The 72,089-nt window shown below is 31.3% G+C and overlaps 1 protein-coding gene and 3 long non-coding RNA genes across 4 annotated transcripts in view; all 4 read right to left on the bottom strand.

Annotated features, from left to right (window-relative positions):
• The window catches only part of LOC134721618 (uncharacterized), a 3,312-nt gene extending 416 nt beyond the window's left edge, over nucleotides 1-2,896 (bottom strand). Inside the window, exons 1-3 of the long non-coding RNA XR_010107890.1 lie at nucleotides 1,817-2,896; nucleotides 763-805; nucleotides 1-408 (exon numbers count right to left, since the gene is read on the bottom strand). The exon at nucleotides 1-408 is cut by the window's left edge and continues 416 nt beyond it. This is a non-coding gene — a long non-coding RNA (uncharacterized LOC134721618). The remainder of the gene's footprint in view (nucleotides 409-762; nucleotides 806-1,816) is intronic.
• Nucleotides 2,897-2,918: 22 nt separating this feature from the next.
• On the bottom strand, nucleotides 2,919-11,732 carry LOC134721617 (uncharacterized). The gene is made up of 6 exons (XR_010107889.1): nucleotides 11,661-11,732; nucleotides 10,257-10,328; nucleotides 8,267-8,338; nucleotides 6,964-7,115; nucleotides 3,599-3,700; nucleotides 2,919-3,035 (listed from the first exon to the last, which is right to left on the bottom strand). It is a non-coding gene; the product is annotated as an uncharacterized LOC134721617 (long non-coding RNA).
• Nucleotides 11,733-40,940: 29,208 nt separating this feature from the next.
• Nucleotides 40,941-46,125, bottom strand: LOC134722856 (leucine-rich repeat transmembrane neuronal protein 4-like). The gene is made up of 5 exons (XM_063586488.1): nucleotides 46,060-46,125; nucleotides 45,143-45,214; nucleotides 43,760-43,831; nucleotides 42,008-42,079; nucleotides 40,941-41,016 (listed from the first exon to the last, which is right to left on the bottom strand). Exons 1-5 carry the CDS (start codon nucleotides 46,077-46,079, stop codon nucleotides 40,941-40,943), a joined length of 312 nt encoding a protein of 103 aa, XP_063442558.1. The 5' UTR covers nucleotides 46,080-46,125.
• Nucleotides 46,126-52,966: 6,841 nt separating this feature from the next.
• LOC134721615 (uncharacterized) lies at nucleotides 52,967-66,396 on the bottom strand. Its single transcript, XR_010107888.1, has 3 exons — nucleotides 66,172-66,396; nucleotides 53,324-53,506; nucleotides 52,967-53,041 (listed from the first exon to the last, which is right to left on the bottom strand). It is a non-coding gene; the product is annotated as an uncharacterized LOC134721615 (long non-coding RNA).
• Nucleotides 66,397-72,089: the final 5,693 nt, after the last annotated feature.

The following is a 72,089-nucleotide window of genomic DNA, read 5'->3' as shown; positions in this document are numbered from 1 at the left end:
GATTTCCCAAAAGAATAAATCTTTGTACATACTTAAACTTACTCATGTAAGAAAAAAAAACATATAACAGCAAGATTCAATAACTATAAAAGCATACCAGGTTCAATGAGGATGGTTTTTTTTTTGACTGCTTGTTGAGCACATTAATTATCACATATATCAGATAAACTTCAGCAGCAAATATATGAATGACTTTCAGAGATCAGTGTATATGTGGTGAATTGCCAAATGCAATACGTGCATCATCGAAATATACTGTTTAAATGAATGAGGAATAACATGACATTTTACTGCGCCAATATCAGTTGAATTGCACTAACAGTTTGGACCAACTAGAACAACGGCATGATAAAATTTTGTTTCGATGTAGGCGATTCTAATTGCTGTTGATTCTACATAAGTTGGAATCTAAAAAATAAAATAAAATATTAATGTTCTGTATATAAATCCATTGACGCTTTCTTTATAAGGCAAGCTTTCGTTCATAAGTTTATTTTCAATTAATAAAATCCTTACTAATTTTTATTTTAAAGTATATTATGGAAGTGAAGTATATATTCTAAGAACTGACGTTGGTAATCATCTTTATTACGGGTTATACATGTTATAGTGTTTTTTTAATTTGCCTTTGAAAATTATCAACTTTTGCTATTTTTGTAATATCCTTTTGGCGTAGTTTGGTAGTTATACAACGCGATTGTGTTATTGTGCTGTCGAAATGAAATAAAAGTAATAGATCTTTAATTCCTTATACAAGCATACTAATTCTGGGAACAATGGAAGTACTCGAACAGGTTCTTCAGATCTGAAAGACAAAAAAAACCTACAAAATACAGCCTCATTTCAAAACTTCATAATTTAAAAAAAAATATTTTTGAGGATTTATTAGTCACAGAGTTTTTACAGTGGGAACACATTACTCAGATTTAATTTGATACAAATATAACCGAAATGTGTTTTCATTTGTTTATAGTTTTGCCTATGCGGAGGAAATAGTTTTTCTTTCTTAATATGTATTATTTTCTGGTATGTTCTTGTTGACCTAGACAGAATTGGTGGAGTGACAACATATTCGAGGCATTATAGATGTGTCCTGGGTTTATTTGTACTGTGTTCCCGTCACGTATATTGTCATTTCAAAGGCCATATACGCCGAATATTTGTCTAGCCAGGTTTAATCACCTTTGTATTCTTAAAATGTTCCGTAGAAAGTCATCAATACGGAAATTGTTATGAAACAGTGCGTTTGTAAGTAAAAATATATATTATTGTGACGTTTGTTTTTTTGTTACTGTTTAGTGTTGCCGTTGTTACGTTGTTTTGTTTATATATGATTTGTTTTCGCTTTGATACATCTTTTAAAGTGATATACTGCAGCTTAATTTATGTGATACAAATATTTGGAATGAAACATAACTGCTGAAATCATTTTAGAATGCATAGTTTATTTACTAGTATATAGCTAGTACATGCAAACGATGGCGTATTGCACAAAAGTACCAGGTTAAGAGAAGATTCTTCTGTTTTTTGATTTTATTTAGACTGGGAGATTTTTTCCTAAACTATTTTTTGAACATTGTTTGGTGGATGCGTTTAAAGGGTGTTTGTGCCGTGTATAAACACTCTAGCTCTTATCTGGTTAGGGAACATGTTCAAGATGCGTACGTCAAATATGCTGACAAAATGGCCAATTTGGGGCAAGTTTTTGACAGGTACCATAACTTTATCCTCGTAATGGGTTATACGAATACCTATTTGTTCTATAGAACGTGCATAAAAATAAGATCATAATATTACCAATTTTTCAAATAATTACCTTTAAATTTGGTTTATAATCATCATGTTCCATGCTGTAATCTGCAGTTGAACACACCATTTTTGGGCCTTTTCTCAAATCATAGATACGTGATTGCAAAGAGAATAAAGAAATGAGATTAATTCAGAAAATTTGCCATTATAAGTGTTACGTTGATTATCCTAAAACAAAATTAATCTAAGTGGCGAATTATTTCAGTAAAGGATACATGTTATGAATATATAATCATTAAAAACAACAAAAATACAAATGTTTTGAAAACCCTTGAATGTTTTTCATTGACGAAACATTTATCTTTGACATTATATATAAAGTTGATTGAAACAAAATAGAAAACAGGAAATGTTTTGAAAACACTTCAATATATTCTGTCATGACCGTTTAACTGTTTAGTTATAAACAACAACGATAATTATTCAACCAGAACAATCTGTCAGATATCATAAATCTAACAAAGAAATCAAATAACAAATAAACGAATCTATAACCAAAATCCAAACGATTACATATTGGCAATAAAACAAATATCAACTCATAACTGCTTCTAATATTCTATATTTTCATATTAAGTAAATAATATTTACACAATCATTGCTCTTTTCGAAAAAATGTATGTTATTATATATGAAAACATTTTCTATTTAAAATTGATAACGACAAGAGTGTTAACGTAATATTCTTACAAACATGCTAATTTTTAATGAAACAAAAAAGCTGTTAATGTTAGTAGGTGACACATATATAAGAATAGTGTGTTATATATTGTATCATAAGATGTTTAGGATTAATTAAATGATTAATTTTAGTATATACATCGTTTCAAATGAAAACTGAGAATAACACCATATTATCTTGTACATATGACAACATTTATTAATCTTTAAATTAGACAATATTGAAACTATAATCAAAAGTGGATTTGCATATTTTATAACACATTAAAATGTAAATATCAATTGGAACTGTAAGAACTTTTTTTGTTTCATTTTAATGGTCTGAATAAATCAAAACAATGCAAGATCTCTCATTAATTAAAATATATTCATAATCATTTTCGCTATATCTTAAGGTTTACTTTTTTTACTAATAAATGTTACGATTATGTGCTTACCAAGACAATAGGTTGGTTGTTTGTTGTCACAAACACATTGAGCTGTTCCATTGATTGGTTCTACAAAGCAGTTTCCAAATCCACAGTCGTATGTCGTACACTGACTTTCTGTTGAAGTACATATTAAAACATAATTCCAATGAGATTAACTAGTTCAAAGTTCAATGACAGTATTATTTGACAACCGTGCTACGGTGATTCGAGATATACGGATGTTATGTTATGTTATCAGATTTCAAATTGAATTTAAACATATGCACCGTAGAATGAAGAATGTAATGCCTATTGCTTATATTCTGCATTGTCGAACTGGTGAACTCACAATAATAGTTATGCAAAAATATTTTACTTAAATTAGAGTGAAATATGACTAACCAATAGAGTCCATAATGATAACTTGAATTCCCGATAAAAAAATATATGGTTTATATGATCATAATTTTCTAAAGTTATATATTATTTTTCTGTTCAATTTTAACTGCCACAAACTTTTTATTTTTTATTTTTGATAAGATGTACAGTGTATTGATGTTTATTATTAAAAAAAAATACTTATTGCTGAATATAGTTTGAAACATTTTTTTCTTAATCAACGTGAGCAGTTATTTTCTCATTAAAATGTTGATAATTTCAAAGTAGCTTTATATGAATATAAAAACTAGTATTTTCACCTAGACAAAATTCACCAGTCCATTGTCCAATACAGTCACAAACAACTTTTCCATCCCCGCTCGTGATACATTTTCCACCATTAAAGCATTGGCAATTATCAGCTTAAATGAAAATATTTTACCTTTTAAAAATGAATTATGATGATAATTTTGTTTTATAGTAATAATTGATAAATATGTTGAATATAGTCAGAATAATTTGCAGGTTGATACGCCTAGAACCTTTGAAAGTTGATACATCGTATAATAATATATCTAGTGGGTCGATAAAGCCTTGACACATATATGAAATAAATAATAGGTTGACAAAGACTGCTTATGACATTATGTCAGTTTCACTAAAAATCACGCAAAAGTAATAAACAAAATTAAAAAAAAAGAAAATACTGATATTTGTCGGGTTTGCTGATTTAACGACGTTAGCTCCAGTATGATCGTTCTTATTTAAATAAAAAGGTGAAATGAAGTGATAAGAAATACTTTGACTGAATGTATAGGATATAAACTGTTCGACTAATATGCTGGAGATAAAAATATAGTAAAAAAAACAAAATGACCTTTACTAAAAAAAAATCCTTCATAGAATTTTGAATATATTTACTATGGGCATTACAAATGATCATATATTTATAGATTTTTAAAGATGCTTCTGTGTGAAATAATACTTTGATATGTGGTGCAATCAATCGTTTTGAGTAAAATGATATGAACTCTGATCAGCAGGTAATTTATATCATTTGAATTGTGAAATATGTACCACCACATATTCATAATGTTATGTTTGCATTGCTAATGATTTATGTTTCCACCATATCATAGTATTTTTTCGTTACCAATTTATTGTTTTTTTCTTTATGTAATTTTGAAATTAATGGGAAGACAAAACAATAAAACCGCCAAGGTACACATTTCTTTGAAATAAATGAGGAATCTACTCAGCAGTTTTCAGTTGTGTTATGATAATTTTTAAATTATTCATTATTCATTTTATCATAATGTATTTGTAGGCCGGTTATCACAGTGTACAAATAGGACGTCCTAAAAGATACATGTACAAGTTTACTAATCATGGTTGCTTTTATCACGTTTAAGAATTATCTTATAGCATTTAGTATTTAAATTTAGTGTGGTAAGTACTTTTTCAAAACATTACGCCGTTCCTGTTATAGAATGAGACATAATTAGTTCAGGTCTACGTGTCTGTGCGTTCTTGTAGTTCGTTTTCTTCGTTCGACAGTTCCATCGCTATCAGGATGAAGTGTTTTGGTTAAAAAAGTTGGCCATAAAGATAGGCCATATCAACCTGCAAGTTTGTAAATCTTTTTGGTATGATGTCAACTATTTTAACGATATGCAACACCATTTACTGATTTAAGAAATATAGTTTGAGTAGAGTATCTTCTCTTATGGAGACATTTTGTCCATATAACAGAATTTTGGGTTTGGTGTACTATATGCTATTATTGATGTAGAGTATCTTTTCATTAATGTGCAGAGTTGAAACAAAGTACAATTGAGAATGGGGAATGTTTCAAAGAGACAACACCCCGACCAAAGAGCAGAAAACAGTCGAAAGCCAACAATAGTTCTTTAACAGGCGCGAAAATCCCAGGCTGGCCCTTTAACAAAATATACGAAAGAAATCAGAGCATTCTGACTTGAGACAGGCGCATTCATTAAGCGGTGTTAAACATGTTTAGTCATATTTCAACCCTACGCTTTACCTCTAACAAATGTAGAAAAAAAACACCGTAATACACAGAGTAAAAAATGGATAATTAACAATAGGAAATTAAAAGTCACCTCATTTATCATAGCTTTTGTTTAAAGTTTCCCGTTATAAATATTGATGTCAAGATACCGATAAGAGCAGTAATCATTGTTGGTATGTGCTTTATTCTAAGTCAGTTAAGCATGGAACAACTTATTTGTATACATACAATATGGAGCGTCAATATATCATCCAAATATCTAAAAGTGTTTTTATCAGATGTTTTTTCGAGGGTCTTTGCTGATTTTAGTCATAAATTGTAACCGATAACAATATAGAAACAGGTCAGCAATCAATGGTGCACAGTAAGTCTCTATTGGAATTCCGATAACGATATACGGAGTCTTAATTGCGAACACAAATTTAATCTAGTAAAATTCAAGTGCAGTTAAGGTATCAAAGCAGTTTCAATTGACAAAGTTCTTTTGTTTGCCAAAAAATGACCTTAAAGAGTTTGAACATACATATTTGCATTCTGACTTTTTAAATGTCCATTTGATTAGGTGTGTGAATTTGTTCTTAACAATAATATGAGGTAAACTTGTATGTAGATAAATCAAAACTTTGAACAGTTTCGAAATCACCAATATAAGCATGCCATTTATTAAGTACTTCCAACAAATTTTTGACACTCTAAAAACTAATAGTACATTTTGTTTTATTATACATTATTTTCATAGTCTCGAGACCTGTTTTAGTTATTTTTATGGTTTTTTAAACATATATTTTTTCTATCTTTGATTGTTCATGTGTGTAAATGGTGTCAAAACTTATGAATCTTTCAATGATGTTTTATTTTAAAAGATATTATTATCTTGATACAGTAGACACATGTGTTTTTACGAATACAAATTTCTTATTGATAGTAATAAACTAGTTTATATCCTTATTTATCATATACTTAGCATTAATATGATAGCTTTTGCATATGTGTAACGAACGGAAGTACACAAGCCATAATTTCCCACCCAGGCTGATAACCTATATCAGCCCGGTCTGATAACCCATATCAGGGGCGTCTCGTGCAAAAACCCATCACAGTGCTTATCGTGCAAGTTACTTCCGGTGTTTCCGGTATCGGTTGTTTATTTTTCCATTATGACGTCAGATATTAATGACGACGTCAAAATTTACGGGAACTTTTGAGGGGATAGTTTAGTACTTGCTAACAAATGCCATTGGCAATTATGAATCATTTTATAGTACAACAAACATGGAGTAATAATGATCATGAAACTCTTCCAAATATTCAATGTTTCAATATGCCTCTATAGGAAATTTTACCATACAATGTACATATATATGGAGGAAGCGATGCTGTTAGTTGACAATTATAGTATATTGGATTTATAACTTAACTTCTTTATAAAGTTTTTGACTGTTTTAGTTGTTGCAATCGTTTGTTTGGTTTTGGCCTTACATAAAACTATTGTCGGAAGTATATGATAAAGCGATTAATGCATGGCCTTTTCCATATCAGCCTGGGTATCATCCCGAGACCCCCATATCAGCCCGAGACGCTGATATGGAAAAGGCCATGTATTAATCTCTATATAATCACTCATCCTATGTGTGATTTGTTAATACAACTTACGATTACATTTGTCCAGCTCAGCCGATCTCAGAGAAATAATAAATTTTCCGTCGCTACATTGAGCACTTGTTCCAACAGATGGTCTTTCAATTATCCAGGACCAAAATGGAATTACACTGCAATCACAGTTAATTGGATTTGAACCAAGGTACCTGCAAACATAAATAATAACTTATTAATTAATAGTTAACGTTTAGGTTCAGGGGTAATAGTGGCAGACAAGAAAAACACTTATGAATAAGTGGTCTTTTTTAACATTAATTATAACATTTATTTCTAGAATTGAATAAATATAGAAATAAAACTCAATTTGATGGATGTCGAAAACACAAGGAAACTAGAAAAACGCTTATATAACGTAATGTGAATCTCATAAAAAGAGGTAAACAATTACCTAGGAATGCCGCAATTTCAGATTGTACAGATGATATTGGATATGCTTCTTATGTCGTTACTACAATCCGGGATTCCCGTTCCTTTTTCACGAATGTGAATTACCGAATAAGGCTATTTGCCGGCTTTGTACTAACATTAGCAATATGACGGTTACCACATGTGGAGCGGGATATGCTTACCATCCCGAAGCACCTGAAAACAACCAAAGTTCGTGTTGTTGTTGGTCCCCTTTTCGTCACATTTTGGTCACGCAGCAATGTCAATATAATGGAATTTGATGCAACTGTAATACAAGTGGGAGGTTTGGCTCTATAAAACCAGGTCCAACCCACCATATTTACATTTGCATGATTTGAGAATGTCTGTACCAAGTCAGAAATATGACAGTTGTTGTCAATTCGTTTGATGTGTTTTATCGTTTGATTTTTCCAATTGATACGGGACTTTCCGTTTAAAATTTTCCACGGAGTTCAGTATTTTTGAGATTTACTTTTATTACCTGTTCTAGGACTTCTCAAAATATTTGTGTTGTAATCAAGAATACTGCATTGTAAAGGAGCAATACGTTTGCATAACTAATTGTGCACGACAATTGTTTACAAAGACGACTGTTATGGTAAATTGTTTAGATTTTTGTAATTTGGACATCTTATAGATTACTTTACGGTATGGTACAGTCTGTGCATATTGTTGAACGCCGTATGATGGCCTGTTACTTTTGAAATTCACATTATTATTTTAAAATAGTCCCTAAATCTTTTGATATCACGCGTACGAATAAACTGCCTTTTTATTTTGAAAAAATATTCTCATTTGCACCAGCTGAAAATTTTTCTAAGTAACATAGTCTCATTTAGTGTTAGTGTGTGTGGGTGTGCTTGTGAATGTTTTGTGTTAACAAACTTACAACGCTAATAGCTGGGACAGGTTTCCTAGAGCATTTTCCTCAATTAGACTAATGTTGTTTCCACTTAAATGTCTGCAAAATATGTTAATAGAGTTTGTTCAACATATCTTTAATATTGGGACTATCCAAGACAGTTTTCAACAGTAGAAGAAAAATGTTGGACGTTATATTTGATAACAATGACATAACGTCTTGGGTGAAAGGACCAGTCGGTCGATTGACATGTGTTATCATGTTAATGATTGAAAGGCACTGTCCTTAAAGTATGATATACATAATATTTATTCCATATACAGGCGCTGATGGAATTGTACGCCATAGTATATCATACTTTACACTGTACGATTGGACAGCATACTCATTGCTGTAGATGTGTGTCTTAGTATAAGACAAATTCTATTTTATGATGGGTTTCATTTTAAATATTGCAAACATACGTCCAGCACAGTCACTAAACTATGAATTTTCAAGTATGCTATCCTTAGCTGAATAGATGAACGTGTAGGTAAAAGATAATACAAGCTTTATTTTGTAATGTATGAGAAACTCATTTGTATTTTTCATTGGATATGTAAATATTGACAGAGAGAGGGGCACACTTACTTTCATATTCAAATGCCAATTGTCTGATATTTTGTTCATCTTCTAACACCTCACTTAAACTTAAGGGTTTAAAGAGCCTATGTTGCTCACCTGCATCTTCAACTATGGACATTGCAGTAAAATCGTCATTAAATAGGAACACCTTTAGCATTGACTAGATTTAACTTACAGTCTCAGTGATCTTGACATATTTGTAGATTTTATCCTGCTTATCGTTTTTTGTTTCTAAAAACATTTCATCTATCGATTATAGTCTTTGAGGTATCAACATCAATACCATTAAAAATACGAAACACTATTTCCTGTAGCTAGTTTTTTTGTAATGTTGCCATGCCGATTATTTGCTTAAAGTTTCATTCATGACAGTTCAAGGTATTAGACAAAACGCAAAAAATATGGTTAACATTTTCACTTAGGGGCAAATACTCGAATAGGCAGTCGTCTGACAGTTTTGTTATTCGTTTATTTCGTTTAGCTGATCATATTTGCTATTTTTAAGTTTCGTCTATATACTTTTTAAGATAAAAGTAACAATTTTAAAATGCAAAAATTCGTTATTCAAGGAGAAGAAGACGTCTGACAGTTTTAACTAACATGGACAATAGTTCATCATTCTTATCATTGTGGCTCCAGGAGTTTCAAAATTATGTAAACTTGCATTTTACCCTTATGTTTTATTTTATTAATGTCGGCCTTCCTGTTAGGCAGACACAATCATCGACCACACATTGTAATCAAGATACAGTGGTCATTCAGTGAGCTTATAAAAAACGAAAACAGCTTAATGACGTCGATGACAGATAATTTTTTTTTATATTTTCCTAAGACAAACTACTATTATCTTTATACGTAGACCATTCCATTTAAACTTTGATTAAAACTTTACATCTGTGTTTAAATTCATAATGTTAAATACCAGGAATTTGGAGTTTTTCCTCAAATTACAAAAATTGACACACACGAAAATAGTTAAATCCACAGTTATACGTCATGATGGTCCATGTTCACACTACACAAAATTCTTTAACAGATAATGTATCATTACCCAAAAACACCATGACATTCTTGTTATTTGGAATGAAACCTTTCCTTTTTTAATATTATTTTTAACAATGTATAATGTGTTATATTCACGACTCTGACTTTTTGACAGATTATAAACTCGCATGCACTGTGCAATTCTCTGCCAAGGCTCCCGGTTCCGCCAATGAAGTTCATCAGATTTTTGTAGATTTTTTTTTATCTTCATGTGTTTCATTCCAATCTATCTACAAGATTTAAACATTTAAAAACTGCTACTGTTCTTGTCAAGTTTCGATAATTTATTCGCCTTTGTATAAAATTTGGTCATCTGTTAAATAAATTATAGTGAATATAAGTAACTTACAGATAATAAAGTGATGAAAGATTAACAAATGTGTTCTCTACGATTGATGTTAGCTTATTGTTGTATAGGTACCTAGGAAACAAACAACAAAATATTTTGTTAGTTGAAATGTATCAGGATTGGTAATAAACAGTTTGCATAATGATTTGAATTGAATATTCCATTTTTTATAGGTAGGTGTTAACAGACAATCCATCAACATAAAAATGAGGTATACAGCTACATACAAAATTCAACGAACAAATATAGGCATAGTGACGTCGGAGGACAATTCAACCTAAACGTCTGTATTTCAGTATTCTTTTACATGTCAGCACCTAATGTGTTTACCATGTCGATGTGCCTTTCCTCTACATAACAGTAGTATATATAGTCGTTTTAGGAATTTTGGTTCTCAATGCTCTTCAACTTCGTACTTTATTAGGCATTTTTTTGGATTCGAGCGTCACTGATGAGTCTTTTGTAGATGAAATGCGCGTCTGGCGTATATTCTAAATTTAGTCCTGGTATATATGATGAGCTTATTTTCATAACTGATGTGCGATTTTTAATTTATTTGGAAACGATCCGAGTGAGGTTTAACTATTATCTGATAAGCAAATAAAACATAAGCGACGTTTTTGCGATCATGATGACAAACGAAAACTAAGAAGAATGTTAATAGCAGAATGTTGTAAATATAGAAAAGTATATACAAAGTAGAATCATATTTTTTAACCGTATGTAATGTGGGTTTAAATCAGCGAACAATCATGATTAATTCATAGAGACAAACATCAAAAGTATCCTTGTTGTTCATGTGTTTACCTATCAATTGAGTGTTATCCATACCAGATTCTGTGTATTATTTTCGAAGTGTTATCTTATAATCTTAAAACCTTCTTTTCAAAGATTTCATGAAGTGGTTTGAAAGACCAACACTATTTTGAGAAGGAAATACAAGTTAAACAACTAGGTTATAATTACGTTCATATACAACTAACAGCAGATATATATACGAACCACGAATCAGTCCGGTAATAGTAATCAAATTAACAAAAAACGCCAATTTTGTCAGAAAACCAACACACATATAATTAAGTCAAGAACTTATATGTCATAAAACAAGTCGAGTAATATCGAGGTGATACTCCAAATTAAAAAGAGAAACGAAGAGGGCCGTGACAATACATTACAAAACGATAAAAAGACAAAAAGACAATAAAACAGAAAAACTACAGACTTAGCAACAAAAACATCATCAAACTATATTTTCCTAAAGGGTGAGCAGATAATCACATTACAATACATTGAAAACCTTTTAAGTTTAGCATTCTACGAGTTGTAGGAATTTTTCTTGTTTTTCATTTATCATTAATATTAGCTTCAGTTTATATTAAGTAGCAAAATTTAAAATATACTTACAGGTATCGAATGATTGGTAGATTAACAAATGCGAATGGTTTTATTGAAGATATATCATTGTTGTAGAGATACCTTAAAAGATGAAATATTCTTGAAATGCATATGTCAGTCAGATAAAATTAAGTAAGCATGTGTAATAGCTGACCGGTATACTGACATTGAAGCAATACGGCAAACTTTTCTCTTTTTTTAATGGGGAGGGGGGATAACAATGTCATAAATTGTTATGAATGAAGCGTTTCCCTGATTTAAAAGAGAGCATCGGTGGACAGGTGATATAAGTAGTTCTACTACTGCTATAACTAGCCAGTCAAACCCTAACAGTGGCTAGACTCCAATTATTGACTTCATAGCTACTTTTGTATGGTACTATTTCTGTACCAAAAAAACGGAAGTACTTAAAATCTGCTTTTAATATCTAGTACGTATTTGCTACTTTGAAATAACAGGTACCTGTGTTTTACAGTACTTGCTTTGTATTTGAAATTCAAGTACTACATTTTTTTCTCACACCGTTACGTTTTTAGCATTTTGAAAATTTGTCTATTTCAAAGCTCCTAAAGTTTTTAGACAATGCATATCCCAGTTTGTAGTATTTCTGTACCAAAATTTTAGGTACAAATAAAGTACTATAAAATAAAGGAACCTACATATTATAATAACTTTTAAGTAAAGACATAGTACTAGATATCAAAGGTAAATTTCCAGTACTACATATTTTTAAGTTCAGAAGTAGTACCTATGCAAACGTAACAGTGTATGATTGACAGTTTTCCTATCTAAGGTTGGTGGTTTTCTCCGGACTCTATGACTTATTCAATCAAAAAGAAGATCTTCAAAGCGGCGTTGAAACATTAAAAATCAATCAATCAATCCTGATTGAACTTTAATTCATATTGATCTTCACGGGATATATACTTTATAGCTGATAAACTAAACGTCAATGTTTTACTTCTAATCCATATTATATGAAAATGGTGATGCCTTATGATATTTTTTTGTGTAAATGAAGTATGTAACAACTTGAACAAGCTGACTTATTTCAGAGATTCGTACTATATTTAGTCTACGTCAATGGACGCAAAACTGGATGTTATCTTATGCATTTGATATTCAAAGGAATCGACATTGCTTCGATACTTACAGTTCAGACAAGTTTGTCATATTGACGAACGTATTACTCTCTATAGCCTGTATCTTGTTGTTATGAAGATAACTGGAATATACAAATATTTGCAATAGTAGACCAAGAAGAAATCTCAAAGGAGAAACAATTGGCGCATTGATATATCTATGTAAAAATCGATAGACTAAATCTGGTTAAATAGCTAGCTACACCTTTCACTTGTGTAACCGTCGCATAGAATTCCAATATATTGATAACAATTTGCTAGAAATACATATAGACATCATAGGTATACAGAAGTCAACATTGTAATAGAATCTTAAAAACTATAAAAAAACAAAACACGAAATAATTGTTTTATCAAAACGACAAAATATGGAATAAAACCAAATACATAACAAACTGAGAGACAAGAGCTCAGAATTGACCATAACACAATTATACAATATCACAATGCTGGGATGTATAAGTGAAAGAGAAACTTATCTAAGACCTGGTTACAGAAATAATAAAAAAGATAAAATAGATAAATCAATTGAAATACAAGAAAAGTATTCAATGCCAAAAATATTTGAAATGTTGATGACATAGACTGTTTCCTGATTTAAACCTTACCTTTTTTATTGTTGTATACTACATCGGTCATATAATAGTCGATCATGTATAAGTTAGATGATATATCATGATTGCCAATGAGACAACTCTACTCAGATGATCATCACGACACAGAAATTGTCAACTATAGGTAACCATACGGCCTTCAAAAATCCTTTACCACATGTGTTGGTTTGAATCGACGAAGGTTAATCAATATTAAATGAAAATGGCGATACTTCATGAACTTGTTTCCTAACTTTGATAAGGGACTTATTTTCTAAGATTCATCTTCAAATTATTCTTCGTTTATTGGACGGTAAACTTGGTTTCACGTAATGCAATTTATTTTACAAAGTTACATAGATATCGAAATAACTTCGTACTTGTATACAATACAAATCTGTCATGTTGACGAAAGTATTACTCTGTTGTTATGAATATAACTAGAATAAATAAATGTATGCAATAGCAGTCATTTTAGTTCATATTTCATTAATCGAAGAAGTAAAAATCAAAAATAAGACAGCATCACCAGAGTAAGTATCTCACACAATACGCCTGATATGTGAATCCGCTGTGTAGACTACAAATCTGGCGACTATTCTGATATCTCACAACTTTTAAGAATCTTTAAAGTCATGTCGCTAGTGTAGCAAACATATATTATATATATTGTTGTAAATGTGTATTTCGAGGACGAAATGTATTCTGGTGGAGGGACAGTGTTGTTAATGTGTGTATTGGCTATTTCCAAGTAAAGGAATATTGTTATTATTGTAATAAGAGAGTTTATATAAGTTGTCAGAAGTTATTTCTAGTGTTTAGTGTATTGAATGAGTAATTAACGTACGTTTTACTTTATGTTATTAGCTGTATCGATAACGTCATATATGGCGCAACTTTTTCATGTATTGTTCAGAACTTTACCGTTGGGTCAATATTTTAAGCGTGAACCCAAAAGTGTACATTTATGAGTTCTTAACTGGATGAATTATCATGGGTAGATATGTTTATTTATAAGAGTGTATGATTATAAGCATTTTGAAACGAGGACTCCTATATTTTTATGTCAGCGTTTTACGTTGTGTTTTTCTTCCTGCTTAGAATATTTACTTCCGGTAATTTGAAATAAATACTAGTGCAACGTCACGTTCGGGAGTCTTTACTGTGTTTACGTTTGGCTTACAGCAAGGCTCATCCCGGGGGTACCTAGCGGTAAGAAGCAGCGCATTAGCTGTATGCCTCGCATTTTATATTCCTAGTAAGGGTCATAGTTTAGAGGTAAGAAGCAGCGCAGATAGCTGTATGCCTTGCATTTTATTCATTTTGTTATTGATATATGTAAGATAATCCCAGTCGACCCATACGAAAATACATGAGAAAGAATATTATTTAAGTAACTTCGCCCCGTATGTTTATTATATATTGTTGTTGGAATATTGTATTAGTATAGAAATATATCGGCTGTTTATCTTTTTTACTATTGATCATAATTTTTCACGCTACCAATGACGAGAGAGAACAGACAACAGATTTGACGTCCGTATTTATTTATTACTCCGTGTTTTTTTACTAGTTTTATGAGATATTCGTATTTGCTGGTTTTATAACTATGTATGTTTTTTATAGCAAAAAGCAGAAATAACGACATATATGAAGGACTCGGAGGTGCGACAGCAACACTGACGTGCGATGGTCACGCTGAAGTGCGATGGTCCACGCCGAAGTACGATGGTCCTTGCACTGAAGTGCGATGGTTTTGTGTATGACGTTGTCAGGTTGTTTTGGATTTATGAGACTGATAGTCCCTTTAGTATCTGTCGTCCCTCTCTTGAATAATGTGACGTTTCAAATACAAAATGGATTCTCAGGCAGGAGAATATGGTTTTGTAGATGAAAGTTGCATGCTAGAAAAGGAAATTAAAGAAAAAAAGAAAGAAAGAAACGAAACGTTTTTAAGTCCCGGTTTGAAGCATTACATGCTGAGGTTACAAAAAATTGTTAAAACATGTTAGGCAGCAAATCGACTGATAGATGAATTTGGTTACCAAATGGGCTAACAAGTTTTCTGGATTATGCCTCAGACATTTTGTACGATAAATACAGTGTACTTATCTAAACATTAATCTTTATTTATTTTTACGTATAAGCGTCACATGATTGTATGTGGGCAACATAAATTACGTTAAAAGGTGGTAACTTACACTGCAGGAAGATAACTCTGTAAAATCAGCTCAACGTTTTAATAACGTTGTGTTAAGGGAATATTAAGCTTCTCAATGATCAAAATTATTTTTTTGTCAAACTGCTATATAATAATTGTAGTTTTTGTGATGAAATTAATTGTTCAATTTTTTTGAAATTTTTATATTTTTGTCAATTGGTCAAAGTAAATACTTTGTCAAAGTTTTATGAAAATTAAACGAGCCAAATAAATTTTTGAGAAAGTGTTGGGTACCACATTAAAGACCTTTAAAAAATGTAGTGAGTTTTAAATACCACTGCTAGAAAGTTTAGCTTGGATTACATAGCAACATATAAAATATACCTACAGTTGACGGAGGTTTGGTAGATTCATAAATGCTGACTGTTTTATTGCAGATATTTCATTGCTGTAGAGATGCCTTAAAGATAAATTATTCTTAAAAGGCGACTTTCTGACAATGAATTAAAGTAAGTACATTTTTAACAGTCATCAAGTTTATATATAAAATATAGGCCTCATAACTTGTCATTGAAACGATACTATTCTACAAGGTTTTTGTAGAGTACAACGATGAAATGAACTGTTTACAGGCCAATACAATAGAGAACAGACATGAAGAGAGTTGTCTCATTGTCACTCACACCACATCTTCCTATATCTATGAAGAATGTAAAATCCCAAAATGTAAAACAATTTGAGGAAGTACGTTTTTGTGTGATTTTTCTGAACTTAATCTATGAAACTGTTCACACTTTATCATCAATAAACTAGGCGCCTATGTGTGGCTCCTAATAAAATATATTTTATTTCTGTAAATTATTTTGGTGTTTTAACACCACTTGTTAGCACTGAATTTAGGCTATTCCGTAGCGTTAATTTTCTATTGGCGGAAGAAGCCGGAGAGACCGGAGAAAACCACCTACATTGATAGGAAAACTGACAATCCTAGTCAATTAAGATTACACCACTCGGCCACTGAGACTTCACTATTTGATTTAAGTGTTCAATCAATATTGCATGATAATATATATCATAAACCTTTTTTCTTTTAATTTAACTTGTATAATTCAATGTTGAAAAACTTGAACATTTTGATATATTTCAAGATCCATCCATCAAGTCTCTTTTAATTGGACGCTTAACTAGCATTTTTTTCCAATAAAAAATAGAAATATTATCATTACTTACAGATAAAACAGATTTGTCATGTTGACGAACGTATTACTCTCTATAGCCTGTATCTTGTTGTTATAAAGAAATCTGGAATATGAACAAATATTCAATAGTAATTATAGATTTCAAATTTCATAAAATCGAACAAGTAGAAACAAAAAAGAAATATATGATGCATCGAAACAGCTAGCGTGTCTTGCAAAACTCGCAGAATCCACTTTACCAATCATAGTCGAAATGTTACATTCTTGTACATGTTGTATACGACACAATCGGTAAAATTGTAGAAATGACGACTTTTCTTCTAACTTAGGAGACTTAACTGTGAAACACAAATCGTATTGGTCCAGTCTTTGGTAATTAACTCCAAGAATTGAACGCTTTCTTATGCTCTTCAACGTCGTACTAAATTTGGCCTTTTAATTATTTTTTATTCAAGTTTTTTGTAGACGAAACGCGCGTTTGGATAAGTGTTAAATTTTAGTCCTAGTATCAATGATAAGTTTATTTATGTCGTGGCGATTTCAGATTATTCTAATTTGGAAATATTCAACAGTCATATTATAGTATCTGCAATAAAATCAAATACACAGGATTTGTTTAGTGATAAGTGTTAAAACGTAACCAAGGATTGGCACGTTCAAATATTGTGTCTAGTTAGTGTACTATGAAAACATATACAATATAACCAATGAGTTTTAGAACATACTTATGAATTTTGGTCGAAGACGTTTTACTGTACATAACACACAGCAGTGTCTGAGCAGAAAGTTGATGAACCAGGGTTATATCAAATGAACGTCTCGTTCTTTTTTTTTTTATTAAATCCGTCGGACTTTGTTGAAAAATATTTCGCATCAACTTCACAAATAATACACGATGGTCTGAATGTATGGATTCTGCGTACTTACGTTGTTTATCATCTAACCAACCTGTTAAATTGTTCTTTCATTTGTCTTTGTCAATTAATAACAATATTTTTACTGCTTGGTTCGTTTCCTGTGATATTCAATTGACGTTGCTCGATACTTATAAATCTCTTCAATGTTTGTATTATCTTTCATTTAAGCTGTTGAGTTTTGTATTAAACGACAAACGACACAATTCTTTTAATCGAGTAGTGGTATTAACCATTGGTGGATTCCCAAAAATTCTAAAGAACTTCTGGACAATTTCAAATATCGGTCTATTTCTGAAATTTTCTCTAACATACACTTTATTATTTATCCTTGTATGCAATGTTCCCCATGTGAAATTGAAAGTTATTTTGAATAAACACTGAACGACAAAATTTCTTCCTATGTAACGCTAAAATGTTCTGACGTCACACACACGAATCAATGAATGTGTTTTTTATTTGATAGACATGATAGATGCATTTCGTGCATTTTTGTAAAATTGTTTTAATTTTTTTTTAATTGTAACACAGCTGATGTACCCATATTTTGACTATTTTATCATTTATGTCTGTTTTGTTCACGTCGTTGTAAATATAACGGAATTTGATGAGTTTATCGTACAAGTGAAAGGTTTAGCGCTATAAAACCACGTTCAATCCACCATTTTCTACATTTAAAAATGTCTATACCAAGTCAAGAATATGACAGATGTTATTCATTGGTTGGATCATGATGTGGGTTGTTTTTCTTTTGATTTTGCCATGTGATTATGGACTTTCCGATTGAAATTTTCCGGGGCTCAGTATTTTTGTGATTTTACGTTTTACTCTACGCATGCTTGATAAAACACCTTTATACAACATAATGTCTTAATTATGCATTTTTATTCTTTTTCAGATGTAATTAAATTGTGAAACTGGACACAGTGACGATATTTGATTTACTTAAATGACTTCATCAATAGAAACACAATTGATTTAAAGTTTTCGATCCAAAAATTACTATACGCATGAATTCATATCGTTACGTTATCGATTGATGTTTTTTGTTCAAAAGATACTGTTGCCAAATGGTTTTATGTGTCCTTTGAAGTTGTAGATGATTGTCAATGTTGAATGTGAATGACGTTTTGTTATTCACTGAATATCAATGGGGACTGTGAATGACGTTTTGTTATTCACTGAATGTCAATGGTGACAGTGAATGACGTTTTGTTATTCATTGAATGTCAATGGTGACAGTGAATGACGTTTTGTTATTCACTGAATATCAATGTTGACTGTAAAAGACGTTTTGTTATTCACTGAATGTCAATGGTGACTGTGAATGACGTTTTGTTTATCACTGAATGTCAATAATGACTGTGAATGACGTTTTCTTAATCACTTAATGTCAACGTTGACTCTGAATGACGTTTTGTAAATCACTGAATGTCAATGTTGACTATGAAGGACGTATTTTAACCACTGTATGTCGTCAATGTTTACTGTGAATGACGTTTTGTTAAACACGAATTGTCAATCATGATTGTGAATGACGTTATGTAAATCACTGAATGTCAATAATGACTGTGAATGACGTTTTATTACCCACTGTATGTCAATGGTGACTGTCAATTACATTTTGTTAATCAATGTATGTCAATGTTGACTGTGAATGACGTTTTGTTTATCAGTGAATGGTAATGGTGACTGTGAATGACGTTTTATTAATCACTGAATGTCAATGTTGACTGTGAATGACGTTTTGTTAATCACAGTATGTCAATTTTGACTAGGAATGACGTTTTGTTAATCACTGAATGTCAATAATGACTGTGAATGACGTTTCGTTAATCAATGAATGGCAATGGTGACAGTGAATGACGTTTTAGTTATCAATGAATGTAAATAATGACTGTGAATGACGTTTTGTTAATCACTTAATGTCAATGTTGACTGTGAATGACGAATATAGTTCCCAATTATTATATAGGGTATTTTTTCCCAAGTAATCTGTGTACTGTTGTCTTTGAAATGTTTACTATTTTAGTGGTCCTGTCAGTTGCATATATATTGAAATAAGTAAAACATTTGAAAAAAAAATATTGTTGAATGTGAAAGTAGCGATTTGGCCAAAATGAAAGTAGGGTAGAAATTAGACTCCGTCATTGATTCAAGATTCAAATCCTACCATTGGCATGTTTATAGGGCCCTCAAAAGAAAAAGCACTGATGGATTGTCCAGGGACAAGCATATTTTATTAGAATAATAATGGTCTATAAGCAGTTAAATTTATTTCAAGTTTGTGGGGGTGTAAATTCTGTAATTCAATTTGACTTTAACAAAAAAATACATTGTAGGCAAGGGGGAGAATAATTGTGTTCTGAGGCCATCAGTTTCAAAATATAGTTATCTCCAATCTTAAATTTAGCCTTTTAGTCAAAGGGAGACAACTTTATTTTCCACAAAAATTACGGAATTTTATAATATTATGGAGTTCGCTAAGTGCCCCGACTGTTTAAGAATAAGTCTTATTTAAAGGATCGATACATTTACATTGATCGTTTCTAAATTGACTGGAACGGTAAACGAAATTTCCGTAAAAATGAGGATGAGCTCGCCCGTTTGACATAAGTTTTCTACAGGAACAACAAAAGTTCAAACCAAATCCTTATGGAAGAAATAAGCAAAGGCTTAAAGTAATTTGTGGTAACGCAGTCCCTGGTTTATCAATATACCAGTAACACATAAATTACGTTCAATCATTCAAAAACGTCACGGGCATAGCTATCAGGTTGTGAAACATAAACACCGTAAGAACGTGTTATAGGAAAATTATTATCCTTAAGGCCAAAATTAGCAATAGGGAACAATAAAAAGTCCCTTTTGTCGTAAATTTTAGTGTGGAATTTCACATGTTAAACCGAAATATCTCAATCTAGGAAAAGCCAGTTATTACATTTAAAATTCCGGCAGTGTATTTATAAGATTTTAATTTATTATTTATTGAACGAAAACTATCAACACGATAACGGTCAGTGATGTGAATCCATCAATTGTTCAAACAGGTCTTTACTGAGTTTTGTCTTAAACTGTAAATCATAGTAAACAGTAATAAGTCTGCTATTAAATGGGCACAAAAAGTGCACATAAGAATACCTACAACGTGTCGATAAACTTTGTTGCTGATACGTACATAAATATTATAAAAAAGAAATTTAACAGCTTCTATTATCTCATCAGACCTCTAGTGAGAATTTCTATCATATATACCTTTCTCATTAGAGAAGAAGGCTTTAAATGAATTGCAGCAAATATATTTGCATTCAGATTTACCAAACGACTATTCATATGAATAGGAAAACTTTTGTTTGATAAGATTGTGTGGAAGTGTAGTGAAAAAAGTAGGAATTTCAAAACTGTCAACAGAATTAAAAGGACCATCAAAACACGTGATTTATCTAGATCATCCAAAGATTGTTTACACTCCAAAAAAAGTCAAAACTTTATTCATATATCTTATCACAATAGTTTATGATAATTTCTTTGATAGTAGTAAAGGAACTTGTTTACACACTGAAAGATGAGTTTTTGAACACACCTAGATGAAATGATATTTTACATTATTAGACTGGTAGAAATGTTTTGAGACTTTGGAAAAGTATGCTGACGGGTAAACATGTAAACAGACTATTTAACATGGAGCAGAACTTGTTCACATGTAGACATAACAAGCAAAACTCACTTACTGTAAAATATAAGGGCATACACACTGGGACACATTCAACTGCATCCACAAAGCACGTGCAACAAACCCTGCAGTCGCCACAAGAGACAAGGTGACAAAGAAATTAACAACTGTAGATCGCCGTACGGTCAAGAAAATGAGTGAACTTTAATGACTATAACAGATGCTGCTTAAACATATCCATACACTATTATACACAAGGATTTATAATATTTACTATCTTTGAATGATTGTTTGATATGTAACGTCACAAAATCGGTTATGGTACAATGCACTACAAAAATGTATTAGGAAAAACAATTCTGTAAAGGTGCCGGAACGTTTAATAAGGAAAACAACATATATGAATACGTTTGTGTATAGCGCAATTAGAATTTGAAGGTTTTCGTCCTTTTCTTATCTATCAGTGCAATAATCATCAGCTTTGATAGCACGATTTAAGATACTTACAGGTAATATAGCCTTGGTAGATTCATAAAAGCTGATTGTTTTACTGTAGATATTTCATTGCTGTGAAGACTCCTTGAAAAATATAGAATCAATGATACTTAAAAGGCGCCTGTCAGAGCTGTTGTCAGATCCTGCTCCACAAGTTGCGTGTAGCTCATGTAAAGGCAAACCCGGTAATAACTCTTATTCTGTATTATCCATTCGGGAAAAGGGGAATGGATCTCAGATAAGATATAAGGAACATATTTTTCATCATCTGTGAAACAAATATTCCATAACGACCAACCTTGTGATAGCGTATTTAAAACCAAATAGGATTGGTTTCAATTTAATCGCATGGATCGCTGAGTTATTTAGCTTTCTTGTGAACAGCACAACCCTTGATCAAGGAAAACATGACCTGGAATATATTATCAACTGGGATATATACTGTAAACCAACTTATTGTCGCCGATTCTTAATTTTGTATTTAAGACTAATTTTCCGAGATTTATTTTTGCGATTTTCCAATTCACCTTAAATTGGTAAATGAGGAGGTAAAGACCTAAAAATTACATTCGGAATGTTTTTCTTCTCGCTAGAGAGTCGAAAACTAGTTGGTTTACTGTACTGTGTATGCAGGCGCTACAAAAATATTGCTACATAGATCACAATTGGGCAGCTAAACTCGTCTCTTCCATCGTAAAGTTTTGTGTTTAACTGACACTCATTGTCAATTTTTAGACGTTAGTCAATATATGAGATTTTGCAAAACTTTAAGGAATTGTTGGTACGACTCTTAAACGCTCTTTTACTTCGAACTATATTTGGCATTATTAATATTTTTGTGTTATGAGTGTCACTGATGAGTCTTTTGTAAACGAAACGCGCGATTGGTGAAATTTTAAATTTCAATCCGGGTATAATTGAGTTTATTTTAAATGGTTACTCAATATTATATTGAAATGGGGATGCCTCATAAATATTTTTTTTGTACGTAAGTCTGTGGTAAACACTCTTAATTCCAGGAATCCTAATACATTGATACTTAGTAATTGACACCAAACTTGGTTTCATCGAATGCGTTTTGAACCCGAAGAAATCAACATGATTCTGTTACTTACAATTCATACAAATTTGTCATGTTGACAAATGTATCACTCTCTATAGCCTGTATCTTGTTGTTATAAAGGCGTCTGGAACATATAAATATAAGCAATAGCATATATCGATGTTTATCGATTACAAATCGGCACACATTACAAAGAAGAAATGTAAAAGGAGCAGAATATGGTGAGTCGACATAGAAATCGTTGTAAATATTTGTAATACACGCACATCCTGCTATATGAATACAGATTTGATCACAATTTTTCATTTTTCCTGATGACAAAATCGATAAAATTACAGGTATGAAGACCCTTCGGACAACTTCATAAAACTGCAAAATAATGTTGTGTCGGGCCGATTTATGATACACTCAAGTCATAAATGCAAATGGATGAAACCTATCAAGTTTTATCGCGTTAATAAGAATTTCGGTCACTTTTGAAAGCATGTGTATTGTTACCGAGCTTTGAAAGTTTTTTCGATTCCCCATTTCTTATATGTCTTTACTGTATTAAGACATCGTTAAGACCAAACAGTTTCTAATAAATATACTATTAATATATGTCGTGAAATATTGCGAATTTGAAGTCAGTCGACCAATAACGTTTCCAATATTATGTTATTGTGTTATGCGAACAAACATAGTATGCGTGATTGAACATATGTATTTCGATCTAGGATATTCTACATAGCTTGTAAAAGTGTCTACGACTTTATTGATAAAAAATCTTAATACATGATTTTTCGTACCTGAATGCTCCTTTCTGCATTTTTTTTCAAATGTAAAAATAATAACAGTACATAAAAAGGAAATAGTTTTGATTGTTATCAATGCTTTTATCTATGTTCGAAAATAGAATTTAAAAAAGGAACAGAAAAGGAGTAATTTATTGATAAAAAATCTTAATACATGATTTTTCGTACCTGAATGCTCCTTTCTGCATTTTTTTTCACATGTGAAAATAATAACAGTACATATAAAGGAAATAGTTTTGATTGTTATCAATGCTTTTATCTAGTTCGAAAATAGTATTTTAAAAAAGGAACAGAAAAGGAGTAATTTACAATAAATTGAATGTGGATTCCAAGTGTTGTTTTTACTTTGAAATTATTGCTTGCAAAATACAGTTGCTAAATGTATTGTTTTTGCAGGAAGCTACAAATTCATTTAGTTTCAAAAATATATACGTACAGATACTTTAGGGTTGGTAGATTGATAAACGCTGGTTGGTTGATTGTAGATATTTCGTTATTGTAGAGATACCTTGAAAGATAAATCATTCTTGAAAGTTGCCTGTCAGACAAATAATCTAAAACTAATCCATCTAACATCTGTCAATTATACAGACATTGATGCAATATATTATAGCCTTTTCAATTTTCAAAAAAAAAACTAGTCTAACGATTTGTGTAAAGGAACAGGCTATAGAACTACACAAATAAATAGGGAAAACCTATTTTGAATGTCAAATCCGCAAAAGCGCTGATTTGTTGCCTTGAATCAATATGAGAGTTCTATGAATATCATAAGGAAAAAACTATTTTTTTCTAAATTCGCTGTAAAACAATTTTAAATACTTTTACACTTAGTAAACGCTAATTGGACGCCGAACTTGGTTTCATCGAATGCATTTTATAAAAAAAAATCTTAATGACGTCGTGACTCACAGATAATACAAACTTGTCATGTTGACGAACGTATCACTCTCTATAGCCTTTATCTTGTTGTCATAAAGATATCTGGAATATAAAAATATATACAATTATAGCATTTGTTAATGTTCAAATCTCATAAATTGACCAAGAGAAAATCTAAAAGGAAAACAATATTGTGCATCAATAGAGTAAGTTTATCGTGCAATACCCCAATTTATCGTTTAAAAAACCTACGGACAGTTAAGTTACGTTTTATATTCTCGAATATGCCACAGTGGGTAGATTTACCGAATTGATGACTATTATGCCTCCGACCTTAATCTATGAAACCAATTTCGAATCGGTCCTTTTGGGGATTATGACTACCAAGTAGTGATTGCTTTATTATTTAGTTTTGATTTCAGTCGTTATTACGACAACCAATTATTTAACAGTCATTATATAGCATAGACAATATACACAATACAAGCCTTAGGAAATAACGTTTTATTATGTTAATATCAATGTTTGTCACTTTTGAAATGTTGTGTATGGTATCCGAATGACAAAGTTCACTGTTCAAGGAAGTTTGAACAGTCCTCTTCATATGTTGTTACAATTTTCACTCTGTCTAATAGACAGTGAGGAAAGTCTACGTAACAACCAGGAGTGTTACTCTTCGACTTAATACATTAAACACCTCAACATAACATAACGTTTTGTGTGGTTCACATTTTTCGTATGTTGTATAATTCAAAACAGTACATATAATGACCAAATGAAATAGTTATGAATACGTTTATGAAAGATAAAAGAATATATCATCATTCTGAAAATGAGTGATATCAAATTAGTTTAAAATAGGAAACTTTCAAAGATATGTAATTTGAATCAGTCATTTCTATACACACGGATTCAGATGATTTCTATTTTGTCAATTCCTTTCTTTGATAAATTTTATCTACATGGTTTAGGTTTCTAAAGTTTATGTTAGATGGCGTGTCTTCCTCCATCTTGGAATTAGAAATACCATAAATCATGGTCTAGATCTTTAATAGAATGTGCAAATTTTTAGAGAAGTAGGAAATTTATGTGTACGAACTTATAAAACCCAACAAGATAGGTCGATAGATAACTTGACATTGAATTATAAGTAATAAAACATTAAAGCATTTAAATTACTTATATGGAAAACGGTGCTTATGAGAAAACATTATGACCAATGAAGATCATTTCAAATAAACTCGTTGCTAACTCGAAGTTTTTTTTATAATTACTAATAATAGTCTGATGCCTTGCTAACTTTATACATTTTGTTACTGTAAATTGTATTTTTTATTAGAAAAAAAGATACATCAATTGGTTAGTAATGACATTGATTTTTATAAATTTAAATACATACAGTACATATAACTGTGATAAGTTATTGAAAGCTTCTCTTGGTATATCTGTGATTCTGTTATTGTGTAGAATACTGTAATATAAAGACATAGTACTTTAGAATGTATTTAATTATTCAATGCATGGTTGTCATCAAATGAAAAATAGAATAGTTATCTGGCATATATATACTTAAAATCTGATTAAAATAAATGTTAACCATTTTTAAATTTCACACCTGTCTTTCAAGGCTTTATCTAAAAGATATTACAGACACAATTGAAAGGAATCGCAACATACATAAGCCAGGATGTGAAGGTATTGACAGGTAAAAAAATATGATATAGGTATAGTCGTATTTTTTAGGTTTGCACACACCATGTTTGACTTTTTTCTAGAGATTTATATTGATATCAATACGTTATCGGTAACATTTCTGCATTTTTTTGTCTTTTGTATTTGAATGTTTTAATACATAACTTTACACAATTGACATCAAGGGGTGTTTGTAGTCAGGATTATACCTTGTCAACATTATCAACTAATTGTCCAAACTTGTTTTTTAATCGCGAAAATGGAAACCATTGTAGGGTCATCTAGCTTTTGGAACCGATGAATTAGTCCATATAACTCATTTTACATGATAGATATATTTTAAAAATCAAATGTATTAACTAGCTTTCAAGATTTGTAGATATACAAGTATAGTATATGTGTGTGCCGTTCTCATTATTGTCTGATAGGTTACCAGGTCGAAATATTATAAGAACAACATTCTTTAAAAAAAACAATTTTATCAGATATTCCATGTAATGACAAAATGAACATGATGAAATTTTCAGAGGATGTAGGCTAATCATCATATATTATACTAAAAATAAAACCAGATTTAAGTTATACAATTTTAAACATGTCAGTAAAGTCTGTCATCAAGGGTTTATACAAAGCAAAGTATAAGAAAGGTAGTGCACTTAAAGGGGCGATAGCTGTCAAATTCATGATCACCGATTTGACTCAAATTCTCATATTTGATTTATAGCAATGTAAAACATTTTTCCAAACTGCCAAAAGTTTAAAATAAACAGTATACAGAGCATGGTATAGATAATATGTAGGTTCGTTTCGTGTGTATGTTAGTCCAGACGCTGTCTAATTAACTATTGATTTGACCTCAGATGACCATATAAGCGATGTAAACATAAATAACGATATGAATAGATTAAACCAAGACGTGCAATTGGATTTTCATAGGTCCGTTTGATTTTATCTTTTAGATTGAAAATTTATGTGTCTCATTGTTTTTAACCGTATAAGAATGATTTTATATAGATCGAATCAGTAATCAAATGATTTACCGTAGTTTCATTTTCATTGTTGACATTCTTTTTCTTTAAATAACCTGTACACGTATAATGCATGCGTTGTCAATCTCTAGCGAGGGTTTAAATTGAAGTTCACATGAATACGGATTTAATGAGGTCGGCTAATTCACTTGCAAGTGAAACAGTAGTTATCAATGTTTCATCGCTTAATTTGACTAAATTAAACCATTTTGGCTGCTAAAAGCGAAGTATTATTTCAATATTTCACTTTCGTTATTGATAGAACTAAAAACATTTTACTCAAGACTTGTTATATATCTCGTAGCTAGTGCCCCTTTAAACATGTTAAACCAATATGCTACATTTCCATAACTTTTATTGTTTTTTATATCATCAATAATAAAGATATCAAATAGATGGAATCTTAAGCTATCAAAGTTAAAAATAATTATGTTTGCTTCATGCGTATAGTATAAAATCAAAACAGTTAACTCACATAAAAGCATATTTTCATTGAGATTATACTAATGTTTGGGATCAAAGATGCAAATTAATGTTTCAATCGGTAAATCTTCCATAGTTCTCTTTGAAGTTGTTTTCAGTGCAATTTATCTTCATCCACAAAAATATCCACATATATTATAATTATACTATGATTTAAATAAATATACACGCATTATAAGATAAGATGCAATAAATCCTAACAAATATACAATGAACATTAAAGCCCAAAGAAAAAGATGAAAACAATTTAAATATACAAACAGAACCATTTATTACCCTCTCTAATGACGAGATACATTTTGTCGGGAAAAAAAGGGGGGTTAACCTCAACAATATATCCGCCTGTTTTAGACCATATTTAATCGACCATCAATTTAATTCAAAACAGATGCATACGATATTGACTTATTTCTCATCTACTTTTATTGATATTTATATACCTATATGGAGTTATTTTCTTTCAGAAGAATAGGTCATTCTTTTAAAGAATCAACCCGGACGAAACCATATTTCAATGAAATATGCTCAAAGACATTAAATATTGACCTGGGCACTGTGTCTAAACCACATCGGCAAAATTTGTTCGGACTCGATGGTATCTAACATCCGGCACAATGACGGAACATTCATAGACAGAAGAAAGCTAGGTTTCTCCTTATTTTCTTATTGTTTTTATAGGATCGAAGAATATATATACATATACAACTATTTTCTATTGTGATATGCAATATTTTCTTCAACCGTTCTATATTAACGAAGAAATAAGTAAAAATGCATGTCAAAATGACGAATTGAGTGAACCTTGCCTCGAAATTGTTTAATTTCTCGTTAAATTGTTCACATTGTACAAAAAGAAAGGTACGGGAAGATAGATACTGACACAGAGATTGCAAAACTAGTCATTATGAGCATCTGAATATTGTATTTCTGAGTATGGAGCGAAAGAAATGGGTCATGTCAGATTAAAATACACCGGTTTCGTCATTGCTGTTTATTTCCAATCACCCTGTTTCGTCTCTATATATCACCCGGTTTTTTTTTTTTTACAACCAACAATTTATGAAAAGCAACGTTATCACGGATCTGAACATTGTCTTTCGAAAGAATTCAAATATATATGTTTAATATAAAGTAAACTTGGTGTGTTTACATTTATTTATATAGGTAATTATAGTACTACACATTTTCCTAATGAAAGGCGTATCCGTTATTTCACTGATCTCCAAACTAATTTCAAATGGAGTATAAATACTCAATAGCAAACACTGATATCTAAATACTTTTTTAACATTAACATTGTGATATTTTTTTATAGGTTTTGAGATACATCGCAATATGTGACCCCCTTTTTTTTTACAAAAAAAAACTTTATAAGGCTTGATAAACAAAATTTAAAACATCACCAAAAAGTATTCAGAAGATTTATATTACTAAGAAGTGTGTAAAGTTTGATGCAATAATGATAAATCGTTTTGAGATATGGCGCGACATGTTAAAAAAACACTCCTGTTTTACTAATACAGTTCCGTAACTCAAAAAGATTAAATTTGATTTTCACTCAAAAGGTTTACAGATCGTTTGACCATTTCGAGAAATAACTTTGTTAAGTTTCATGAAAACTAGATAAGCTGTTCTCGAGTTACCGTGCGACATGTTTACGCTGGACAGAATGATAGACGGATAGATAGACGGACGGACGGACGGACAAAATGACTGATAGATGGATGAACGGACGGAGCGAAGGGAGGACAGACGGACGGACGGATGTGTACAATAATAGGTCCTGTCAAAATTGTGACGGGCTTTTTAAATCGCAATGAAATGAAAAAAAACCTCTAAATTAAAGGTCAATAAGTTTTATAAGAACATCGGCCAAGTCGATTTATTTGTATATCTTCTATTTTTGCCATATGACTTTTATACATGTATATATATGTTTGAAAATAATAGATAGAAATTGATAAAATAACTCCAAATACGTCATTTAAGGGCAATGCAATACTAACGTGAGAACTTTATAGTAAATGGACAAATGGTAGAGTTCAATATTTAATAAAAAAAATGACCCTTTCGAAATGTCTATCTCTACGACTGATCTTAATTAATTGACATCATGCACTTGCAAAACAAAATTGGTTAAATGCAGCCTAGTAATTTTAGATTTGAACATTTTTGTAAAAAATTGTATTGAAAGATAATGAACGACGGTCGACCGGTGCCAAGTGATGAAAAAAACTTTTCCTGTTGGGTCAAGTGAGCTAAAAACAATCAAGAATTCCAAACAAAATAACACCGTTCTTGAATATAAAAAAATATTTCAAATTTCACGAACCGGATTGGACATAGCAAACAACTTCACTGGAGGTTTTTTTCAATAAAAAAAAATAAGACGTATTATTTAAAATTAAGTGAACGTACTGACGTGTCACAAATGATTAAATGGTCGCAATTCAATTTCTGATGAATGTCTGTGGCCAAAGGAACAATAATATAGAAATGAGGTCAAGGACAAGGGTAACGGATATGTGGCAAATAGGGGAAAACATCGTTATATCTGTGCTCCATACTTGTATATGTTACAGTCAAACCTTCTAACTTTTGACGTATGCAGCTTGATACAAATAGTTCAAAACAATATGAATTCGAATCCCTTAGTGTCGCTTGTTTAAAAATATCAATCAGACATAATCAAACTATCATAATCCGATTTCGCAGGTGTCCCTGTTTTCTTATTTCTAACAATTTAAATTTGGTATACACTTTATAAGATAAGTGGCGAATCTAGAAGACGTATAGCCCCCCCCCCCCCCCCCCCCCCCCCCCGCCGACATCCCCTTTGATGCATGGTAGTTGTAATCCTTTTCTTCCTATAAACATTCAATTTCCATGTCGATAGTGTAGCATACATGTATATACATTTGTCTTATCATCAGCGTTTATCCTTAAGTCTTAAGATTTATTTTTAACGATCATAGAAGAGATAACACACATAGAATGATTAGATTACTTTTAAAGTTGCCTATCTTATTGTATGAGAAAATCACATACCAAATGTGTGTTTCGATTTTTTAAGACCGTAAAGTTTAACTCGAATTTCAAGTTTAAACATGTTTTCCATAATTCATATAGAAAACGCATTTTTGAGATTTTTAACCTCAAATTTCGTTATAACCTTCATTTCTATCTATTCTGCTGTTAAAACATTTTGAATGCAAAGTAACATTAAAATCATTTGTGTTCCGTAGAAGAGTAGAAATTCTAGTGTTTGCTTATTATTCATTTGAATCATGGCCGATGAGAATTGTGAACAGCTCGTCAACACCTTGAAGCAAATGCATCTAAAACAAATGATCGATACACCTTAGGCATTACAATATGTGATTAAGGATTCCGCAATGGAAACAGTACAGACGGAAAAACAGACACAACCTATTAAGAAGGAAGCAACACCATCAACGTCATCCCTTTATACTCAGCCACCTAGAATCAACCTTTTATCTGGTAGTGGAGATAAGAAAGGAGGTGAAACAACATAATATGAACTTTGGTACTATGAAGTACTTGGACTCATGAAGGATAAGATCCACTCAGAGGAATCTATCCTCCAAGCAATACGTAGAGCTGTGCGTGGGGAAGCAGGATTAGAAGCAATGCGTTTAAGAACAGATGCATCATTAACTGAGATGAGGAGCAAGATGGAAAGCGTTTTTGGCAATGTAAATGAACTAGTAATTTTGGGACCCTTTATAGCTTGTTGTTCGGTGTGAGCCAAGGCTCCGTGTTGAAGGCCGTACTTTAACCTATAATGGTTTAATTTTTAAATTGTTATTTGGATGGAGAGTTGTCTCATTGGCACTCACACCACATCTTCCTATATCTATTGAGACCATCATGAGTGACTTTTACAATGCAAAACAAAGGGAGACCGAGGATGTTTCAGCATGGAGTTGTCGCTTAGAAAGAAATCCAATACTTGATAAGGTAATCCATTCAGGGAAAGTCAGCAAGCCACAAGGAGATATTGCTGCTGGTATTCTTGTTTCCGATGTTTACTATGCTACGGATGGAGAAAGAACTTGTAAGATGAACAATATATTAGCATTAATTAAATCTGCTGAATACGAAAGAGTCATTATACTACCAAACAGTCACATATCCATTAAAGCCATGACAACATACGACTAAAATTTGCCGAGAAAGATAGATATGTCATCATATTTGCTTAAACATACGAGGAACACCTAGAGCGAATTGAGAGGGTCTTCGAAAAAGTTCTTTCTTCCAGCCAAATATCAAATATGTAGGACATATTTTATCTGAGGAGGGAGTAGTTACAGACCCAGAGAAAATTGAGAAAGTTATGGACTGGCCTACTCTAAAGTCACCCGAAGAAGGACGTATATTCATCGGATTCCTAGGATACTTCCGCAAGTTCACGTGTAAGTTCAGTTGGATAACAAAGCCACTTACATCCATCATACCAACTTCAAATAGAGAAAGGGAAGACTAAGAAACAAAAAGAAGCATGCCTTAAAAGCATGAAACACCTTTCACAACATTAAAGCAACTTTTATCATCAGCACCGATACTTGGATATGTCGATTACTCCAAACCGTTTGAACTCCACACCGATGCCAGTGGAAAAGGACTTGGTGTCGTACTATATCAAGAGCAAGACAAACATCAAAGTGTAATCGCATACTATAGGCTACACACTAAATACATCCAAGAATTGAAGAACAGATTAATAGATGCATATAAGCTTGCTTCAGAATCATCAAAGAAGGCACATGGGAAACAAAAAGAACATTATAATTTAAAAGTAAGAGGAGCAGTCGTAGAAAAAGGCCACGCAATATGTGGATGCATATATACACTGTTGATTAACTCATATGCCTTATAGCAGAGGTTTAACAATAGCGGAATAAAACTATTCAGCACATACGAGGGAATTTCTTGCGCTAAAGTGGTCCATAACTGACAAGTTCCATGACTACTTCTATGACCACAAATTGAATGTAAACACAAACAACAACCCACACACAAAAGTACTCATGTCTGCACAAAACTAGATGCTACTGGACAACGTTGGAACTATCCGCTTTTGATTTCGACATCATCTATCGTCTAGAAAAAAACCAATGCAGATGCAGATGGACTTTCCAGATTGGATAACATATCAGCAAGGACCACATAAACGCAATATGTGGATGCATATATACACTGTTGATTAACTCATATGCCTTATCATCAGATTCCATCGATATTAGTAAATATATGCACATAGATGTTTCAACTGACACCAATTTGTACAAAGTCCAAGCAATGGATCCACTACGTTACACATGGATAAAACAGTTGAAATCTTGATAGAAACCGGCAAAAGGAAAGATAACACCAAGTCTACTCAATAAACAGTTCAAACATCTCAGACTTATAGATAATATACTTTACAGAGAGATTACCATCGACGAAAAGATACATCGTCAACTCATACTACCATCTTCACACATCAAATAAGCATTAAAAGCAATTATGACGAAATGAGACATCCAGTCAAAGATAGAACCACCAGTATTATAAGAGAACGCTTTTACTGGCCTGCGATGAATAAAGATATTGAAAAATAGATTCAACGATGCGAAAGATGTATAAAGAGAAAGAAAGATCCATGAAGACCATGAGTCAACATCACAACAACTCATCCAATGAACCTCATATGCATTGACCTCTTAATCTAGGACCATCAAAGGAAGGAATTAAAGACATCTTGGTTATCACAAACCATTGTGCACGTTATGCACAGGCCACACAAACACGCAACCAGACTGCAAAGACAACTGCACAGGCATTGCTCATCAACTTCATCGTGTTTACAGTTTACCTACTTCACTAAGATCAGGGTACATCGGGATTCCTTTGAAAGTAACATTATTCAGGAAGTTTGGCGTCTAACAGGAATAAAGAAGTCAAGAAATACACCATACCATCCGATGGACAACGGCATGCATGATAGATTTAACAGAACATTACTGTCAATACTTGGAACTTTACAGCAAAACAATAAGTCCAAATGGAAAGCCTACGTAGCGCCGTTAGTTCATGCAAACAACTGCACTCTACACAAAGCAACATAACAATCGGCGTACTTTCTGATGTTTGGTCGACAACCAAAGCTTCCCATTGAGCATACATTTGCAAATTCAATGGAGAAAGATAGACAACCACACACTAAATACATCCAAGAATTGAAGAACAGATTAATAGATGCATATAAGCTTGCTTCAGAATCATCAAAGAAGGCACATGGGAAACAAAAAGAACATTATAATTTGAAAGTAAGAGGAGCAGTCGTAGAAAAAGGCCATAATGTAATAGTTAAGAATGTTGCGTTCGATGGAAAACATAAGCTTAGCGATAAATGGAAGAACGATATTTACCTTGTACTAGAACAACCGAACAACGATATACCAGTTTACGTTGTACAGAAAGATAGTGGCGATGGGACGTAAGTGAACAAAACATATGAATATTTTTATGCCTGTGTGATCTTTTTCCAAGTCCACCACCAACGACTGGACCATTACCTAGACCAGTTCCTAGACCGAGAACAAGAATGCAAACGAATATCAACTCGAACACAGACTGTTCCATGGTGGAAACCGATATTGATAATGATGATGATTATGAGATATTTGTACATCAATGACCAATGGTTGACAACACTTCATCCAGTGTTGATAATGATTAACCATAGAGTCTTGATGGACACGAAAAAGAAGTTCAAGTAGCTCTGGAGTCAGATGGGGACACCCATTATATATATAAAGATGTAAAGGAACTAGATTCCTTACACGAAGATGAAGGGTAAGAAGGGCCTTGAGAACCAGAGACGCTTGATCCAGCTAATTATGAAGATGATACACATCCAGTTTTACCTCGTCGATCAGGTCGAGAGAGGACACAACCCAAGAGGTTACAGTCTGGTGATTTTGTGACGAAGTCTGCAATTCCGCATACTGATACACCTGTAGTGGTACCAGCTGAGCAGATACAGAAGGCAGATTACATATATATCTGTATTGATAGAAGTTTATTTTCAGAGATAGAACTAGAAGCATGGAAGGCTTTATGAGCTATTTTGACAGACTACTGATGTTTATTTTTTTTTAGCTTAACTATTGACATTTTTAAATGTTATGTTTGCTAATATTTCAGTGGGATATGCTGATTGATTCCTACTGTATTTGTTAGTGATTGCAGTATCAGAACATTGCAGCTTGATATTTAATACTATTTCATTTTTATTTCTGATAGTTATTATGTTGCATACTCTGAAATGACGTGGACGTCATTTTAGATGGAAGGGAAGTGTGTGGTAGAGTGTTAAGCAGTAATGTTTATTTTCTTTCAGAATAATTAATATTAACAAGTAGTGTTATTATATGTTTATTAAGGGTTCATCAATTCTTTTATTCTCCTTATCTTCTAAGTACAGTTCAACTCTTTTGTTCTGGTTCATTAGTCCGTCAGTCCTGTGTCATATTATCTTGTCTATTATTGGTCACAGGCATTGAGTTCATAGTTTACCCACTTTCTTTGATATACATTGAGAGAAAGCTTAACACATATATAAGCCATATTTAAAATAGTTATATAGTTGACTATTCTGGACACTTATGCAATATTAATCAGGTCAATTACTAATATTTCTAAGTCTTAAATATATGCACACTATTCCTTTAGTTTGAATCTGTAAGAATGATTGTGCATGAACGATAGATATTTGTTTAAAGAATTATTTTCATGAACTCTAAGAAATAATACAGTAACTTTATTAATATTAAAGGTCTAAGGCAATGTATACTGAACATTGTACTTAGTATTAATAAAAGCTATGCAGATATAGTTACTTCATTAGACTTATATAGGTTATATCTGGATTTTTAACAAGACCAGAATATCTTTTTATTATATTGTTCTGGTGAAGTTTCCAAAGAGGAGATAGACATGTCTTCCCTGAAAATGGTATATTTATTTATGTCGTTTGAATAAACATCTTAAAACTTTACGAATTTTTTTTATTCCGATCAAGAATCCTGTGACACAACCTTTCTGAATATTTCATTCGATTCGATCAAAATTCTGCGATAGAAATGTTATTACGAATAGAAAAATACCTCCCTTTTCCATTAACTAAGTTGGTACAACAAATTACTTACTATGTGTCTGACATTTGTCATACACCGTTATCAGATGGTAACAATTCAGTTTCTTTCTTCATGCAGTTACAGTATTATTTTTTATTGTATATAGATAATAATTTTTAAAAGGTTTATATCTAGATTAATCAGTTAATTTTATTTCACATTCTTAATGACCCGTATGGCGTATTAAGACCAATACGCATTAGTAAGGTATATCCAACTTTAGTGTGGTCGGTAAAAGAGGATACTAAATTTGGCAAATCTTTGTAAAAAAATATGTTTTGAACGCTGTATATGGCAAATAATGCTTATTTAAAGTTTTTCTTGTCGTATAACACGCCTTGGGGTGTCTCAATTGCTGAAAGAAAGACCTTCATACGGTCGGTCTTTCATTTGATAAAAAAAAAGCCTGACAGTCCTCGGTGTAGATAAGAAAAACCTTAAAAAGTGCATTACAAATAGAATCATATTCAAAACAGTGTGGTCCTGGCCATTGATTGACGACCTAAATTATCCCTTTGACTGGGACAGATAAGTTGAACGTTTTTCGGTAACAATAACTGCTCACTATGCACTTGTTAAAGACACTGAATCTGTGGGGTCACCAAAGGTTCTCAAGACCTAAATAAAGCAATTCAAAAACGAATCCGGAATAATACGATGTGTTGATTTATATCAATAATATTAACCAAAACATTAAGGCTATTCCTGAATACTTTTTCGAATTATTTTATTATTAAAGGCGTTAAGAACCTTTGGTGACCCCACAGTTTAAATTCTATAATTAGTAAGAAGTGAGCAATGGTCGTTACAGACAAATGTTCACCTAATCTGTCCCAGTCAATGGGATAATTTAGGTCGTCAATCAATGGCCAGGACCACACTGTTTTGAATATGATTCTAAAGAAAACAAACTCATACTGTTCACGCTATCATCAGTATCTTAGCATTACAAAAGGAAAAAAAACAATGTTCTGTTAGTAACACACATGTGATTCAAATGCTCCATATATCACTTTTTGTACTTACAGATAATATAAATTTGGCATTTCTTGAAATGAAATTGAACTGATGCTAGATATATTATTGTTTTCCATGTATCTGAAAATGAAAATTATTTGACAGATCTAAGTGTTAAATGAATTGATACATTGTATTACTACAACGGGTATTGATTCACAATCGATGGCTTAAGACTGCAAAGACAATTGACCAATAATTAAATAATATGCTTCTCAATCAAAGCGGAAGATTTCATCCGACCATAATGCTTCTGTTTGATATTAACATAATCTTTGTGAGCATGAGTACCAATGCTGAAATTTTGCTTATCATGATATCAATGCTTAGATAGTTTCGATAATGACTTTATTTGAGAACAATTCTTACTTACATTGTTCGCTGACATGATAATATAATATTTAGTCAATAATATGAAATTCCAACTACAAAGTTGATAATATGTGGATTTGCACACTTTTATATGGTACAGATTTTTAAACATTTAAGAGATAACCGTATTGTATCTTAAGCTTTGCAGACGTCTATGGGAAGTTTTACCGTCTATCGAAAGTTTTAATTTAGTTGACCAGGCGACGCGTAGCGGAAACAGCTTAACGGGTATTTGCGACCAAAAGCTATCGTTGGACATCCGCAAAGCTTAAAAAAATCAGTATCTCTATAATGATGCAAAACAAATTTATAATTTAATTTCGATCATTAAATCAGTGTAAAATTTTCCTTTGAGAAAATTCAGCTCAAAGATGTTATGTTCTTTTGCCCCTAAACTATATAGGTGACGTCATATATATGCTTCCGCCGACAAAAGTAAACACCCGGGCGTTTTCTGGTTTCTTTGCTGCTTCAGAATGTAATAACGTATGGAAAAAGAAGATATTTAGGTTCAACTAATGAGTTTTTTGCTTATCATTGTAGAAAATACATGTCACTACATTTCTCAATACAACTTCAGCTGTCTTAGTTACAGACAAGGAGATAGAGAACTTTTCGCTCACTGTTATCCAACCAGACCCATTGATACAAGATAATTCCATTAGCGTTATATATAAATATATTTATATATTTAGCTTGAACAAATATTAATTGAACACTCCTTAGTGACCATGTTTATATTTTATTTGTTCTTGTATTATTCTGCTTTATTTGCATTTGCGCTATTCTTTCTATTCGATGTAGGTTTATTTTTTTGGAAATGCACCATTTTTCAATAAATCCCGTTTCAGTTTTGAGTCTAACCTGGCGTGCGAATATACAAAATGACTTTAAAGAAAATATAAAAAAAACAGTACTCACAAAAATCGAAGGTTTGGAAGATGCCTCAAAGTATTTTCATCAATATTATGAATTTTGTTGGAACCAAGATCACTTTGAAAATAAAAATTGTATTCGTTTGTTTCAAAATGAATAATTAATAACATATAAGTTCAAAACAAACAAGATGTTATTTAACCAAACTGACCTAAGAATTTCTTAGTACAGACATACATATCTAAAAATAATAAAAGTTAGGACCGACTTGAGACATATTTTAGCATTCACATCGTAGCTATTCTAGGACTGGTTATCTTTGCCAGGATGTGTTTCTCGATGTCGGTGTAAGATTGACTTAAGACATAAGCAAACTGAAATGAACGAAATTAATATAATGAAATTATTGTATCAAATGTAACCCAGGCAACTTGTTATAATTTTATAATGATTACTTAGAACATGATATCAGTTTTAGATAAAAGTTTTTTTAATATGTTTTTATACTATCATTGTGCATTCAAACTCTGTCAAACAAAGATTAAGACAAAACGTATAACTACATTTTATCTAAGAATTGAACAACTTATTGTACATTTTGTAGTAATAGTTAAATTTGTAATCGAAAAAAACTCCCAAATGACGTTTTGAATGAGGTGTTGTGTACAAAGTTTCATGACATCGTATGTAAACGTACATATGCAAATCTTATGCATCCTAAATAAAAATACAGATTACTACAACTTTTTTATTACTGAAAAAAACCGTGTGAATATCAGCAAGATATGAAAATTAATTTTACCAATGCTAAACTACAGCTTCTCCTGGACGGAGTGGTAACGATTTAACTTTGTTTTCTTGGCTCTGTAATAAATTTTGTTAATGTTGCGATTGCCCTTTAGGCTCGATATTCACATGATACTGCAACTAAAACTACTAGCACACGCCATATTCGTTTATATGATAAATATTCTGAATAAATCATAAAGTTAGGTTCATCCTAAGATCATCTTGAGACACCTAAAAGGGCATCCTTAAGTTAGAACATTTCTAAGGAGTAATCTAAGATATGTTTATGAACCCACTTTGAAGTCAGATATGTCCTAAGTTTGTCTTAGGACACGTCCCAATAGATAAACTTAATTGATAAACAGACCCCAGATGTAAAAGAAATTATTAAATAGATAACTAAAAAAAGAAAGTGGAGATTTTTCCAATTATGATTTAAGCCAACTTTATTCAACAAATATAATCAAGTACATATGCTTTAATGTTTTATGTTTATCAATGGTTTATTTGGAGATTTGATTCACAGATATATGTTGTGTATTTGTTCACTGTGTCAAAAAATTGACTAGACATTACTTTTAATAACAATGATAATGATTCCATGTTACTAAAACAGTAACGTTGTGTTAATATCAAATTCAGACTATTTTGATGGTTGTCATTTGCTGATGAATAACATTAATTTGTTTACATTATGCCGTTAGTTTTCGCGTTTGAATTGTTTTACATTTGTCACTGCAGGGCATATTATAGCTGAATATGTGGAAAGGGGCTTTGCTCATCGTTGAAACCATTTGGAGACCTAACATTATTAATTTCTGTCTCATTTGGTCGCTTCTGAAGAGTTGTTTTACTGGCATTCATATAAATTCTTCTTTTTTTATATTCACACTATTAACATAAGTAACATATAAAATGTATAAATTAAGGACTAACACTTGATCATATTTTAAACATGACAATGTTATATCACACTGATCATGAACCTCTGTCTTTGTCCTCAGTGAATGTCATTCGAACAGGCCCATATATAACATATTGACCTCGTTAAAAATCCACAAATCAAGGCTCACGTTTACTAAATATTTTACATTATATAACTGCAGAAAATATGCACCTATATTTGTTTACAACGAACATTTATCTTTTTTAGTGTAATTCAATGTTTATAATGATCCCTGCTTGATCTTTTAATTTAATATCGTGTGCATTTGATTTCACGTAAACTTGTATATCATATGCCACAAAATGGACACTATTGGTGTGAAAGGTACTAACACATTTTACACTGCAAGTTGCAATTTTATTTACATCAACATTTATACGGAATGTATGTATGTGGAGAGTTTTTGAAAACTCTGTTAATGCTTATAATACAAAAACAATCTTACAGTCTTTCCAGGGATGTCAAATTATGAAAAGCTTCGGCATGTATAAATTCAACTGCAATACTACTGAGGTCTCTGAAAAAATCATGTATTGATAAGACAAGAGAACTATTTTAAAAGCATAGGATCATGCTTAAATTCAATCTATCGATAAAATCAATTATAATTAAACGTTAAATCAAAGCATACAAGTATTTATTTTGTTGTTTCGTTTAATAAATATTTCATTGGTTCATATTCCCAATCTTTTTAAAGCGTCAATATGTTATGGTCAGCAATATGGTTTAATAAATACATGATTTTGTTTCCTATTGATTTGTTAATGAAAAGACACTGCAGCTTAATAAATCCTGAAAAATTTCGTTGAAAAAATCTCTAGGTTAGTCTGAAAAGAATGAAACGTTTTAACTTTATTTTCTTTATTATATGCTACAAAACATGAACACAATACACAGCATTGTTTTGGCATAAAAAATTGTCTCAAGATGATTTATTTTGTGTATAAAACGAATTCAGACTTACAGAGTTGACAGTGAGGTCAAGTTACGAAAAGCTTCAGGGTGTATATATTCAAGATCATTGTTGCTAAGGTCCCTACAAAAATGAAAAGATGAGAAAGAAATAATCAAAGCAGACAAATAATCAAAGCATAGAAATAATCAAAGCATACATTAATCCAATGCTTTTGGTAAAGTCATTGGAGAAATGTCCGTTGATTTAAATCATGCTAGTATTTATGTCGTTATCTCGTAATTAAAATATCTGTTTTGTATTTTAGTACTGTTTAAACATATTAAAAATTATAATTACTCCATGTCAATAAAAACAGTAACATCGAGTCAATATCACGTTCGGTTGTTGTCGTTTGTTGCTGTGTAACATATTTTTCGGTCATTTTTTGTACATACATTTGACCGTTAGGTTTTACGTTTGAATTGTTTTTTCATTTGTCAGTTCAGGGCATTTTTATAACAGTTTAAGTTTTGTGTCAATTGGAGAGGGTTAGAGGGTAGAGGGTAGAGGGTTATTGTTCACAAGGAAGCTATTAAATCAGGAGTTCCAAATGGTGAAGTTGAAATCATCCCTTCGTAAATTTTACGGACGCAATCACTTTATTCTTTAGTTTTCCATCTTGTGTCATGTGTACTATTGTTGTTCTGTTTGTCTTTTTCATTTTTAGCCTTGGCGTTGTGAGTTTGTTTTAGATTTATGAGTTTGACTGTTCCTTTGTGATCTTTCGTCCCTCTTTTATTTTCTTGTGAAGAGTTGCCTCATTAGCAACTTTAGTACATATATATACTTTTTTTATATTTACATTATTTACATATTTTTTTTAGTACTATATGAATTAAGGAATATCACTTGGTTCTTTCGTTATAGATGGATCTATTAGATTGCACTGAATCTTTTAACTTTTTCCATGATATTCAACAAAATGAACACAATACATGTAAAAGGAAGTATAATACATTTGACATTTCGAATTACACTGTTTATTTACATAAACGCTTTTATGAAGATGGGATGAAGATTTGTTTATCTTCAAAAAAATATGCCTATGCGTATCACACAAATGTAATCTTACAGATTCTCCAGGGATGTCAAGTTATGAAAAGCTTCGGGATGTATAAATTCAATTGAATTACTTCTGAGGTCTCTGAAAAACAAATGATACTCTAAGTAGTTTTAAGACGACAGCACTATCAAAAAAGTATAAAATCATGCTTTAATTCAATACTATCGATAAAATTATCTGATAACTGAACTTTATTTAAAACAGGCTGTGATATATTTCATTGCCTTGTAATATGAATATGTCATTGGTTAATATTTCCCATCTCTTCGAAATTTTGATTGGGTTAAAAGCGTCAATATTTAATGATCTGCGGTATGGTTTTTTATCAGTTGATCCCTATTTTTTTTTTAATAATAATTACATCTTATGTAAGAATCTTGAGTTTTATTTGGTTGGTAGCCAGTGTTTTGTTCACCACTTTACTGTAATCAAATGAATATCGTTCGTTAATTAGTTCTGTAGGGGTATATGCAAAAAGGATATGTCTTTTTTACCCTCTCTGTCGTGGTATTTGCATTGAAAAATACTCTATCCGACTTGACGCTTGTAACGTCATGATCATCAATACGTTTTTAAACGTTAACATTCGGTAAAATAAAATAGATATAGCATATTTTTGAGGGGTATCTGCCTTACGGCTCGCGAAATTTAACATTCTCTCGACTGGTATTTTTCGCATAGACCCTTCAATATATATCTGTTCAAAATTCCATTTTTATTCTTAAATTAAGCAATGAAGCTAAATATTTCTGTACAATTTTGATGATGAAATATCTAGCTTAGTCTGACAAGACTGATACGTTTTAATTCATTTTCTATTATACGAACACAATACGATACATTATTTTGGATATAATATTTGTCTCAAGATGTTTTATATTTGTAAAAAAAATATATATGTGAATGAAACTAATACAGTCCTATAGATTTTCCAGTGAGGTCAAGTTAATTAAAGCTTCGGGATGTATATACATATATATATAAATATAAGTGTCAAAGAATGTAACTTTAACACACTAATGAGTGTTATAAAATTAGATGTTATATTTAATATATTATTCACGCAATATTTCGCTAAACAAATTAGCTTCATCGGGCGTGTGCATCTATCTAGGTGAAATCGGATGCATGACAAAAAAAATCATTGTAGCTTGAGCTACACAAAAGTTTTACATATTGATTGATGGTCTGTATAAAATAATTTTTTGCCGTTTATTGTACATAAACATCTTTTTCAAAAATTAAAACAAATAGTTATTTTAGTTAAATAGAATTAAAATTCATGATTCATTCCTTTGGTTTTGGGTAGAACTGTTTTTCATCCCTCTCATTAAGTCCATAAGGTTCAAGAGTAAGTAGCTGATGCATCCAGAACCTTTCTCTGTTTTTTTCTCATTTCGGAGTTTAACTTAAACTTTAATCTATTTAAATAAATTAACTTTAATTTCAATTTACTAAAATATCTATTTGTTTTAATTTTATTTTTTTTTCATTTCATTTCAACAACTGTTTAGATTTATATATATTTTACAAGGATTCTTGAAGAATTTTGGTAGGTAAGCGATTAATTTCTTAAATAAAACGCATAGTAGCTGTACTCAAAATTAGGTTGGTATTCAACCTTGTGTAATAATTGGTTATGTTTTTTTTCTATCTATTCTAACCAGACAATTGATTTGTAAAAATATTAATTTGAACCAAAATAAGTCTGTTTCTGACTTGACTTGAATTTAAAAAAAGAAAAAGTTAATCTATACTTACAGTGTTTTTAGTTGTCTTAAACTGCTAAAATCCATTTTTGCTATACTTTTCAATTTGTTGTTATCAATATCCCTTATTGAAGAAAGAAAAAAATATAATTATTTTGGGTCGGAGGCCCTTTTTTATTAAGCCTAAAGAAGCCCTCACTCTCTTCCCCTTTTAGTAACTAATTGATATATTCTAGAATTTACTATCAAAATGTCACCCAATGACCTGAAATTATTAAGCAAGATTATTTTATTGATTTTGAAATTACAAAATTCAGTTGACACGACAAAAATATTTACGAATAGGGTAAAACCGAAAATAGAGGATCGTCAATATAGTAAGAATCGCTCGATATTCTTATACATGATGTGATAAACTATCTTAATCAGAAAATAAGTCACAATCGGGAATAAATACAGATCAGACGATTTTACATGGGCTCTGCTCATTGTTGAAGGCCGCACGGTCACCTATAGTTGTTTATATTTTTGTCATTTTGGTCTTTTGTTGATAGTTGTCTCATTGGCAATCATACCACATCTTCTTTTTTATATTACATGCATCAACCGATCTAGAAAAGGGAAAATGTGTTTCTAATGAGTTGAGATACACACTATTGTAAAGGTCAGTAAATTCGTAATAAATAAAAGTTATGAATTACTTTATTAAAGTGTCGTTTATAAGGTGACCTAATATAACCAATATATATCTTAAAGTAACATCAAGGAACTCGTTAAATTTGCTGTGATGAAGACCCAATGGTGGTCATCGGCTCGTTGCTGCTCTATGGTCGGGTTGTTGACTCTTTGAAATATTTCCAATTATACATTCTTAAATTTATATACGGTGCCCCTGAATTATGGATTGTATGACGTATCCTCTTTGTCGCGGTTAAACATATAATAGTGTTCATTTATCTGTCTGTATATGCTGAACACCGTTAACATTTGGTCCTTGTTTGTAACATCGTTCCGACGTGCCTCGGTATTTATAGACCCGCCAGTGAGTAACTGTGCTATGGTCTAATGTCTAATAATTCTTATCATTAATTTTTGCTACTTTATTTGTTTCATTATCGTCATGCCAATTATTAAAATATACTTTTAAACAAGGGAGAGGTTAAGCTAGCTACACAATTTGAATAAACTAACATTTTCAAGTCGACTTGAGGAATTGTATGTACCATAAAGATACGATACGATAGTTGTTTTACATTGATGTTTGAGGTCTCTAAATTTTTTAAGGGAACTTGTTTTGATTTTTTTTTTTAAATTTCGGTTCTTTTAGTTTTTTACTAGCTATATATAGTATTCTCTCCACAGGGATAACTTTAACATCTGAAAGTATATACAAAAATTATATTATTTTGTATCGTTTTTTATGTAATATACTTACAGTGTGATTAACTTGTGACAGTCTGCAAATGTTTCATTCGGGATTTCTTCTATCAAATTGCTGTTGATGTAGCTGGTGATAATGTCCAAATAAAGAAATATTTCAACAACAACAAAAATCAATATGATATCTTCAAGTCAATCTTCGCTAAAATTTCTGTAGTAAATATACCTATGTCTATCAATATCATATCTTTCGATGTTTATGTCTTTCTTTTACAACAAATCTTTCGTTGATTTATCAGTCACTACGTTGGCGTTATTATGTAAAAAGTGAAATCACAAAAATACTGAACTTAGAGGAAAATCTAATCGGAAAGTCCATAATCAAATGGCAAAATCAACAAGAACTGTCATATTCCTGACTTGGTACATGCATTTTCAAATGTAGAAAAGGGTGAATTAAACCTGGTTTTATAGCGCTAACCCTATCACTCTGTGATCACTAAATGACGTGTAGAACGGTTTTATCTTGTTGAAAAAAAGCAGGGAAATTTTGTCATTTTTTCACGCTTCACGATGTGGTTGACCATCATGTCACACATATGTTCATTATGCGGATAACACATTTCTTCTACTTTACAAATATATGCATTGTCATATCTTAACTTGTCACTAACTACCTGTCTATTGACGTCCGAGAGCAAGAACGACTAATTTGAACTTTAAAAATCTGTAGTGATGGTTTAATCGATTTGAGTTTATTTATCAAACCTCATTTTTCCTAATATCCGTTGCTATCTAAGATTTGGAGTTTTATTTAAAGTTTTGTCATTTTAGTCTTCTTTTTTTTGTTCTTATCAAAATAGGTGCAAAACAATTTGTCAACTTATTTATGTTTTAAACGATATAGTGCATAATAGTATTAGAACAATCATTCTATACTGACTTTGTGCAACATTTTAATTATTTACTTACATGATTTGTAAAAGTGGCATCTTTTCACAAAATTTAACAGCAATGTCATGTATTTTGTTGTACGCAAAATTCCTTAAACAAAAAAAAATTATTGAAAAATTTTGATTCAAATGCATAACTATTGAACAGTTCGGCAGATTTTGTGTTTAATTAACAAATGTCAAAGTCGACTTTTTTATTTCAAATATTCGTTCTTCTGATACCACATGTTAATTTATGAATTTGCGCAAACTGTCGTTTAATTTTTTTTTTTGTTATGCTTTAATTCAATGCTATCGATATATTTATCTGATAATTGAATGTTTATTTAAAACATACTGTTTTATATTTCGTTGCTTTATTTTACATGTATGAATATTTCATTGGTTAATATTTCTAATCTCTTCGACATTTGGATTAGGTTGAAAGCGTTAATATTTAATGCTCTGCGGTATGTTTTTTTTTTTAAATTGCTCACTTTTATTTTTATTCCTTTGTTCCTCGTTAAGGCCGTTTGGAGACCTACAGTTGTTCATTTCTGTGTCATTTGGTCTATTGGGAAATGCTATGTCATTGGCAATCATACATCATCTTCTTTTTTATATTTTACATTATTTTCAAAAGTAATATATAAATTCAGGACTTAAACCTGATCATAACGTCGCACGTTGATATGATTAATTATACTAATCATTAGATTTCGTGAGTTTATTCGTACTTAGGCAAAATAATCGGAACAGAACCAAATATAACATATTGACCTCATTAAATTCAATAAATGATACATATCACGAAATTAGATTCCATTTCTCGTTTTTCACACTGATGATTTTTATAAATGAAGTTTAGTTTTATGTGTGTAATTTTATGTTTATAAAGGTCTGCGCCTGATCTGTGAATTAAATATCGAGTGCATTAAATTTCAGGTCAAAATGTATTGTTTTCCGATACAATTGAAAATGGATACAATACATATGAAAGGTATTATAACACATATTTGACACTGTGAATAACACTATATAAACAATCAGTTTTATTAAGATTAATGAAGTTTTGTAAATATTTGAAAATTTTATATAGGAGATTCAAACAAATGTAATCTTACAGTATTTCCATGGAGGTCAAGTTACGAAAGGCTTCGGGATGTATATATTCAATTGCATTACGGCTGAAGTCTCTGAAAACAATTTATTAGAGGATGAAATGCATTTTATTTTACCATGTCCTTTATAATAGTGAGAGGGTTAGCTCTATAGAACCAGGTTTAATCCACCATTTTCTACATTTGAAAATGCCTGTACCAAGTCAGGAATATGACAGTTCTTGTCCATTCGTTTTTGATGCGTTTTATTTGATTTTGCCATGTGATTATGGACTTTCCTAATTGATTTTCCTCTGAGTTCAGTATTTTTGTGATTTTACTTTTTATATTCAAATTTGTGTGATTATTTGATGAACCATATTATCGCTATTTTGTGCATTTGTCCTTTGATCTTTTTTTGTGATAATTTTCATATCATGCTTCTCGCTTGAGATGGAAAAATTATCACTAGAAACTAAGGAGGCCAAGTGGCGTTGCTAACGAAATTGACATGAAATTGACAACGTCGTCATAGGTAAAATAGCGATAAACAGATTATCATTGGTCATCTCAACTCGATTGCTTTTCTCACTTTCGCTGTACCAGCTCAAGCGAGAAAATCAATCTCGTTGAGATGATCAACGATAATCTATAATTATTGGCATAAACCATCTGTTAATTAACGTTTACAATTATTTAGCACTTCTAATGTACAAGACTTGTGCAACTTCAGAAAATATAGATGCAGAATCTAAGAAACGACTGTTTTCATAAGTTGATATTACATTTATTTGTTACATGATTTTGTTATTTGGAATTATTATATGTATTAATTGTTATGTGTATTTGCTTCTTCTGTCTGTTTTGTCAAGAACGTTCTTGTAATCTATTTCTAGTTTATATAAATTATACATGCAAAATATTTGGTTAATATGGAATTGCATTAAGACGTGAGATTTCTTTCAAAAGCATAGGATCATCATAAAATTCACTGATATCGATAATGTTTTCTGAGAATGAAAAGTTAACGTTGTTTTAAAGCATGTTGTAATGTTTTTCGTTGCCTTGTTATATAAATATTTCATTGGTTCATGTTCCCTTTCCCTTCGAGATTTTGATCGGGTTTCGAAAGTCAATATTCATTTATTTTTTAACAAAATATGACTTTACTGTCAATTAGTTTTTTTATGAATACACATATTTTTTTCTTCTACGAATAAGCACTGTAGCTTAACAAATTCAGCATTTTTTTAAACATCTCTTATGTAGTCTGACAAGACTGATACGATTTATTTCATTTCTATTAGATACATGTATGCCACACGAAATGAAAACAATACAATTGGTTTGCAAATGAAATTGTCTCAAGATGTTTTATTTTTGAACAATATATATATTTCTCTAATTCTATGGAAATTTATCCCTTTCCGAACCCATTGTATAAAAAAAATTAATCAACGTGTAGTTGCTGGTGATCTCAAAAGATCATTGGATGATTTTAAGGGTCATGACCTTTTTTGCTCACTGGATGAATCAAAATTTGATAACAGGTGTTAATGAAATTGACAACTTCGTGCAATGTGGAAGGCACTCGAAGGGGATTTTCAATTAACGAAAAAAGAAAATGTCTATCAATCATTAGAGAAACAGATGCTTACATAGTTACTCGTGGATTATCAGATTTATCCAATCTCGATAGTTAAATTATAAATTTTAAAGTCCTCGCCGAGGCGGCTCGGACTTTAAAATTGATAATTTAACTATCTCGATTGGATAAATCCGATAATCCACTGGTATCAATGTAAGAATCTATATATATATATAGCTGAGTAAGTTACAGTATGTCAGCTTATTTTCGATTTATGAGTTAAGCTGTCCCACAGGTATCGTTCGTCCCTCTTTACCAAATAGATAGACAAAATATCAAACAAAATACGTAAACATTGAATAACAAAAAGGCATTACAAAGTGTATGAACAGGTCACATTAAAACAAAAGTACGAATTATTAGTTCTCGCAGTAATTGTTTTTGAAAGCTTGTTCAAAACAAAAAACATTTGATAATAAAAATTCATGCATCGAAGACTTAAATAAACCTAAATCATCACAGGGCTGTAGTATTTGAACGCCATTGACAGGCAAAGAAGACATAACATGTGCAATGCCAAAAATAAAAGCATTGACAGGTAATAAAGGATAGTTCTATATAGAACTTAACAAAATGAACGTGGATATGTCCTTATACATCCCGTTGGAATAATGCAAACATGTTTTTTTTTTAATTTGCAGATAACAGAGTCGGTATTTGTGCCAATGTTTATTATATATTCAAAGATCTGATTACAACATTGCTACGATAACCTTTACTAATAAGGTTAGATGATTTGCAGGGAACACATAGTAATTTCCGCGCTTTAAGTACATTATAAACGTACAGTTTGAAACGTAAAATACTGTGTTTAAGTATCTTCTATACATTGTAATAATGTTGTTTTTGAACGATGTATGGTTTTGACTTCTATCCATGTCCTCATAAATAGATAGTATTTTCCGCTCAAATTTAAGCACTGCAGCTAATAAAACCACATTATGACAAGACTGATACGTTTAAAATAACGTTTATTATCTTTTGCATAGTGCAACACTTAACACATAAATTTGGCTATCAATTTTAGGAATTATTGTAATATAGTTCTCCAACGGCTTCGGTTCTCATACATCTTTGGAATTTTAACTGTTTGTCTTTGAGCGTTCCCGATGAAGGCAAATCCAGAAAAGCGCTTCGGACACATTTAAACTACTTAACGTGTTGTTTCAAGTTTTTACTTCTCTGGGTCGATACCTTTGCTGGTGGACTATCAGTCCCCGAGGTTATCACCAGATTAGTAATCAGTACTTCGGTACTGACATGATTTTACATTTTTTTCTAAAATTGTTTATTTCTTGATTTTGAAATTATTAAGAAACTAAGGGTTAAACTCCCTCAGACAAAGTTGACTCTAGATGCATTTGGCTATCAATTTAAGGTATTATTGTTAATTATTACATTGGTTGCAATGAATTACATTGATTTCCCAGTTAGATAAAAACCGATAATTTCACATGTGAAATAAACGTGGTTATTTCACTCTCTGACGTCATACAACAATATGCGTTGTCAAGACGTCGATAACGTCGAAACAAATCATGCGTAGGAAAAACATTTAGTTCCTTATATTTTCTACATTAATTTCATGAAAAAAAAGCAATTTGACAATGTAATCGTGCTGCGCACTCGTTTAATCCATGCGTCGTTCGGTCACGCGATGTCTAATTTTTTTATATTCAAATACGGCAATTAGTTATACTATAAATAGCTCTCCAACGGCTTCGGTACTTATATTCATCTTTGGATTTCAAATGTTTGGCTTTAACGTTCCTGATGAAGGTAAATCCAGGAGAGATTATTTTTTTAATGAAACGCATAGTAGTTCATGTATACGTAGTTGTACCTAAAAGTGGGTTGGTATTCAACCTAGCGCGATTATTGTTTATGTTTTGTATCTTTTCTAACCAGATAATTGTTTTGTAAAGAGATAAATTTTAACCAAAATAAGTCTGTTTCTGACTTGATTTGAATTTTTAAAAATATAAATTTAAATTAAAATATACTTACAATGTGTGTAGTTGTTTTAAACTGCTAAAAGTCATTTTTGCTATACTTTTCAATTTGTTGTCATCAATATCACTTATAAAAGAAAGACAAAGAAATATAATTATTTTGCGTCCTAGGCCCTTTTTTAAGCCTTTAGAAACCCTCACCCTTCCTCTTTTAGTAACAAATGGATAAATACTAGAATTTGCTAACAAAATACCAACTTATAACCTGAGATTAAGCAAGATTATTTTACTGATGTTGAAATAAAAAAATGCGGTTAAGACAACAAAAATTAATACGAATAGGTTAAAACCGAAAATAGAGGATCGTCAATATGGTACTAATCGCTTGATGTGCTAATACATGATGTGATAAACTATTTTAATCGGAAAATAAGACATAATCGGAAAAACTACAGATCAGACGACTTTACACGTATCAAACGATCTCGAACCGCGAAAATATGTTTCTAATGAGTTGAGATACAGACCATTGGAAAGGTCAGTAAATCCGTAATAAATAAAAGTTATGAATTGCTCTATTAAAGTGTCGTTTATTAGGTTACATGTACCTACTATCGCCAATATATCTTGAAGTGACAGCAAAGAACTCTTAAATTTGCTATGGTGAAGACCCATTGGTTGTCTTCGGCTCCTTTCTGCTCTCTGGTCGGGTTGTTGACTCTTTGATATATTCCCAATTATACATTCTTAATTTAATATACGGTGCCCCTGAATTATGGATTCTAGCTTGTGATTTATCCTCTTTTTGCGGTAAAACATATTATAGTGTTCTTTTATTTGTCTGTATAAGATTAACACCGTTAAAGTTTTGCCCTTGTTTGTAACATCGTTCCGCCCTGCCTCGGTATTATAGACCCGCCAGTGTAACTGTGCTATGGTCTAATGTCTTATAATTCTTATCATTAATTTTTGTTACTGTATATGTTCCTTTGTCATCATGCCAATTATGTACATATACTTTGATAAAAGTGAGAGGTTAAGCTAGCTTAAAAATTTGAATAAACTAACATTTTCAATTCGACTTGAGGAAATGTATGTACCATATAGATACGATAGTTGTTTTATATGATGTTTGAGGTCTTAAAATTTTTCAAAGGAACTTGTTTTGAATTTTTCTTGAAGTTCGGTAGTTTTAGTTTTTTACTAGTATTCGCTCAACAGGGATGACGTTAACAAAAGAATAAAGTAAACAGAAGAAAAGAAAAATAACATCCTGTAAATATACATATATTATTTTGTATCGTTTTTTATGTAATAAACTTACAGTGTGATTAACTGGTGACAGTCTGCGAAGGTTTCATTCGTGATTTCTTCTATCAAATTGTTGTTGATGTTTCTGGTGATAATGTTCAAAAGAAAGAAGATATTTCAATAACAAATAAATTCGATATGATACCTTCAAGTCAATCTTCGCTAAAATGTCTTTAGTTAATATACCTTTGTCTATCAATATTATATCTTTCAAGGTTCTGTCTTTCTTTTACAACAATGATTACGTTGATTTATCAGTCACTACGTTGAAGTTATTATGTAAAAAGTAAAATCACATAAAAACTGAACTTAGAGGAAAATCAAATGGGAAAGTCCATAATCACATGGCAAAATTAAATAACAAAACACATCAAAAACGAATGGACAAGAACTGTCATATTCCTGACTTGGTACATGCATTTTCAAATGTAGAAAATGGGGATTAAACCTGGTTTTATAGCGCTAGTCCTTTCACTTTGTGAAGACTAAATGACGTGTAGAACGGTTTTTTCTACAGGGAAATATTGTCATTTTTTTTAAGCTTCAATATGTGATTGACCATCATGTCACACATATGTTTTTTTGCGGATAACCTATTTCTTCTATTTTATAATGATATACATTGACAAATCTAAACTTGTCCCTAACTGCCAGTCCATCGTCGCCCGAGTGCAGAAACGACTAATCTTAACTTTTAAAATCTGTAGAGATGGTTTAATCGATTTGAGTTTATTTATTGAATCTCATTTTTCATAATATCTGTTCCTATCTAAGATTCGGATTTTTATTTTAAATTTTAGACATTTTTGTCTTCTTGTTTTTGTTATAAGCAAAATACGTTCAAAAAAACTGATTAAGTTTTTTAACGATGTAGTGCATAATATTCTTGGAACAATCATTCTATACTGATTTAGTGCAAAATCTTGATTATTAACTTACATGGTTTGTAAAAGTGGCATCTTTTCACAAAATTTATCATCAATGTCGTGTATTCTGTTGTACGCAAAATTCCTTGAACAAAGAAAATTGATTAAATATAATCAGAATTTTATCAAATATATAACTATTGAAAAAATCTTCAGATTTTATGTTTAATTAACAATGTCAAAGTCTTTTTTTTTATTTCCAGTATTCGTTCTTCTGATGCCACATGTTAATGAATGGACTTGTAAAAAAAGTCGTTTTATTCTTTGTTGTGTTTTTTTTTGGCAATATTGTATATTGCTTACTTATTATTATAAATACGAAATTTGAAGTTAAAAAAATCCAAAACAATCAACTCTATGTACTTACAGGCGGTATGTATCATTTGGTAAGTCTGGAATACGTTCAAAGGATTTGGAATAACAGTATACATCAAACCCTAATGTTGAGTTACTACAACTGCAAGTCGACGGACATGATGTATTCACTAGTTTAGCACAAACAACGAGTACAATAAAGAACAGACTTCTATTCTTCATTTTGATGAAATAACTGAAAAGCAAACAAAATAATAAAGTAAAGAAAACATCATATCAAATTTTGTTATTATGAATCAACTGTTTTTATAGAAAAAATATTAACACAAATATTAAAACAAATAAACTAAAAAGAATATGGCTTTGCTATAAATATTGTGAAATAACCTGACAAAATTCAAGTGTTGCTTTCTCTAGTATATGAATTGAAAATCTTTCTGGACTGGATATAGTTGAACCTCTTTGACATATGTTTCTTTGTTAACCAAGTCAGCAGTATACTTGAGTAGAACAAGATACATTATATATGTGTGTGTGTGTGTGTTGGTGTGTGTGTGTGTGTGTGGGTGTGTATCTTTATACACACTCCCTATAAGTTTGTTTTTTATAAACCCAACATATATCACTTCAACATTTAGCAGGGAGAAAATCATGGATAAGAAATTATAGGGTGTGTTCTAAGTCCCTTTTGAATTTTAACAAAAGATGAAGAACTGGATCTTTCGTCATACTGTATTGGATACCTTAACTATACTTTTAGTATCCTTGGTAACAACGGTATATTGCTGGGTCTTTTTTCAAATTTTTTGAATTAAAAGATAACCTAAAAGGTCCTACGTTTGTGTCGGGATGTATAAGTACCCGGCCACGTCCACTTTCATTTTATATCTACCTGATGAGTTAAGCCTTTTTCAACTGATTTTTATAGTTCGTTTCTCATGTTGTACTGTTATACCACTGTCCCAGGTTCGGGGGAGGGTTATGATCCCGCTAACATGTTTCACGCCGCCACCTTATTGATGTATGTGCCTGTCCCAAGTCAGGACCCTGTAATTCAGTGATTGTCATTTGTTTATGAGTTACTTGAGTATAACAAGATACATTATATGTGTGTGTGTGTGTGTGTGTGTATCTTTATACACACTCCCTATAAGGTTTTTTTTATAAACTCAACATATATCCCTTCAACATTTAGCAGGAAGAAAATCATGGATAAGAAATTATAGGGTGTGTTTTATGTCCCTTTTGAATTTAAGACAAAGATGAAGAACTGGATCTTTCGTCATACTGTATTGGATACCTTCACTATACTTTTAGTATCCTTGGTAACAATGGTTTATTACTGGATCTTCCAAGTTCCACAAAACTCTTTCTAAATTATCGATATGTATTTAATCAACATTCAAAGCCGGGCTTTCAAACCAAACTATAATACACGTGGCGTGATTCAAATGTGGATACTTAACAAATTCCAAATATCTTGTAGAGTAAGTACATCTAAAACTCTTTCATATTGTTACACTATAAACGTCAAATTTTCACCATTTGAATTAAAAGATAAACTAAAAGGTCCTACTTTTGTGTCGGGATGTATAAGTACCCGGCCACGTCCACTTTGATCTTTTATCTACCTGATTAGTTAAGCCTTTTTCAACTGATTTTTATAGTTCGTTTCTCATTTTGTACTGTTATACCACTGTCTCAGGTTAGGGGGAGGGTTGGGATCCCGCCAACATGTTTCACCCCGCCACATTATTGATGTATGTGCCTGTCCCAAGTCAGGAGCCTGTAATTCAGTGGTTTTAGAAAGAAAACAACTCACTTCAGCAGGGTTCATTATTTTTGCTTTAAGCTATACATTCGATTATCTGCTCTTCTAAAAAGCTCAACATTTGATGGAAACAACTATCCTATCGAAATTGAGATAACTAGCTAACAGATTAAGTTAAGTCTGCCATTTATCAAGACTTTCGTCTAGAAATTGATAATGACGATCGATTGAAAACAATTTTTTACGAGTAGAGGGATGATTTCAGCTTTCCAGCTGCCGACAGAGTATATATATCATAGTTCCGATAATCTACGGCTTGTTCGTTCTATCTTATTTTTCCTTGATATAGGAATTACAATCACAAGGAAGCTATCAAACAAAGATTTCCCAGTAAGAAAGTTGAAATCGTCACTTCGTAGCTTTTACGGACGCCATAACTGGTTAAACACGTCAAACGATATGAAATGTCCGTTTTACAGATGACAACGGTAATGTTCCAATTGTCGTTACCACAGTCACTTACCCTTTTCCCTAATGTAACGTACCGAATAAGATGTATCAACTAAATTTTGTTTAAATGAAGTAACATGACGGGTGCCACATGTGGAGCCAAAACTGTTTACCCTTCCCAAGTACCCTCAGTGTTGGTTGATGATTTGTATTGTAAAGTTTTTGGTTTTCTATATGTTGTATTTTGTGTGGTGTTGGTTTTTTTTTACTTATTCTTATTTTGCAGTGTCATTGTCAGTTTGTTTTCCGACTTGTGATTTTGAATGTGTCATTGGTGTCTTACGCTCCTCTTTTATCAGAATCAATTAAAAATGTTAAACTGATATAATCACATTTGATATTATGGCTGGTTTACTCCTCAATTGCCAATAATTTACTTTGTTTAGCTATTGCATTCGTCATGAAACAATACAAATGTACTTTAAAATAGAATAATTTACGGTAAGACTTGTTCTCATCATCGAAGGCCGTTCGGTTACCTATAATTAGGTTCATATACTTTACTGAAACTAAGGTGGTCAGCTAAAGCCTATTGCTTGGATAAAATAAGAAAAAAACCGTGTATGGTGTAATATTGTATAGCATTTGGTGCAATAGTAGAATATGTATGGAACTATGGTGTATGGTAAAGAGGGAATAGTGTGATGGTGTAACGTGCGATCAACAATGATGTGAATGAATGGTGTAAATATAAAAAGGAAAATTTAGTATGATTGCAAATGAGATAACTGTCCAAATAAGACCTAAATGACACCGAAATAAGATATAGGTAATCGTACGTCCTTAAACATTTAGCAAATTCCATACCGCATAGTCAGCTATAAAATGCCCGAACATGACATTGAAAAACGAGAAAACTAACGACCTTTTTTATATAAAAAATCAGCAAAATAATATGTAGCACTTAAACAAAAGACAATCATCGATTTACAGGCTCTTGACTTGGAACAGGCATATACATACATAATGCGGCGAGTTTAAAAATGTTAGCGGGATCTCAATTCTTCCCTTACCTGGGACAGTAATTAAACAAAACAACATAAGAACGAACTATTAAAATCAGTTGAAAAAGGCTTAGATCATCACATGGACACAATAGCAAGTGGACGTCGCCGGGTACTTGTACAACCTAACAACAAAAAGACAATAGGAAAAGATCTGACAGTACTTGCAGTTATCTGACAGCAAATTCAAAGCCACAAACAACAAAATACACGCATCTAAGACTAAAATATCAATCTCGTACTCATCCCACATTTAATGGATTTAGTTTAAAGACTATTGTCAGAGAAAACTTGACCTTGTGCAATGCCAAGATACATGTGTCTACACATTGTAGATCCCTGAATGTGTATATGTATATAACATCCTTGTTATATTTAGTTTGCTTTAAATTTACTGATAAAAAAATCAAAATTTATACTAATAAAAACAAAATTCAAAGATCGTATTACAGTGTTGAATTGGTAAACTTTTATAATAAATTTATTCAAAGATGCGATAATTTTTTAAGTATAATTTCTAAATTTCTGGTCACGGTTAACAACATTGCGGCAAAAATGAGGATGTGCTATCCCATTTGAAATAAGTTTTCTATAGGTACAACCAAACTTCAAAACCAAATCTTTCTTTCTCTGAAAAATTTAGTAAAGGTTTTAAGTAATTTATGGTAACGATATCCCTGGTTTAAAAATCAACCCGTTATACACATATTACGTCCGTTAAAATCAAAAAACGTCAAAATAGAAAGGAGCATAGCAATCGAGCTGCGAAATATAAACACCGTAAGATGGTGTCAGAGGAACATCTTCATCTAAAAATGGAATAGGTAATAAAACATCGTCCCTTTTCGTCGTAAATTTTAGTGTAGAGTTTATCGTTTAAAACCGAAATATCCAAATATAGAAAAGAACAGTTACCCCAGTTCCTTGGGGTAAATTTCAGCAGTATATTGAGAACATTCTTGATTATTCAACGAAAATATATTATAAAGATAACAGAAATTGTTGTTGTTTATCAATCAAATTCAATTTCGACGGTTCTTTACTGTGTGTAAGAAACTTTAAGAAATTTAAACTATGCAAAAAATTGATAAGAACTGAATTTTGACTTTATACATTAATTAGCAATATTGTGATCAAAATTCGTTTTTTAAGATAATTAAAAATTTTATAGTCGCATGCTTTCTTTGAAATTAAATTACATTATCGTGTAATGTGTATGTTGCAAAGGTGTTACCTGTATATTGTAAGGGTTGATGGTGTTTGTGGGAAGTTTACACCATTAACAAAATGCATTTTGTCTGATTTATATTCTTTCTGCTGGCTTCTCACAACCAACCGATGTCTATATCAATTTAACACTAGATAAACACAAGGACTTATACACAGACAAAATATAATTTTGGAATGGTTTTATCATGTGCTTGCTTCTTCCAACAAAACGTTGTCATAACAACGGTCTAATCCAACCAAAACAAATACATACCACATGTGCATCTCATATAAAAGAATTTCTGTTATAAATCATATTAAGTGAAATGATATATTTACGTTAAATAATCTTTCTACACCTCTAAAATTCACCCAACCATATTTAATGGCATTCCAGTATCAAAAACCAATAACTTTTGTTTCCTATATTTAGATTTGTCAGAACTACACAAGAAACTCTTCGAAAAATATTAGGATAAACGTCAGTTATTTCGTTACCTCCAATCATTTAAACTTTTATAAAATTCTTCATAGTTATAAAGCTTGTAAGGCTTGTTTTGCATGTAAAGGGGTATCGATAGAAAACTTATTTAAAAACGAATCCTCGTAATATTAACAATCCTTAAAATAAACTATTCTCAAATGTTCAACAATGCAGTTGGATCTTTTGATACTAACCTTTCATTGAAATATATATATATTGATTATGTAATTATTGAATTAAATGTTTTGTAGATATTACACATTTATGTATTTCTACAATCTGACTTCTCCTCTGAAAGGGCATAGCACAAGTGCATGTATGATCTGACTGTAAATGACGTCTACACATTAAAATAATTAAATGTTGGATGTAAACTGAATGATATTTTAGTCCTTTATACATCACTTTTTTTATTAGTTGTTTTTGACATTGAACTAGCTGTCAGTAACTTTGAGTTAACGCAGATCTGAACTTAGTGTCTTTTTGTTTTTTGAGATACATAATTACCCGTTCACAGCCACTCTATGTATCCATCTGATGAGTTTAGCCTTTTTCAACTGTTTTAATGTTACACTGTTACATCACTGTTACAGGTTTCTGTAGGGTTGAGCGATCACAGACACAGACAAATCACAGATCACGCCACATTACAGATGTGAAGTTCATATGTGATTGTAATATTTGTGTATCGTATCTTGGCTAAGTCAAATTAACAACTTATCCAGAGGACAACTTTATGGACCTTTTACAACAATCTTAAGCTTGAAAACTATCTTGTAAAATTATCACAAATCGAACGTTAGTGTATTTCAAAATTAAGATGCTGCAATGTAAAGTCATTGATGAATATTATTGTACTTAAAAATGTATCTTTATTCATTTTAAAGTAAACTAAAATGCTATAATATAATATAAAGTATGTTTTTTTAAATATTCCATTTCTTAGTTATTTTATTTATTTATTTAATTGTTTGTGATTGTATTGTGTATGCATCTACCTCTTTTTCTCATTTCAATGTGACGGTGTGATTTTTTTTTTAAATAAAGCCTATTGTATTGTACTGCTTGTTTTGTTAAAAGTCAGGCCGTTAGTTTTCTCAATTGAATAGGTTCATATTTTTCATGTCGGAGTCTTTTGTAGCTGACCGAAGTGTATGGGTATTTTCCCAGTGTTAAAAGCCGTACGGTATCTATATTGCCGGTATCAACTTTATTTGTGATTTGGTGGATAGTTGTCTTATTGGCAATCATATCCCATCTTTGTAATTTTAAGGCAGGTCATCGGTATATGTTTCCTAGGATAGAATTTTCTTATAATTTGTTAAAATAAAGATTCAACTATGATTTTATCCTATCAGTCGACTTTAATGTTTTTACTGAAAGAGTTATCAACCCTTAAATGACTTTGTTGAACAAATTGATTCCAAAACACAAATATTTGGTATTTGTTTAAATATTTTGAATAATGCAATAAATCAGCACGTTTATATAAACAATCTGACCAATACAATTGAACATATGGGCAAATCCCTAGACGGATTGTGTATTGCGATAGTACAATACAAGATGGCGGTATACGTTGAATCTACCTTAAAATGCCAAGTCCTTATAATATGATATTTACTGTCAACTTGCCTTGATTCAATTGCGTTTCCGTTAATAATGATTCCAGTCACGATAAATTTTAAAATAATTGTAAGTCCTGTTTACACATTTATATGAATGTAAATTGATGTTTGTTCACTACCATTACTACAATGTGTTAGTGCATTGTAGCTACTGATATCAAAACACAAATATATGTGTAGTCAATTAATTCATTTATTTAAGTTTAAATCCACAAACTTATATTCGTCAGGTGACATAAATGTCATTGCTCGAATTTATTTATTGCGTTTTAAATCGTTAATCGATAATATCCAAAAACAGAAAATTTAAATGTATGATATACAATTTTGAAATCATTTTCTGGTTGAATAATGTGTATACTATTTGATATTTACTTAGTTTTAAACAAACAAGTTGTTTTTCTATTTTTTTACAATTTGTTTATCAAGGTTATGTATATTTTACATTTATAGTCTTTGTATGAGGTCGATACAAGGATATATTACCCTGAAGGTAGATAACTGACTGAGGACGAAGTCCGAGGTCGATATACTTCTCTGGGTCGATATATCCTGTATTGACCTGATGAATAGGCTATAATTGTTTTATAATTAATTGAGATCATATTCGTCATTTTGTTGAAATTTTATAGATATCATATTATCTCCAAGATAATAACAACATATTATACAATTACTGTCTTTTGATGAGGTAAATATGCGGTTTTATTGACTTTTGAAAAACAGATATTTACTGAGGCCGTCCGTAAAAAAATGTAACCCTAGTAGAATGTTTGATGGAGCAATGTTTTAATTTGCTGTGGTAAGCTTTGTTAAATAATGTCTTCATCATGCATTGAGACAACAACAATCAAAACCAATAAGTGAACAAAGACTCATGAAACCAAAGGACATTTTCATCAACAGTTATAAGTGATAAAAAATAAAAAAGAACACACACTCCACAAAAATTCTGGAGTGAAATCAGGTGCTCAGGAAGGGAAAGCATTTCTGCACCGTATACGACACCCTTTGTGTTATTTCTTTGTTCAGTTCGGTAATGATGCAAGGTTATTATGACTGCGGAAGAATATCAGATATGATTTCTGAAACACTTTTGTCATAATGGCAAATCAGCTCATGATGTTAATTTCAACGGTCATTAAAACAGTTTACTACGGTTCATGAAAACAATTGTTTTAAAACACTAACCATCGAAAATGTTGTAGGCAATTTAATACTGATAACAGAACCGAAAGACATGTATTAAAATTATATAACAAACAAACAGAATTAGATAGTGCATATAACACTTGTATGAACCTTTTGTACATTACTTACGTGAAGAGTGTAGATTTCAGTGAGCAGTGTAGTGTGGTGTTCTTGGATACATAATATGATTAAGATGAGTACAGAACATATATAAAAAAAAAGAAGATGTGGTATGATTGCCAATGAGACAACTACCCACAAAAGACCTTAATAACACAAACATTAACAACTATAGGTCACCGTACGGTCTAGATCTTCAACAATGAACAAATCCCATACCGCATAGTCAGCTATAAAAGGCCCCATTAAGACAATCAATTCAACAATTCAAACGAGAAAACTAACGGCCTTATTTATGTAAAAAAAAATGAACGAAAAACAAATATGTAACAAGTAAACAAACGACAACCACTGAATGACAGGCTCCTGACTTTGGACAGGCACATACATAAAAAAAAATGTGGCGGGGTTTAACATGTTAGCGGGATCCCAACCCTCCCCTAACCTGGGACAGTAGTATAACAGTACAACATGAGAACGAACTATAAAAATTAGTTGAAAAAGGCTTAAACTCATCAGATTGACAAAACATACAAGAGGACGTGGCCGGGTACTTATACATCCTGACACAAAAAAACACAATGAACAGATGTGAGAGTACTCGCAGTTACCTGACAGCTAGTTCAAAGCCACTAACAACTATTCAAAAATCACGCCTCTAAGACTAAACCCTATGACCTTTTGGTGAATTTATAATGTGATCTAGTTAAGATTGGGCTTTGCTAAGCAGTCCATATAGCACTTATACAGGTTTGTTGTGCTTTATACAGCATTGTGTGTATGATAAGGGTACATAGCACCTTTATTTAATGAATTAAAGGGTTTTGAGAATAAAGGGTACATGAGAAAAATGGATATGGCATTTATATGTGTATAATGTACAAATGACACTAATTAGATGTTTGAGTTCTATACTATGCATTTAAAATAATTAATGTTTTCATTCATTATTCCCATTGAGAGATGACTTTGGAAAAACCAAAAAGAAGTAATCGCAGCAGATAAAAACTCCGAGTAGATGGGAGTTAAAGAGAAATACAGAAATTCTGATTTAGGGTGGATGTACCTATTAATGACATTCCTTTTCCAAGCTCAACTTATTCAATTGTAATTGAACGTAATGATATTCCAGTACTCATGACTTTTACTGCTACAACAATAACCATCACAGAAACTATTGTTACAATTTTCAGAAACACTAGTACCATACAAGGCAAGGAAGCACATTCAAGAATTTAGTCTATGTCACAGTGGACTTTCCCTTAGGTCATTAAGTATTGCATATTCTGGCTTTCCTATTGATTCACTTAAAGGTTCTTTGCATCGGAATTAAACACATTTATTTTAAAACCAGTTGTTGGCATGACACGGGTTATGTTCTTCTAATATGCTTTAAGATGGTATAATAATAAACTATTAACAGGAGGGATTGTGCCTGATATTCATATGATGAAGACGTAATCTTTCAAAAAAATTAACTGAGGTCTACAGCTGACATGTCAGTAACTATTAGTAGTCTGTTGTTATATATATTTCATTGTCACTTTGTTTATTTCCTTTTGTTTCATATTCTGATATCGGACTCGGACTTCTGTTAAACTGAATTTTACTGTGCGTATTGTTGTGCGGTTTTTTTTTCGCGCGCCGCAAATTTTTTAGTCTGTTATGAGTTTTAATTTTAGTTTAGCTGAAGGACGCCTCTGGGTACAGAAATTTCTCACTATATTAAAGACCTATTGGTGGCCTTCTGCTGTTTTCTGCTAGGGTCGGGATGTTGTCGCTTTGACACATTCCCTATTTCCATTCTGAATTTCGTTTCTCATATTAGGGAAATATTTTTGAAAAATATTCTAATGAATCACATGAACTTATATCATACATAACATGCATAATGCGCTTACCATTGCCAGTTTTGGCAGAAACAGCGGGAATTAAGATAACATGTTCTTATGATCAGGTATATATTTAGTGGAAGGACCATTTGCATTTAACATTTAAAGGGATAAATAGGGACTTGTTTAATGATGCAGTAGCCATCGGCTTTATTTGGAAACCAATGCCTCGAAACAGCCAATTCCTACACACAGCATAACGGCCCCAATCCATAATCAGAACAAAATGGTCATGCCTTCAATTGTTGAATAGTTCCTGGTATCTGATTTCTAACGTTTGACAGCAGAGTTCAATCAGACACAAAACATGTTTGACACCTTATGAATGATCGTTACAAAAATTCTACAGTGATTTTCAACTGAGAACTCATTTCAAATCATTATAGATCATTCTACATTATCATATATCATTAAAAATTTAGAGCTGTATATTTCCTTTTTCATAAATACATTTGTATTAAACATCATGTTTACATTCAAGATAGATTTTAAAATAATGTAAGTTTTACCTGTTCACACTTTTAAATGAACGCTATGTAATGTTTATCAACTAGCTATTATTACTATATTTTTCAGTCTGGTGTAAATATTCAAATGAAAATGTAGACGACATTTAATCTGAATGTAACAATAGATACAAAAATTTAAAATTCCACGGTGTTTAGTGAAAGACATGTTATTGCACGAAACTGCGTAATACATTTAATATTATGCAATAGCATCAACTTAAATCACGGTTAAAAGTTTTGAAATTGATGATCACATTTTAAACACTTTTTACTGTGTTCGTCATTTACGCAGTTCTTAAAAGATAAGTTGCTGATTTCTCTTTTTACAGTTCTTTATTAGTGTGACGAAAAGGAAATATACATACGATATTGTTTGATGACTGATATAATATAGATATCAATTTGTCAGCCGTCATCACGTAAAAACGACGAATCAAAGAATTAAACTTTATATATAACTAATATATTACAAAGGTGTAGATTAAAAATTTTACTACTCCAGGCCCTTTTCTTTTCCACGTTATTATTATTGCCAATAATTAAGAAGTTCCGGATCGAGTCCGATAGCGAAACCAATAGTATATTCACCTGTTACCGATTACCTTACCTGTACGTTCCGCATCTGACAGGCGCACCGCCGAACGGTGTATTCAGAATTAATATGCTATATGCACGGGTCATAATCACAGGGTTGCAACTACTTTTAAATTGTCAAATTTTAACTAGTAAGACTTTCTCACCAGTAAGACTGTCTAAGATAACAATACGAATACTAAAAATCTGGACTTAAAATAAGGCGTAAAGGTACAGTTTTCAATTCGTTAGCGGGCATGATGTAAAACAGCGAATCAAAGAATTCACATTTATTTAGAACTAATATAGGACAATGCTGTTGATTGAGAAAATACTCCATTCCAGGACCTTTTTTTTTAAATAATTAATATTACCAATAATTCATAAGTTCCAGTTCGACGAGTTCAAACAGAAAGATTTGAAAGCAGAGAAAACAGTATATCTTATAATCGGCATGATTTTATCAGATGACAATACTAATACTAAAATAAGGCTTGCGCATAGTTATATACTTTAATTCAGTCACGGACCCGCGATGCCACGGGTGTGTTCTAGTATGATATAAACGTATGAAAATAAGCTGTAATGATATTCGAAATCTGAATAAAATAACCAAATGTATATCGTATATATACATGTGGAATATGTTTAAAGGATGGTCAACAATGCATATTGCCTCTTTATATATATCTTGCATTGTTTACAGGGGACTTGTTATTTGCCAATCCATTGCAAGACAAGTGTTATAAAACAGTGTCCTTCATTTAATGTGCGAACAGCGGTTTACTACTGCATATTTGCGCCTGTCCCAAGTAAGGAGCCTCTGGCCTTTGTTAGTCTTTTAAGATTTTTAGTTTTAGTTTCTTGGATATATTTCGGAGTTTAGTATGAAGTACATTATGTTGTTTGACCGTTATGGAATAACCGTTTCACAAATGATATCGGATATGTTCCTTACGTCGTAACTACAATCCCCTTCCCTTTCATGAATGTGACCTACCGAATTAGACTATTTACCGGATTTGTAATCACATAAGCAACACGACGGGTGCCACATGTGGAGCAGGATCTGGTTACCCTTCCGGAGCACCTGAGATCACCCCTAGTTTTTGGTGGGGTTCGTGTTGTTTATTCTTTAGTTTTCTATGTTGTGTCGTGTGTACTATTGTTTTTCTGTTTTTCTTTTTCATTTTTAGCCTTGGCGTTGTCAGTTTGTTTTAGATTTATGAGTTTGACTGTCCCTTTGGTATCTTTCGTCCCTCTTTTATGAATGCACTAGTATACATTTTTTGTTAAGGAACTAGCTGAAGATCGACTCCGGGTGCAAGAGTTTCTCTCTGCATTGAACACCCATTGGTGGCCTTCGGGTGTTGTCTGTTCTGTGGTCGTGTTGTGGTCTCTTTGACGCATTCTCTATTCCCATTCTCAATTTTACTGTTGCCTTTATTTATGTATACTACAAATGCAGCAACATGTTGTGCAACCAGTTTTAAAATATTAGTTGTTCCCTATTTGCATGATATGTTATATAACCAATAAACTTTAACTAAACTCTTAATTTCTCGAATCTTCTTTTCATTATCATTTGCGTATATTTACCAAAAATTAGTGTATCTAATACACGAAAAGAGACATATTCAAAACATTTACTCAGCAATATTTGAAATTATATTATGAAAATTATTGTTTGTTATAAATTATCCACGACTCAAACATAAAAAAGGGATTCACACTTTTTTAATGATATTCCATGTACACTCAAATTGATATGCAATGCCTTGTTTATATAATATTCCGTTTTATCATTTGTGTAAATATGCTTTGCAAAGTTGAAACTTACGAATAGTCAAAAAAATTTATTCGTATGATACTAGTTTTAACTTATGTTAAGACCCGCCATGACATTTGCAGGTTTATGGAGGTAGAAAGTCATTGTTAGAAAAATTATAAACATGATAAATATCGACATTCAATGAAATACGTATAGTGAAGAAGAGATAAACACTTACCTAGGCTTCTTTTTTTGCGTATGCCGAACTATACATCATTTATAAGATTTGAAGAAGTTTTAGCGTATTGTTTGAAGTGAAAAATATTTGAATTCATATTTTTAATTGATACAAAAAAGATTAAATTTCTGCTCTATAGATTTCCTTTCATAAATGAAGTCTGAAATATATCCATCATAAATGTACCGTATCAAATGCATATAAGAGAACACCTACTTATCAAAGTCATATGTAGTTATAAAGTGTTACGCGTCGCATACTATGTAAAGAGACATGCATAATAAATCTAAATTAAAAAAAGGAATTCTTAAAGCTTACTTTGACAAATTTTAAACATATTTTAACAAGTTTAAATTACATGTTCTAAAATAGAGCTACAAAAAAACTCTGCTCTTAAGATTTTCTTTCATAAATGAAGTCTGAAATATATCCATAATAAATGCACCGTATCAAAGGCATATATGAGAACACATCATAAACTGTTACGCGTCGCATACTATGTGTAGAGCCATTCATAATAAATCTAAATTAAAAAAAAAGGATTCTTAAAGTTTACTTTGACAAATTTTAAACTAACTTCATTTCAACAAGTTTAAATTACATGTTCTAAAATAGAGCTAAGAATTGTTTGTATTGTAGTTGCTTTTACAAGAAATATGTCATAATAACATGACTAGATCGTCTTGATAAATATACAAAAAGTACATTTAAGACAATGTACACTCCTAAGCCTTGAGATGGCTAGTCACATATAGTTGGTGGCGTTTTTCTCACAATGACGTTCTACCTCTATAAGCCTGGATATGTCGTGGCTGGTCACATATTTGTTTTCATATTTTTGTTTAGTTTGTAAATTCCACAAATTTAATTCAATTAACAAAATGCAAGACATCATGACAAACATGCAAAAAGAGAGCGACATTCGACAACAATGTAAAGTCATAAAAAAGTGAGAAAAAAAACATCAGCCTTTTTTTATCTGCCCCTGAAACAAATAAAGTACAATTAAAAACCAATTGTTCAGAAGACAATTGAAGGTCTTTCCGCATCAGTTTTAGATTTTATTGAAAAGAAGCTAGTTTCGGTTTAATAAAAGCCAAAATTGGCATCAAATCATAAAGTTTTTCATCCTCATTGGACGAGTAAGTGGTTTCTGTATACTTTTATGTGAAATAAGGGAGATAAGTAAATATCACTCCGGTCTTATATGAAACATTCTTTCACACTGATTTCAAAAATATATAGTTATCAACTTGCATTTATGTAGCTACGTTTTCATAACTCACATTTAAAATCTTATAATTCCTGTCAAGATTTATTTCAGAAAAGATGTAAGTTCTTACCTGTTTTCACTTTAAAATATATGCTAAGTGATGTCTGTTAACTACCATTATCTTTGAAGGAAAATATTCAATAGCACACACCTGAAATCACATTCTCTATTTAAACTATTTGTGTCGTATTCGACATTTATTTAGTCGTTAAAAGATACATTGTAAGTTGTTGATGTCTATCTTTACAGATCTGTGTAAACTACAATGAAAGGAAGACATGCATATTGTATTGTTTTATTGCTGTTATATTGAAGCTTCCGCGTTCATGTGTTTCAACCTGATCAGCATAATACATACGTATAAATGTTAAATCCAAAATCTTAAAACAGGTGAAAAAATTGTTTATCGTAAATGTTTAAAGGGGCAAAGGCTGTAAAAGTCACGTTTTCCGATTGGACTCAATTTCTCATTTTTGATTTAAAACATACAATAACATATATCCAAATTATATAAAATTAAGAAGATTCTTGGGGGCTAGAATATATCGTGATTTTACCTCGGTTTGGCCGTTTATGACAAATAGTGTACACTGAGCGTTAGCTAGGGGTAAGATATCGGCATAAAGGGACAACCCGTAGTAAAATCACGATATATTCAAGCCCCCATGAATTATTTCGATTCTAATATAACAAATACGGCATTTCTTTGGATCGAAGTGCTCTAGGTTGAGGACAATATTTGCCGTTCCTATAAATAAACGCACAATTAAATTAGCGTAAAAAACTGAGTAAACTGAATAAATGACATGCTTAAATTATTTTCAATAACGTATTTAGATAGTTTTGGATGAATGTAAATGATTATTTACTTGAAAATGTATATTTATGTATAAAAATAATTGGCTTATACTAGATTTCAGCATCGTTTGCTTACTTTTCCGTGTTGTGATGATTTTCGTTTTCACAGGCGTGTATTTTCCGTAAATGCTTATATTTTTACGTCATCTTACTATGACGGCGGGTACCGCAATCATAATAAAAAGCATATGACATGGGAGTGTAATCGGAACAGCCCTAGCAATATATTCATATTTTACAATGGGTGTGTACTCAAAGCGTTTGAAGGACGTCATGTTAGAATCTAAAATAAACAACTTAGAAGGCATGGACTCGATAATATGTATCATTTGTTTGTTTGTGGTTTTTTTTTAGACACCTTCCAATTATCCATAGAGTTGACTGCGACAGTCATGTAGTGGTAACCGTAAAACATTCATATTGAAATAAATAGATAGCGAAATCTTTCAATTGGATATTTCTACATCAGTTTAATTTCATATGATATGTAAATTATCGTTTTCTCCTCTATAATAATACGTTTCTTGTGGATTGAAATAGTTAATCAACAGTTTTACCTTTGTTTTACCTTCAATGTTGCCATTCTTTTCCTGTTAATAATTGAAGATGCATAAATTCTGCATAATCTATCTCTAACTTAGGAAGATATAAACTCCAAAACATATAAAAGAACCAAAACCAAAATACAAGACTAACAATATACTAAATAACTACATGTATAAAACCGGTTTCCCATAGATACAAAGTAACCATGACGTAACATTGTGCATGATCAGTGTTTCGAGAAGGGAACCAGAAACACTGAACTAAAATGGACTGATAATCATCGATCAAGCAAAACTATACTCAATTGAATATTTTGTCTTCGCCAATCCGAGAAACTATCAAATTTCGGCGATTAAAGAACCTGCCTACTCGGAAATATAACGAATTTACAGCAATAAAAAGAACAAGTATAATTCAGAGAAGGATATTTCTAATGTAGTTTTAGAATAACGAATAAGCGGCAATTGGTGTTTCACAATGCTTTTCATCATTATAAAAACCGCGTTACCTAAAATAAGAATCTGCAATGTATCAAACTAAAACAGCTGTGTCTATATATCTTCCTTTTAATGTATATAACTATTATGCATACAAATGTGTGTAAATCATTTTGCCCATGTGCAAATAAGAAAAAACTAAATTAATATAAAAAAATATAATATATATATTTATATATTTTCAAAACCTGTGCATTTGTTATACAGATAATTCTGTTTGAACATTTTAATGGTAAACTTCTTTCTTTTTGAAATTACTGACATGGTAGAACTTTTTTTCTTCAAATATTGAAAATTGAATGTATAATACTAACAAATACTAACAACTGTATAAATATGTTATTTACTTATGTTAACGAGGCCGGGATAAGGTACCGGTACTTGATGTTTTAAACTAACAAATGTACAGATTTCAATAGTGTATGACAATTTTTTTTTTAAAGCGTTTCCAGATCTGTCACTATCCGGATTATTCTTTATCTTTACAAATACTTCAATTTCTGCAAAGTATCTAATTTAGGTACTTCAAAAAAATATTGAACAATTTTGAACAGTTATATAAACGTGATTTTGAATCAAAAGTAGTTTGTACATTGAATATAAAATATGAAAAAACAATATTAGATAAATAAGCGATATGGGATATCCCAAAAATCCATTAACATTCTTCCCCAATGATCTTTTAATAATGTATTATGCATCTATGTTTGAGTTTGTGATGGTTAAGCTTGTCAAATAATGTCTGCATCATACATTAATTGTAACGGTCAAGCAGAGAATTCTGCTGGAGTTCATGAAAACAATTCAGATAGAATTATTCACCTACCCTGACCAAACCGAATTATTGTAGCCAATTCAATACTCCTAACAGTACTGAATTACGAAATAATTTACAAATTTTAGCTCTTCTTTCTTATTTCATTGTACAATTTTGGTTTATTTACATATATGTATTAGAAAATCTCAACAAATAAAGCAAACAAACAGGACTTTTTGTACATTATGAACATTAAATAGATGTACACGGCACTCGAATGAAATTATGATGAGTACATAATGTAATTAGGATTGGTGCAAATGGAATTTAGATATGTTGATGATGTTCTAGTACAAATTGTTCTTTGATAAGCAGTGCGTGAGTAAATATTTCAATTTTGTGTAATTTGCACTAAAATGAACTTAAGAATCTTGAGTATATAGGATACAGGAGAGAAGTGCATATGGCATTTATATGTGTATAATGTACAAACTGAACTTATTAGATATTGACGTTCTTTACTATGCATTCAATTTAATGTTTTCTTATCAGCATTACCATTGATAGATGACTTCGCAATTACCTGTAAGAAGTAATCGCAAAAGAAAAAAGACCCAGAGTCTAGGGGAGTTCATAGGAAATAAAGGTTAATCTTATTTACGTTGAATGTACCAGGTATTGAAATTCCGATATCAAGCTTATTAAATTCAAATGTATATTCTGATTAGTTATCTGGAGGTTCACAGTCCTATCAAGTTCAAGACTCAAATACTGTATGATCAAATTTTATTGTTAAAAAAACTGATAATGAAAATATGTTCAGATGAATTACACTGCTGAAACACAACTCATTACACATACTGTTGTTACAATTCTCAGAAATAATATACAGGGCAGGAATGCTAACATATCAGATTTAAGCTTTACACCAGCACTGAAAAATCTTTATATAAGCCATTAAATCTCTAATCTTTTTTTACATTATCATTTTTATATGTTAACCTCAACATTGAAATTAGTATCTTATACATGACATACACGAATTTGACGAACAAAGACAAGAATGTCAGACATTAACTAATTGTATAATTAATGTTTAAAATTATAACATGATCTTTTATTTTTCATTACGCAATACAGAGTCACTCGTTTGAGCAGGTGCTTACATTAACATGATTTACTTCATAAATGCGTAATCAGCTTAACCAACACATTGGTGCCCTGATTTATAAGTATTAGATACAATACACAGGTAACAAAAAGACAGGCCGGTAACAACCGTTGCCAGATATTTTTTTTGCACGAGGATTCCGGTCTTCTTTTTTTTGGTTACTTTTGTTTTGTATCTGATTTGTTCGGCGTTCCAATGAAGTAGTAGTACATTTAACAAGACTGAACATTATAGAAACTTTAATAGCCATAAAGCAGTAAATGTAATTTATTGTGTAAACACATTTTTGTTTCACTTCACTTCAAACGAGAGTTTTTTTTCCTGGAATAAAAAAAACAGAAGTTTAATAATTTGATAAAATAAGAAGCATTTCAAAAGATGTTGTTCACATTTAAGGCTTTTTAAAATACAACTTCGCAGAAAAGTAATATAATAAAGATATATTTTAGTAAGCTTACGTTTGATTTTAATGGGTAAACGTAAAGGGGAAAAGGGGGGGGGTGAATTAATTTAAAATAAACAGGAAGTGACATTTGTTTAGAAAAAAATGCAAAATGTGCCATTCCACTTCCCCTACCCCCTGTAATCACCTTTACAAAAATCGCACGTTTACTGTCAAATAAATAATTCAACATTCTCGGGGGCGGAATTCCCTTTTTAGGACGTACAATGCATTTGAATGGGGTATAATGGTGCCCTTTTTTTATCTTGGTTGGGAACCCCCGGTTTAAATTTTTTTTTTATTTCAATAACAATATCAATGTATCAAAAGAATGAATGAAATTTTATGAAAAGTCGATTTTGTACTTATTTAAG

This window comes from Mytilus trossulus, chromosome 6 (genome assembly GCF_036588685.1).
Source record: "Mytilus trossulus isolate FHL-02 chromosome 6, PNRI_Mtr1.1.1.hap1, whole genome shotgun sequence".
NCBI lineage: Eukaryota > Metazoa > Mollusca > Bivalvia > Mytilida > Mytilidae > Mytilus > Mytilus trossulus.
This window is presented reverse-complemented; position numbering and strand designations above follow the sequence as displayed.

What these genes read in the sequence shown, in the direction of transcription:
- LOC134722856 (XM_063586488.1), bottom strand. Translation starts at nt 46,079, where the DNA reads ATGCCACTTTTACAAATCAT. An exon ending in ATGCCACTTTTACAAATCAT is followed by an intron (nt 45,215 to 46,059) that starts GTAAGTAAATAA and finishes CATTATCACCAG; the next exon opens with CTACATCAACAGCAATTTGA. An exon ending in TTGACATCCCTGGAGAATCT is followed by an intron (nt 41,017 to 42,007) that starts GTAAGATTACAT and finishes TCATTTTTGTAG; the next exon opens with GGACCTTAGCAACAATGATC.